Source organism: Spea bombifrons, chromosome 9 (assembly GCF_027358695.1).
Source record: "Spea bombifrons isolate aSpeBom1 chromosome 9, aSpeBom1.2.pri, whole genome shotgun sequence".
In the NCBI taxonomy this organism is placed as follows: domain Eukaryota; kingdom Metazoa; phylum Chordata; class Amphibia; order Anura; family Pelobatidae; genus Spea; species Spea bombifrons.
In genome coordinates this window covers 17,750,319-17,820,534 of record NC_071095.1, presented here as the reverse complement: position 1 = coordinate 17,820,534, position 70,216 = coordinate 17,750,319, and the positions used below count along the sequence as shown (strand labels likewise).

At 43.7% G+C, this 70,216-nt stretch overlaps 6 protein-coding genes across 7 annotated transcripts; all 6 read right to left on the bottom strand.

Annotated features, from left to right (window-relative positions):
• Nucleotides 1-5,412: 5,412 nt before the first annotated feature.
• Nucleotides 5,413-13,513, bottom strand: ECM1 (extracellular matrix protein 1). The gene is made up of 8 exons (XM_053474808.1): nt 13,429-13,513; nt 10,752-10,820; nt 10,520-10,588; nt 9,404-9,705; nt 8,226-8,690; nt 7,793-8,013; nt 6,420-6,507; nt 5,413-6,021 (listed from the first exon to the last, which is right to left on the bottom strand). The coding sequence occupies exons 1-8, from the start codon at nt 13,487-13,489 to the stop codon at nt 5,863-5,865; spliced, it is 1,434 nt and encodes a 477-aa protein (XP_053330783.1). The 5' UTR covers nt 13,490-13,513; the 3' UTR covers nt 5,413-5,862.
• Nucleotides 13,514-15,977: 2,464 nt separating this feature from the next.
• On the bottom strand, nt 15,978-27,636 carry TARS2 (threonyl-tRNA synthetase 2, mitochondrial). Its single transcript, XM_053475737.1, has 19 exons — nt 27,497-27,636; nt 26,915-26,989; nt 26,335-26,525; nt 25,881-26,004; nt 25,439-25,560; nt 24,727-24,844; nt 24,125-24,186; nt 23,034-23,112; nt 22,690-22,836; nt 22,389-22,487; nt 20,869-21,035; nt 20,521-20,683; nt 20,243-20,380; nt 19,965-20,042; nt 19,027-19,127; nt 18,092-18,196; nt 17,814-17,886; nt 17,438-17,552; nt 15,978-16,147 (listed from the first exon to the last, which is right to left on the bottom strand). The coding sequence occupies exons 1-19, from the start codon at nt 27,566-27,568 to the stop codon at nt 15,999-16,001; spliced, it is 2,178 nt and encodes a 725-aa protein (XP_053331712.1). The 5' UTR covers nt 27,569-27,636; the 3' UTR covers nt 15,978-15,998.
• Nucleotides 27,637-35,835: 8,199 nt separating this feature from the next.
• On the bottom strand, nt 35,836-48,530 carry RPRD2 (regulation of nuclear pre-mRNA domain containing 2). Its single transcript, XM_053475736.1, has 11 exons — nt 48,128-48,530; nt 42,100-42,229; nt 41,813-41,913; nt 41,440-41,517; nt 40,957-41,012; nt 40,696-40,822; nt 40,370-40,545; nt 39,764-40,052; nt 39,301-39,648; nt 38,843-39,037; nt 35,836-38,515 (listed from the first exon to the last, which is right to left on the bottom strand). Exons 1-11 carry the CDS (start codon nt 48,303-48,305, stop codon nt 36,048-36,050), a joined length of 4,146 nt encoding a protein of 1,381 aa, XP_053331711.1. The 5' UTR covers nt 48,306-48,530; the 3' UTR covers nt 35,836-36,047.
• Nucleotides 48,531-50,380: 1,850 nt separating this feature from the next.
• Nucleotides 50,381-57,447, bottom strand: PRPF3 (pre-mRNA processing factor 3). Its single transcript, XM_053475738.1, has 16 exons — nt 57,325-57,447; nt 55,898-56,080; nt 55,491-55,633; nt 55,007-55,150; nt 54,751-54,831; nt 54,170-54,387; nt 53,676-53,982; nt 53,200-53,366; nt 52,981-53,063; nt 52,750-52,893; nt 52,346-52,445; nt 51,969-52,082; nt 51,680-51,798; nt 51,118-51,201; nt 50,908-50,969; nt 50,381-50,788 (listed from the first exon to the last, which is right to left on the bottom strand). The coding sequence occupies exons 2-16, from the start codon at nt 56,040-56,042 to the stop codon at nt 50,642-50,644; spliced, it is 2,058 nt and encodes a 685-aa protein (XP_053331713.1). The 5' UTR covers nt 56,043-56,080; nt 57,325-57,447; the 3' UTR covers nt 50,381-50,641.
• A 753-nt stretch (nt 57,448-58,200) lies between these two features.
• On the bottom strand, nt 58,201-59,611 carry MRPS21 (mitochondrial ribosomal protein S21). 2 transcript variants are annotated; one of them, XM_053475739.1, is made up of 3 exons: nt 59,530-59,611; nt 58,891-58,983; nt 58,201-58,567 (listed from the first exon to the last, which is right to left on the bottom strand). In XM_053475739.1, the coding sequence occupies exons 2-3, from the start codon at nt 58,971-58,973 to the stop codon at nt 58,387-58,389; spliced, it is 264 nt and encodes an 87-aa protein (XP_053331714.1). In that variant the 5' UTR covers nt 58,974-58,983; nt 59,530-59,611; the 3' UTR covers nt 58,201-58,386. The 2 variants fall into 2 exon arrangements, with proteins under 2 accessions (XP_053331714.1, XP_053331715.1); XM_053475740.1 differs by having other exon boundaries at nt 59,510-59,531.
• An 8,142-nt stretch (nt 59,612-67,753) lies between these two features.
• On the bottom strand, nt 67,754-68,798 carry LOC128504304 (uncharacterized). Its single transcript, XM_053474341.1, has 2 exons — nt 68,428-68,798; nt 67,754-68,118 (listed from the first exon to the last, which is right to left on the bottom strand). The coding sequence occupies exons 1-2, from the start codon at nt 68,705-68,707 to the stop codon at nt 67,754-67,756; spliced, it is 645 nt and encodes a 214-aa protein (XP_053330316.1). The 5' UTR covers nt 68,708-68,798.
• Nucleotides 68,799-70,216: the final 1,418 nt, after the last annotated feature.

Here is a 70,216-nt window from a genome sequence, read left to right as displayed (position 1 = left end):
CCAGGAGAGCGGGATCATGCACCGCAGGGAGATGAAGGAAAGAAGACGCAGGGACAGCTTGCTGAGGAAAGGCAGAGAAGGTAGACTGCATCCCCCTGCCCCATCAGAGTCCGCCACCGACTTCAGGCAAGTGGGGCAAAGCTTCTTTATGGAATCTTGTAAGGATTTGTGGCAACCAGATCATTGCACATGCTTAGTCTTCATTAAAGCTTTCTTGGGCTTGTCCTCAACAGAGGGAGGCTTAGAGTTATCAGCTAAATTATGATGCAACAGCACCACACAGAACAAACCAGCGGAAACAGTATCCTACTCACTCAGCCGCTTATATAGTCAGCAATCAAGTTCCAGGCCACACCAGCAAAGGTTTTCAAAATCATCTGAAACGCAACGCACTACCGGAAGTGCGTAACGCTCTTGACCGGAGGTAAGTGGATCGTCATGGAGGATGCCGTTACAGATCCCGACCCTACAAAACACCCGCGCCGCCTGAGAAGAGGCGCTAAACGGAGAAGAAACAGGAAGTTCTACTTACCGAGAGCTTCTTTTCCCTGTCAATCCCTGGTGACACTAAGGATAGACTCCTCCTCCGTACCTGATAGGGCAGGACTCAAAACTTTAAAAAGGGCCCTCCCTCCTACTAACACCAGTAAATACCAAAGACCACACAGGCAAAGCAATCTGACGCAACAAAATTTATTGAAAAGAAGGGAGGGAACAAAAACGTGTCACTAGGGATTGACAGGGAAAAGAAGCTCTCGGTAAGTAGAACTTCCTGTTTCCCTGCCATCCCAGGTGACACTAAGGATAGAATTACCAAAGAAGAAGGGTGGGAAACTAAGGAGACAAAACAGCCTCAAGGACCTTCCGATCGAAAAGAGAGTCCTCCTGAGTTATCTGGTCGAGACGGTAATGCCGCACAAAAGCGTGGAGAGTCCGCCAAGTAGCCGCCTTGCAGATCAGGTCGGGCGAAAGACAACATCTTTCGGCCCAGGAAGTGGAGACTGCCCTAGTAGAGTGGGCACGGATCCCCACAGGAGCAGGTTGGCCGGCTGCAGAATACGCCAAGTTGATGGTTGCAACAATCCACTTAGCGATGGAAGACTTGGAGATGCTGATGCCCCTGTTGGGCCCTGACGAGGCCACGAACAAACGAGAGGACTTACGCAAGGGTAGAGTCCGTTCCAAATAGATGGTGAGGCATCTCTTCAGATCCAAAGTGTGAAGAACTTCCTCTTCAGCCGAGCCAGGAGCAGGAAAAAAGGTAGGCAACACGATCTCCTGGTTCTTGTGGAAAGCCGACAGGACCTTGGGTGCGAACTTGGCGGCAGAGAGAGAACCACCTTATCCGGGAAAAAACGGAGAAACGGTTCCATCATAGACAAAGCCATCCTGGTGACCGAACGAGGACGAATCCAGACGATGGCCTTGGCAAAACGTCTGATCACAGGCAGAGATATAAGCTCGAACCCGAGGAGAGCACTGATGGCAGAAATCTGCACCCGGATCGTAGAAGGCTGAAGTCCATAGTTGAAACCTTCCTGGAGGAAGTCCAGAATAGAGGCAGAGGAACAGGAAGTTGGCAAAATCCCCTTGGAACAACACCAACTGTGAAATCTCTTCCAGATCTTAATATATCGCAGAGAGGTAACCTTCTTTCTACTCTGCAGAAGAGTCTCAGCCACATGACAGGAAAAACCTTGCGCTCTCAGCAGTCCGCGTTCAATCTCCAGGCCGTCAGGTGGAACACGGCAGGGTTTGGGTGTAGGAACGGACCTTGATGTAGAAGGTCTTTCTAAGCTGGGAGCTTCAGAGGGGGAGAGAGACCTAGAGCGATCAAGTCGGAATACCAGACTCGCTTCGGCCAGTCCGGTGCTATCAGGATCACGGAGGCGTGGTCCTTCTTGATCTTCTGTAGGACCCTGGAGATTAGGGCAAATGGAGGGAAAACGTATGCGAGACGGAAATTCCATTCCTGTGAGAAGGCATCTATTGCCAAGGGACGATCCCGAGCCCCGAGGGAAAAGAAGACGGGAATCTGAGCATTGTCTCTGGATGCCATCAGGTCGATCTCGGGCAAGCCCCACCGTTGGACAATTAGATTGAAGGCCATCGGATGCAGAGCCCACTCGCCGCTTAGCACAGGAGTTCTGCTCAGGAAATCTGCTTGAGAATTCAAAGTTCCTCTGAGGTGAACGGCGGACAGAGTCATGTGATGGGACTCTGCCCAAAAAGAAATCCTGAGCGATATACGAAGAAGCTGAGGACTTCTTGTGCCCCCTTGTCTGTTGATATAGGCCACCACTGTCTGATAGTCGGAACGAAGCAAAATGTCCTTGCCGGCGAGCAGATGCCCCCAGTGATGCAAAGCTTTTTCTACTGCAAGTAACTCCAGACAGTTCGAGGGAAGAAGTTTTGCCGCTGGAGACCAGAGACCCTGCACAAACAGGTCTTGATACGTAGCTCCCCATCCCTTGATGCTGGCGTCGGTGGTGAGAAGTACCTTGGAGACAAGAGACCATCTTCTCCCTGATGGAGCCACCAGGAGAGGGAAGCTCTGACCTGCGGAGGAAGACAGACACGCCTGTCCAGAGCCAATGGGTTGTCTTCTAGATGGTTGAGGAGTATTCTCATGTGGGCCAGGGCCCAGGGCACTGCATACTTTGCAGAGACCATCTTGCCCAGCAGGGACATACATAACCGTAAGGAGCTGCGGTGCGCAGAGCGAATCCTGCGTACTAGGAATCGAATCCCCTCTATTCTGGCAGTCGGAAGGAAAGCTTTCCCGGAGCAGGAATCCAGATGAAGACCCAGGAACACTAGATGTTGAGAGGGAACGGTGCAGGATTTGTCCCAGTTCAGAATCCAGCCAAGATCTTGTAATGTGTTGACCACCGTGGAAAGATGAACCCGAAGAATCTGTGCCGACCGGGCATGGATTAGCCAATCCTCCAGATAAGGAATGACTGAGATTCCCTGGACACGGAGATGGGCCGCCACGACTGCCAAAAGTTTCGTGAAGACTCTTGGTGCTGCTGACAATCCGAATGGAAGGGCTTGAAACTGAAAATGCTGGATAGTTGAACCCCGAGGAATCGCCACTCTCAGGAAACGTTGATGAGATGGATGGATGGGAACGTGGAAATATGCATCTTTTAGGTCTAATGAAGCCATGAAGTCGTTGAGGCATAAGGTGTCGAGGGTGGATCTTACGGTTTCCATCTTGAACCTGATGAACTGGAGGTGGCTGTTCAAAAAACGCAAGTCTATGATTAGGCGAAGACCACCCCGTCTCTTGGGGACCAGAAAAACCGGAGAATAAACCCCTTGGTCACGTTCTGGCCAGGGGACAGGAACCAGGACTCTGAGGTCTGACAACTGCTGGATGGTGGATAACAGGACCGACCGCCTTTCCTGGTTTGGAGGACGGTGGGAGATCAAAAAACGGTCTGACGGTCTGGTCCGGAATTGAAGTTGATAACCGTGTGATACAATGGCTCTCACCCAAGGGTCTCGGGTGAGTGAGAACCAACTGTCGGTGAAAAAACGGAGCCTTCCTCCAACCGGAATGGAGGAGGCGTCATGCAGCGTTCTTGGGGTCTTGAAACGCTTTGGGGAAGGCAATCCTGTCAAATCTCCCCCTTCTACGAGGGAATCCTCTTTCTTGAATCCTGCAAAGCCTTGTGACACCCGGAGCATTGGGCATGCTTAGACTTCATAGCAGCTTTCTTAGGCTTGTCCTCAACAGAGGGCGGCTCAGAATTATCAGGGGCCGACATAATGAAAGATGCAACAGCACCTGACCAAAAGAAAACAGCAGGAACACACATAGCAGCCAAATCACTTACCTTCTATATATATAGTGAAAAGGAGTTGAAATTAGGCTGTTATCTGCAACAGCAGAGAGTTTGGCGCCAAAAATTTGAATTGTGACCAAAACGAGGCTTGGAACGCACAACCGGAAGTGCAGAAGCCTGAACCGGAAGTCTATAGACGCCATAATGGCTAAAGCCAGTAAGCCGCAACAGCGGCGTCTAGCCGCTGAATCTTCAGACCGGCAGGCGTCCCCGGCCATAGGAGCTGCCGTGCTAACCGCCGAGACAACGGCGGTGCAGCCGCGATCACCGCCGGAACGACGGCGCCACCGCGGCCACGATCACCGCCGGGATGACGGCGCACCGCGGCCACGATCACCGCCGGGACGACGGCGCCACCGCGGCCACGATCACTGCCGGGACGACGGCACCACAGCAGTGTCCAGGAACCGGGACAAGCGGCTAAGGTGCAAGGTATCCCCCAGGAATGGGGGCTTAGCCCGGGGAAAACGGCTCAACCTAGAGCCGAAGAAAATAATAAAAGGTAGACGAGTCCTCCTACCTGGTAGGGCAGGAAAGAAAACTGGCGTTAGTAGGAGGGAGGGCCCTTTTTAAAGTTTTGAGTCCTGCCCTATCAGGTACGGAGGAGGAGTCTATCCTTAGTGTCACCTAGGATGGCAGGGAAAGGTAAGTGGCGCCAGGCATTGTGGCACCAGCCAACAGGCTATGGTGCAGACGGCATCCCCCAAACAACGGGGCTTAGCCCAGGAAGTCGGCTCAACCTATAGCTATTTAAAATAGCAAACGGGGCTATCTGGGAGGGGCTTTTAAGTGTTTGAGTCCTGCCCTATCTCAGGAACGGAGGAGGAGTCTATCCGTAGTGTCACCAGGGATCGACAGAGAAATCTTTGGATGTCAGCTGGAACCCAGTGTCACATCTCACCTGCCCTTATGACATCTCTCATTCTTGGTGCTGTTTCACAGGACATTCTTCAAACAGAGTGTAGACTGCATCAGCCCTGTCATCACATACCAGCACTGGGCATCTGAGCAAACGCTCAAACACACCCCGAGTGCGTTCTATGCTAGCTTCCAGGCTCAGGATTAAACCCTGTGGTGGCCTTGGCACTGTAGGCCTGTGGACTTTGTACCGCTGCACACAGTGGGCTTGGGGCTTAGTATCTCTGGTGAGTGTTTCCCAGACACAATGTTTTACACTGAAATCTTAAACCCACAAATCTAGATATGAGGGTATTCATTCCAAGGGCATTACTCGCTGGCTGTGGGATGTGGCAACTATGGACCATTAAATGCACCGACATGACACTGTCAGCCTCACAAATCCTTTGCTGTAACAGTAATATACAATGTTGCACCAATTAATAAGGCACATTGTATTAAGGGTTGTTTGTATATGGTTTTATTGAAACAAACTGCATATATACATATACAAAAGTTCGTTTCTACCTAAAAAAAAAAAAAAAGAAAGAAAGAAATATTTCTTTGAACACTGAAATATCTTGATTAGTTTTTAGGCTGTATACACATTCTTTTCAGTTACTAAAAATCAAACGTGGCGCTATACAGAGCTATACGCGTGATATTCTCAACATATAAGAAGTAAAGCAAACTTTCTTCCTAGTGCATCTTGTGACCTCTGTATATATATTTCTGAGATAATACCTGCCATCAGGAATAAAATTTTAAGAGCTATGATTGCTTGGCCAATTGGGCTTGTAATTATTTTCTACCCCAATGCCTACATAAGCTGTGTGCTCTTACAGTCCCTACTGTTCCTGCCTCCATGTGATACTCGGGATGGTGCTGTGAAGGTAGGTAGATAATGCTGGGTTTATTACGACTAGAAGTTTAATAAGAAGTGTGAGTTAGCTTATTAGTGGTTAACACACCACACTTGTGCCATCTGTATCTGTGTTGGAGAGAGCAGATCTCCTAAAAATAAGGAAACAAAATCAAGGTGCACAAAAATAAAACCACCCCGCAACCGCAAACCACAAATGTGCATTTGCGGTATCTCTCTGTGAAAGTCTCAGTCTGTTTGCTTTCTGTGAGATACGGCGACAGACACATCCTGCAGGTAGGAAGTGAAGCACTCGTCTCTTTCCGGTGTCTCCTTCTTACAACAGCTCTCCGAATCCTTCCACGAGTTTTTCTTGATGGTGCACAGTGTCTCGATAAACTTCTCTTTCTGTGTGAAGAAGAAAGGGTGTTAGTCTCTCTGTCCGACCAAGAAGATCAAGCAAAGTGCATTACGTACATCAACCTCTACGTATGTACTGATCAAGCTTTTAAATAAAACCTCTACTAATCCAAGCCAAGGTTTGAAAGCGTATAGGGAAAATAAGCCGGAATAGAGCGTCTGTCCAGCGGAGATATTGTTACCCTGGAAGCGCTGTGATCAGACAGCCTGATCTGGTTAATGTCTACGCAGAATAAAGGCATTTCATCTCGCTCACCACGTAGGTTTTGTATAATGTTTAGGTGATGTTGGGTGTTCTTAAAGTCATCCCCCTCATCTATTTAACCATACCTCATGTTTGCCACGTCTGGAAATATTTGGTCCACGTTTATCTGTTACACACTCACCTGCGTCTCCACACACTCCAGCGTGGCATTTGGAAGCAGACCACAGCAGGACTCTTTCAGGCTGGACACCAGCAACGGGATCTGCTTACTGTTGGGGAGTAAATAAAAAGCAATGTGAGTAATGATGCCTGGGGTTGGAATCAATGGAATTTTGCAGGATCTAGTTTTATGTTGAAATACTAGCACAAAGTACTAGTACAAACTGGACAAAGCAGAATATTCCATGGGTTGCTATGGTGGTTGCACTACTAACACCAGAATCCCCATTTAAGATTACAGAATGAAGACCTTTAGAGAGTCATGGCCAGTGGTTGAGGAGCCACTGTGAAAAAATACCACTCAGCATATTAATGTAACAAACTGGCAGCCGTGGCTAGTGCTTCCCCCAGGAGCAGAAACCACATTTCCATAGCCCAGATTCCTGGGTTCATGCTATGTTCCACCACCCTTGGTATGGTGGCCAGAAGCAATAGGGGTCCTCCTTCCACAAACGTTGCTGGTCCATGTGAAAACTCCTACTTGCTCAGCAACCTGGAGAGATGCCTATGAGCAAGAATTAGCCTTGGACGGCCCGAGTTGGAGATGCAGGTTGTTTGAATATTCGGGAAATTGTCATTGCTTCATCCCCATCAATTTGTCCAAACTTCTGCTCCACAACTGGGACTCTCTGTCAGGGCCTTTGACCAGTCTGACATAAGCAGGCCTTTACTTCCTTGAAAGGCTCCTACTCCCCTTCTCCTGAAATAACTGTGACTGACCATATCAATTCTGGCCAGCAGAGAGCAATGTTTTCTAACATTTAAAGGGCAGGCAACTTTCACAAAAGCCCAAAAGACAAAAAAATTGCTACATTCAGAATTTTAAGGAAACCACACAAGCTTTAGAAGGATTGAAATATTAAATATGAAATAATTTATTGACTAAGATTCTACATTCTATATACAAGAAATGTATTTGTGTGCAATAAACCCATGGCTGGAGGATCACTACTAATCCACTGATGGAACATTGTCTTTCTTGCTATACGTGCAAAAGTTTTACAAAGCGATATGGAGCCCTTGCATTTACACCCAGGACTGCAGAAGTTGGAGCCTGGAGGATATCCGATACTCTTAATAACTTTAAACAACAACAAATACTACTACTAGTGGATCTGTGACATCAGATGTCATCTATGAGCTGAGATAAATCTCGTGGACAATTCTAGATCGCCTTTCTAGAAGTGATGTTTCTAATTTCTGGTTGTAGCCAGGAGCTCCATGTGTTTAACGAAGCGGTTTAAGTGTTTAAAATATTTCTTTAATACAAAGAACTAAGGAATTGAGCTTGTTTTAGGGAATGTATCAGTGATGAGCGTTATGGGTTGTACTCACTGCTTGGTGAGTAGCTTGTTCTCTCCGCATAAGATCTGCAGATCCTCCACAGTCACATTGCTCAAGTTCATAGTCTCCACCTCCCGGTCATACTCAGGGTAAGGGGCGCTTTTGGCAAAGCAGCTGAACATGCCGGGCCGGTCCCGTTTTGCGCAGCATTCGTGGCGCTTGGTTTTGACGGTTCGCTCCTGCAGACAGAACTTGGCCAGTACTTTGTCCCACTGCATGTGACGGAAAACAAAAGAAGACGTTGGGATTAGTGGTACAGACATTAATATCTACAAACAGAAACTACCAAAGTTACTTAAATGCTGAATATTCAACAGCCCTTGTGCACTTTTACAGTTATCACAGAAACAGCGTTGTTTTATAAAACAACTATAAGAAGAGTCAGGGGCCCGAAATAGTCCCCTGGGTAAAGTTGGACACTCACCGCAGTGTGAGCGCACACCACATTTTCATCTTTGCAGCACTTCTTGAACTCGCTCTCCAAACGATTGATTGTTTTGGCCTGACGCACATAGAATCCAAAGCCGCTCTGGGGCAGCATGTCTTGGGTGTAGATAGGCCTGAACTTCCTCAGCTTGCAGATGTTCTGGATGTTGCTAGACCTGGGTTCTCCAGGTGGGAAGGACAGATCCGGTAGCCCGTGTGTGCTGTGTTTTTGGACTTTCCGTGATCTAGCGGATATGATGCCTCTGGAGCTTCCCAGAGATGGTACGTCAGCGCTGCCTATTTCTTGCAAGGCAACTGGCACTGAAGGAAAGACGTATCTGGGATTGGGAGCTTCAGACGCGAAGCAAGCTTCTCTCTCGGATCCTTGCATCCAACAGCAATGGTAATGACGGGTCTTTATTGAAAACTCTACATCACAAAACGTCTCCAGGCTGTTCTTCCACTGGAAGAGAGTAAATCATCAGAATTTAATCTTTAAACATCACTACTACCAATTTTCACTCAGTCTCCTCATCAGTAGAACCTTGACCAACATGCCAAGATCAACAGAAACCTCACTGAAAGTTGTCCTCAGGAGCCAAACTCAGCAAGTTAAGACAAGTTTCACGCGCCTTCAACTGTCAATGGAACACATCTGACAAACTTGGCATAGCTGCACAGGTTCAAAGCCAAGTTAAGCTTCAGTGGTCCCCAGATAACAAGCTTGGTCCTCAGTCAGCAGATAAAGTTGGGTTAACATGGACCCTATAGATATGAGTAATCTCAAGGCATTGATATTTCAACCTATGTACTGAATTAGGCATGAGGTAGCAACAAAGCCAGTACGTACAAAAATCCTGTTCTACTTCTTTGGCCGAAGGAAATGCAATCTTAAAATTTAGTGAAGGGCAAATAACTCTTCACTGGAAGCCCTGTTGAGGTGCAGATGCAAGAACCATAATAAGATTCATCAGAATACTATGTACCAAAAAGAACAAATTCTCAGAATAGTTAAAACTTATCGTCCTTATAAAGTGAAATGTTCATATTTTGTTTAAAAATATCTATGGAGATTCTACCACTTAAACACTAGACCAATATTTGGTGGATTCGCTATATCCGTTGAGGGTGCCATCGCCATTCAGATCAGGTTTCAGTTATAAAAACCCCACTCACCACTTGCACCGCACAGTGCAGTTTGTCAGCCTGCCGGCAGCATCTTGCATATCCATTTTCCATGTTGTTCATGGCTTCTCCTTGGCGGCTGAGGTGGGAGAACCCAGTCTGTGGAAGGTTGTGTGGACCGTAGCCGGTGATGGGCCGGTTCATATTGCAGATATTACCGATATTGTTCTGATCTGGCCTTCCAGGAGGGAAATCCTTCACATTGCTGCCTACGGACGAGATGCGCCCAGCTACGGGTCTGTGGCCACGCGGACTCATGACAGGTTCACCATGATGGGGAAGAGGAAAACGAACTGCAATGACAACGTCACAAAGTTACATAAAACTAACTGCAAGTTAATTAATGTGCTCTGTACATTTTAAGATGGCCCTGTGGGCGCCTGGCACTTAAGGCAAAACTATTTGCCATTACAAATAAAACATGTAACAGCAAAGTGTGCGTATGATGGAATGTGAGCACGGCATGTGGTCTTCCGGATTTGACCTCACCCATAATGCAAACAGAAAATGCAGCTTAAATTAATTATAAAGGCACCCTGGGCCAAGTGCCAGAGGTTGGATGAGGGCAGAAATTCACCCGTATTTATCACAAAGTAAGAAAGCTGCTGGTAATTTCTCATAAAGTCTGCCCTTATGTTTTAATTTTGTGGAATTCCAATAATTTTAATAAGGGTAAAGCTATTTTAGCTCTTGGATATGAATTCAAGCAGCAAAGCGAGAGCTTATCTCAGCCCACCAAGAGGTCCAGCTCTCCATGATGCAGGAAGTAGATGCATTGTCCTGGTCTTCAGTGTCTGAGAAACTATTTTTACTGATACGAAGTGTAAGGGCTTAACATGAAAAAAGCAAAGTTAAAGAGTCTTCTCCATTGGTTGAACATAATCAAGATAATTTCATAAAGATAAAAGAAAAAATGTAGGACAATAAAATTATATATTTATTTTATAAGGGGCAAGAGGTGTGCTGATAAAAGTACTGGACTGGTGGCAAGTTAACTCAATAAACGACTAGTGGTCAAATATTCTTGAAGCATTTTGCCACCGAGACGGGACATCCTAGTAGTTACACGGATCTGCTCTATGATAATAGCTGCGAAACCATGTTTACCTTCTCTCTGCTCCTGAATGGGCATCTCCGGGAGGACTTCCCTCTGATACATGTTCCAATCATCGGTAACTGGGGAAAAACGGAAAGGAAAGAAGTCACGCGTTGGTTTTATTCCAGGTAGAATATACAGAACCAGTGAGACTGAATACGAAGGAGGGATATCAGAGGTGGGTTGGCCGGACCCTCTCTGTGATAAAAGCTTTATACACAATACTAAGCAAACCATTGTTACCTTCTCTCTGCATCTGCATGGGCAGCTCCGGGAGGACTTCCCTCTGATACATGTCCCCATCATCAGTAACTGGGAAAAACACAGAGCGCATGGAATTAAGTCATGCGTGAAGAAATCAGAAGAACGTGTATCATAGCACAGCGCTACGGAGTATGATGGTGCCATATAAATTAATAAATAATCCCATAAACATTATAGACCATTTAACTATGCTATGGATGAAGCTTTCATCCAAGACTTAATAAAAATCAGATTAGTTTCTATTAACCCTTCTGTATCAGGGTCACTGCGCACACATTGTATGGAGGTAGTGCAGGTATTTCCAGCCGTGTTGGAAGGAGGACCGGATCTTGCATTTGAAGCTGACATTTGGAAACGTTTCAGGATTACTTCCGTCTTGCTGCGGTGGAAAGATTCCGTAAAACGGAGTGGGGAAATGCCTGGCATCAGGACAAATTATGGGATTCTCCCGAAAAAGAGAGTGAGTCACTGATGCTGGCGCACAGCAATGCCTCTCCAGTAAATACGGCTTTAACATATGTTTTATACAAACATACGTACATATGTTACACATACACACTCTAACATTCTAGGGGACTCAATACTAATCTAGTAAACAGGATTAATTGTTTCAACAATATTTAAAAAGTAAAAGGTGTATTTGGCCCCAGGAAAGCAAAAAATCTGGATTTAAATGGAAACCAGCTGAAAAGCGAAGAACAAGGAATTCTGCCTGTTTACATCTGCACAAGCAGTTTACAGATACCGAAACGCCAAATATTTAATATCAACAATATACAAAAACAAACCAAAATTGGCCATATCTCTGGAAATCTGTAATATTGCTTGAAAGACGGTAAATTTACAGTTCTAAAGTGGATGTCACTGTAACTCTGACCTTTAACACACACATTCAGGACGCCTGCGAGGGGCAAACGAGTTCAGATTGGTTTCTATATGTTTATGCAGCAGAATCTGGTCTTCAGCACAGAGGACAAAGAAGACCATCTCACCCACCAATAATAATTAGGGATTCCCTTTCCAGACAAAACAACCAGCAGCCTCTCCCTTTTCTACTCTTCAGACAAAGCAGTCTTATGCAATTCTTTTCTAAGCTGCATTAAGCATCAACAACATACATAGCGCCAGTGGTCTCCAGGACGGCCTTGTACATCTTGAGTTTAGTCTCAATGAGGGCAGGAATCTGGGATTCTAATTTTAGAATGATTAGAGTGTTTTGTTAAGTTCTGACTTTGATTCAGTTAATAAACTGACACCTTCCCACAATCTGCCCTTAATGCATATGGTTTCCAAGCACCTTAAAGTTGTGTTTCCAGTACAACACCAGTTTGGCAACTGTGATTCAATGCAATGGCTGGCACAGCAAACAGGACATGAGTCCAAAGCTAAAAGCAACATCTGCTCTAGAACAATCCAACGGCAGCACATGCTGGTTTATAATGTGTTGGGATGAGTTGTTTTTTTTTCGCTTTTAGGGAAGTAAAAGGAGAAATCTAGTCACAAAGCGGGTTTTCACATGACTCGGCTCTAGAATTCTGTAGAAGTTTATACAAAAATTCAGTTATAAAACCAAAGTATGCAGAAATGACCTAAAAAACTATCCCTGCTTCATGCAGCAAATTCATATACCCTGTAATTAAATTCAATGCAATACGTAACCCTTCTAATTTTGGAGTTGCTGACTCCCTTGCACTAGAAGGATTAAATTAGATTAAGGTGCAAAAACAACACATCAGAACATCTTATTAGAAATTGTGGGAATGTCCCAATCTAGCACTGTTAGCCCTTCACACATTGTTACTAGTCTGAGAGTTCTAGTGATATTTGGAGAATCGGAGGGCACACAGATAAATGTATTAGATCATAGGAACATACGGGATAGGCGAAGTATCTGTACAAGAACACCAGTGTCCGTGACGAGGTTTGTGAAGGTCTTTAGAACATCATTAAATTGTCCACCACAGACCCAGTAAATGCCTAGCCCTACGTTAGATGCATATTCCACTATTAATCTGAAGAGATGCGATGGTAAATGGGCTACAGAGATCAAGAACTGGTGGGTTATTTAATTACGAGAGTCGACGAGTCTACGCTATGGAATCGGAGCCTTATATTTAATTACAAATAGTCCTTTGGCTTCTTGCCCCAAATCAGCAACAAGGAGATAAAATCAGGTCATACGGATTTAAAGGCAGTGTATACTGTGAACTAAAAACACGGTTGTGGGGACTCTTGTGACATGCAAAGAGTTTAAAAAGACGAGAGCTCCGAAAATCTGATGGCTACCACATCCCCAGCACCAATGATCCCACGTAAAGCGATTTCCTTTTAGCTATAATATTCCACACTAGCCGGATAGCCTCTGTCTCTATCAAAATCACTGCGTAATTAATGGGACCTTTTATCACATTTCGTTCAGTCGCTGGAAATCTGGAAATCCCTAATCTGATCTTGAATGTGGAACACCAATTCTTACTACGCTCATCCAAAATGATAATAAAGTGCAGAAGAACAGCATAGGAGTTGTCGACAGCTGGAGCACTATTCTGGTGATTGCTCAGGTTCCCCTCTACTGGAAAGTGATTCCACGGATCCACTACACTTTTCCTAGATCCCGTCTCCTCTCCTGCTGAGGTTTTGATATTAAGAGGCTTACCTGCATGCACCACCAGGAATGACAGCTGCAGAGTTATTATCCACACGAATAACCGATCCATGATGTTTGGGATTGCGATGCTGGATTTCTCTGCTTCTGTCTGCCTTCGCTTGGGGTTTCCCAAGCCTTTAAACAGTTCTTTCCACACCCCTGTGTGTGACTCACCGGCCTGTAGTCACTCCCCCCCCACCACTGTACACTCAATACTGTAGTCTCGTGATCAGCTGGTTTCAGCATATGTTGATTTTGGATCGTCCCCTGTGCTGATGCTGAGGAAACCTCGTATTGACGGTCACAGAATTTTCATGTTTGTAGAGCTCGTTACCATTCCTTCCCAAACTTTTCAAAAGAATACAAAAAAAATGGATTTTTTTCTGAATTTTTTCCAACACCTGAGGGCAACTACAGTCCGTGGGTTGAAAGAGCGATGGGCTGCTGCTCATATAATATATAGTTATTCACAGCAGGCGCTGCAAAAACATTCATGGGAGGTCGGTGTCTGCTTACGTGGCCACCTGGGTAAGGTACATGGCAACCTTCTTATACCAAATTCTTGGATAACATCAGCCAGATCCATACCCCATGTGTTTGTCGTGGCCTTACCATCCAGCAGTAACCGGCAGCGGTCTCTCATTGTGGACTCCTCTTGACGCAGAGCTGACAATTACTTGGGGTGCATGAGCCGTATGGGAAATGTCACTTTTTTTCCCCCATAAGATCAGGTATCTAAGCCACGATTGTCTAAATAAACACAGACGCAAACAATCTTCCCACTAGTGCCTGGATGGTGTGGCAGATCTAAGTGGCTTTCCATTCCCTTGTAAATCCAAAAGGCAGCCTCCCATAGAATGGCACAAGAGAATCTCTTTCCGTCTGGGGGCCTCAGTTATTATTCCGCCACCAGTCGCTGACCCCGAACAGCCTGCCGTGTTGGGGACTGTGTGGCGATATAGCCCGCAAACTGATGGAAACATGGCGGCTCGGTAAGGGTTGCACTAGCCAGGCTAGTTTGGGATAGACAGGAATTTGGTGTATTTGCCAAATCAAAACAAACAGCTTTCTTGTGACCCATACAAGCAGTAACACAGCCCGATCGAATGCATTCCACCGTAACAAAGAAATTATTTCCACGAGGAAAGGGTGGGATGCTCCGTATCACCCAATCACAGAGCTAGTTTCACCGCCATCATATACACACACCACGTAACCGTGTGCCACTGCCAGTAATCTGAACACAAACATTGCATAAGCATGAGGTTTATTGTAGGATGACCTGTGCCGACACGAACACACACACAGGCTACAGGGCAAAGCTGGAACCTTCTCCCATACTCCCCATACAGCCCATGCTAGCCACATGTATAATAGTAATAAATAGTAATTATACATGGATCTATGGGGTAATCTTAAACTATTACATTTAAGATTTTGGAAAAGGTAGAGATGCTTTAAGATTACTTTTTTCCCACCTAATTTGCACCTATAGGTGGTTTATGCCTAATACACCGCCCTTTACCTTACATCCTGACAGCTCTGTGCACGGTGGGATTCCACAATGGGGCAGACGGTAGCGTCTCTTACCACCGGTCCATGACACTCCGGTACACAAAAGGAGGCGGCCTAGCACTTCCTGCGCTTCCTCATGCTGCCATATCTGGTCATGCGCCGCATATTTGTACCCAAACTACTTCCTAGCTAAAAGATATTTATTTTATGGCCACTTCTGTTGACAATTGTCTCCGTGTACATACCAAAATGTAATTTATTTTTGGACTTTTGTTAGCGCTGTCCCTCTGAAGGTCAGGCAAGTCAAAACTCATGGCAGCTGATGTTCCAAAGAGGCCACCCCAGCCTATACGGTCATAGAGGTCACCACAAGTCAGAAAGAAGCAATACGGTTTACTGAATATTTTGTATTTTTTGCCTGTATGGTGGTCTGTTTATGATTACGCTCTTTATGAGATATACTTAAGTTATTATAAAGTTTGTTTTATAAAGCAACTTGTTTACAGCTTATTTCAAATTAATGTTATTGCTTAAATCAAACAAAAAAAACAGCACATAGTGGAGTTTCTATAAATATTTTAATGGTGTCGAAAGCGGTGGAGCTCACAGGTCTTCTTCAGCAAGACCTGTTCCTTCTCATGATGTTGACAGCATGTTGTCCGGGGGGTGTTTTAATTGCTGCTATGTCACATTCTATGAGCTGTGATGCTTCTGGTCCAGCCAAAGTCCATGAATGGCATTGAGTCCTCATCGCGTATTTACATCTTAATGTGGATCCAAAAAAAAATACAAGTGTAGAGAATGATTTGCCACCGTTTTCTGTAAAGAATAATAGCAGGTCCCGTGAACACACCTTAGAAGTGCAGACAGCGATGTTGTCATGGATACATCAACCACCATTTGGCCAAACTCCCTACAGGAGAGGGAGAGCTGGATCTGGAGCGATCCCCAACCAAAATAACAGCCATGAAGATGTGCTTCAATGCGATCGACGGGGATCATTCTAAGAGCACACGGGAGGTGCCCCTCAGGAATCTGGAGCTTCCCCTCAGGAATCTGGAGCTTCAGAATATCTCCTCAGCGTTCCTGACACGCGAGTCTCGAAGCTCTGCCAGTCTCCCAATTAGCTCCGCCAGGTTGCGCTCTCCGTGCTGCTTGTTGTCTCTTGTCCGCACATTCACTGTACTGTTTTGCCTTTCTTTCTCCCCAGCCACTGGAACGTAAAGAACAAATCCTTAACACAATACTGTAAAGCTTGGCCAACAACTACGTGCAGAATGTAGGGCCTTCCATTACGCGATGATTGACAAAAAATGTTTTTATTTCTGTATGAGAAGGCGGTACAAAAAGTTACTCATCATTTTTGAAGACCAGCTTCCACATATATATGTATTTTCACTGAGCTTTGAAGAGCTCAAAGGGCTTTTCTTCAGATGTAAACGTCTTGTATCCCCCCTTTGGATTCACATCTAAAGTGACCTCAGAGGTCGTGAAAGCTTATTAGTAAAAGTGGTAAAGGGGGAGAACTAAAGTCTTAACACACAACAATAATGGAAACATTAGTAATTGAGTTCATCAGTTATCCAACCAATGTAGGTCATACGAGTGAATCACCCAACGCTTAAAACAAGAGAGACACGGCATGCATCACATCAGCAGAACATCTGGGATGCTTCCAACTAAACTAATTACATACTTCCAGGAACCCATCATGTGAGTTGGTTAAAATATTCCACTCTGTGCCTTCTCATGTCACAGCACCGCAGTCGAGGATCAAGCATTAGCGAAGGAATACCCACGTAGCAAAAACTGACACAACTAACGACGTATTACGAGGACTTGGACGCTACAAATGGGAAAGTCAGGAAAGCTCGTTAAAAGGAGCGTTTTGGTCACTGTAACATTCCCACTTCCTGAATGTTCCGGTTGTGGCTAAAATCAACTACAGATCACTTGCAATTTACGTTTCCTGGTTATGGTATTTATAAACAATATGTATAGTAAAAATAAATAAAAAATCCTCCAGCTTCACAGAAGCTACTTGATATTTTGACCACGGGCTCCCTGGGCTATTGTCTGGACGCTGGTCAGGACTGATATTGTTTCACTGATCTAGCATTGTTGTGTGTCTTTATCTTGTGTTATTCAAAAAGGACCCAGAGAAACAGCTACTTATCACTTCCGGACCGTCCTTCCTTCCAGCACGGAAATAAATAAGGTCAGCTTGATAGAAACAAGGCTATGCAAAGAAAGAGGATACACTTTATTTACGAGTGTTATGGAAAACTCTTCTGGCTCTATGTCAAGACTTATGTAAGAGTTACGATGGCCTCCGAGCAGCCTACGGGACTTTATTTTGCTGGTGGACAATCCAAGGGGGGTTATTTTACACACAGTACTAATAAAACATCGTATTAACATATATATATATATATATATATATATATATATATATATATATATATATATATATATTATATATATATATCTCAAGGTTCCATACCAAGAATGAAGTTATACTGTGCCAGCTGGGCCTTGCGAATCTTTTTGTTCAAAGTGGTCCCTTGGTCAATGTCCACGTCAGCCATAAAACCACATTCATGAATTGCCTGTCGTACCTAGTAGGGAATTAGAACAAATGATAAAGGCAATCCAGGAAAAAAACAAACCTCATTTTTGATCATAAGTAAACCCTTTTTATTTTTCAAAAAGCACCGTTACATACATACTCTTTTTTTACATCAAAATAAGCCAAATCCTTGGCAACCACGTCGCCCACGGTTATTTGACAAATAATGTTTTTTTTGACTGATTTCAAACAATGAATGAGAAGGAAGGGGAACTGTTTAACCGTGTTACCTGGGATGGGATGATCTTACCTCGTTGGCATAACTCTCAACGCTAGGTCCTATAGGTATCACCATTACCTGGAACGGGGAGAGCCAAAACGGCCTGCAAAAAGTAAAATTATTGTAGAATTTATTGATAAATAGCAAGTTTCACTATTATTTTTTTTACCGCTGAGAACTGCATATCTCTTGGTGGACAATATCTGGCTGGCCGCTTCCCGTTGGGTATAGTATTGGTGGATTTCCAGCCAGGAAAGAGTCAGCAGCTTGACGCGTATATCGGTAAAAGCTGACGGGCATACGCTTACCACTTCCCGGCGTAGTTTTCAACCAGAACAGCCAACATCCTCTCCACTGATCCCAAAACAGCACGATGGATCATCACCGGCCTCTCAACGCTGCCTTCCAGCTTCCTGCGGAAAACACGAACCCGACATATCAGGCAAGGAACTTAACGAATACACACACGTGTTATATAATTATAAATACATACACCTTCAGTAAATATTATCTGTACAAGGATAATTTACATACAGAGCAGAGCAAGAACAGAAGATTAGAAAGCCACTTAATTACAGTTCAACAAGAACAAAGTTTCTTTGTTTCTACAAACTTGGAGAAAAGATGAAAAACTCGTCTTCTGATCTTCTGGGACAAAATTCCTTAAAAAAAAAAAAAGTCCTTTCTTCTTTTTAGGTTTAATCCTACACTTCTTATAAATGTCTAGCAGTCACCAGCTTCGGGAGATATTTTGGAGAAGCATCATATCTAATCCAAACCGTAAGACGTCCTTCTTAACCTCAGGGCGTTCTATCTCCCAGAAACCGGGTAAAGTAGGGTTTTGGTTGTTGTCGAAATCGTTCTTCGTTGTTTTCCTACACGCTACTTGAGCCAAATTATTTCTGAAAGCTTTCAGCTGAAGCATAAAGTCCAAGAACGCATACTATTAGAGGCTGGAACAATCTGGGATAATATGCAATGGAATTACTTAGAAAAAATTAAGCCATCAAGCTGGCAAAGGAAGCGAAAGGAACATTGAGGATTTCAGAGGCATCAGGAGAGATTTGAGGCTGTCCGGGCATAAGTATATGAGGGATAGGAACAGGTAGGGAATTTGCAGACCGTACAGGTGTGTTGGGTGTTATCTGCTATCACCTGAAGCTCTAGCTCGGAAAATCTAACAAGCCATATTTTGCAAATAAGAAAAGAACGTAAGAGAAGCCACGTGCGGCATGCCACGTACCCCGCGTAGCTGAGGTCGAAGCGAATTGGCAGCTGGAAGTCCAGCTGGATTGTGGCACATTGGTGATAACGACCCATGGCGTCCTGTATCTGGATGTCAATCTGCAGTGAATGAAACCAGACGATCAGATACAGAATTCCAGAGTTTAACGTGGAACAGAACTCAATCATAGCAAGCGGGCTTAGTACTGCCAGGGATAGGAAACGGCTGCCGAATTATTGTTTAAATCACCTGCCTATGACAGCAGCCTGCTGACACTTCAACTGGGACTAGTAAATTAAACACGATTCAAGATTTCACGCATTGCAAGAAATAAAAGGATGACGCAAGATTGAGGGAAATTATCAAAAAGAGGACAATAAAGCAAACTCACGAGTGGATTACAGGAAAGCAGGGATTACACCTTTCTAAAGTTTGTCATAAAGCAGGATTGCACTTTCTACCACGGATATTATTTTGCCAGCATGAATATGTTAATAGTTTCCAAGAAAGAGCCGCCAATCTATCCAGCTTCCGTTAAGCAACGTCTGGGAGAAGGTGGGGCTGTCCTGGAAACGGAGACAGCCTGGGGCACTGAAGATGTTCTCAAAAAAGTTAAAGCAGACAGATTTTTTTTAGAAGTGACCCAATCTGGATAAAAGCTGCCAGCGTTCCCAAAGAAGACGGAATTTCTAACTTTCTCAATGTTACTTAATCCCGGTTTGGATTGCGTGGTGAGTGATTGGGTAATGTGCAAGTTTCACCAAGTGGAAAAGGAAATACAGTTAAAGCAGGGAAAAAAAAAAAAGAACGTTAACCCGATTCATAGAGGACACTAATTTAGCCGTGCCACAATGAAGAGGCTGGAGAGATTTGGCGTCATGCCATGTGAAAAGGAAAATATATAAATGACCAGCGCCCCACAGGCAACAACTTAAATTCGGTTTATTAATTCTTACCTTTGGACCATAAAAAGCTCCATCTCCTGGGTTCAGCTCCCATGGGAGGCCAAACTCATCAAGACTTTTCTTAAGTTCCTGTGTTAAAAAAAGGGGTTTTAAAGGACACGGAAGAACAGACCACATCACACATTGATGCTGCGGACTATAATAACTCTAATGTGCTATATGATATCTGCAATAGGTTGCAATAATAATAAACTTTTTTTCCCCCACGGTTTTATCTGTTTTGCATGTGCCAAGCTAGATGATATTGATAACCAAAGAAGTGAATTTACTGCTTCAGCTTCCTCCCAGACTTCCAGCTCTCCCATAAACTGCTCTGGCCGCGTAGAGAGGTAGAACTTGAATGTAAATCCAAACACGGAGTACACGGCGCGGACAAAGTCCAGGCAGCCGCTGATTTCACTTTCAAGCTGGTGGGAAAAACAGAGAAAATATTTTTGTGACCAACATTCTGAAACTAAATAACATTACAAGAATATGACTTTTCATCTTGGGTACTTATGAAAAGATTCTCCCTACCAATTATCTTTGGTGACCTTGGCAGACTCACCTGATCCATTGAGCAAAATATATGGGCATCGTCTTGCTGGAAGCGTCGGACCCGGGTTAGTCCCGACAAGGCTCCGGATAGCTCGTTCCTGTGCAGCACCCCAAAGTCTGCCAGCCTCAGAGGAAGCTCCCTCCATGACCGTGGTCTGTGATCGTACATCAGACTGAAACGTTTACAAGAGGGAAGTAAAGGATGGTCAGGGTGAAGTCTTCAGTTGAAGGTTTTTGGCCCAACTGAGGAAACCTTTCAGGAACATTGTTCCTTGTTTAAAATTACTATATCAATGTAATTTAACACTAAGAACCAGAGCGCATAGACGGTAGCACGGTACACATATGCCAAGCTCACCAGTGACCGGGACAGTTCATTGGCTTCAGAGAAAAGGTGTCTTCTTCCACGGTGAAGGAGAACATGTTCTTGGCATAGTGCTCCCAGTGGCCAGATATCTCCCACAGCTTGTTGTTGTACATGTTCGGGGTGATCACTTCAGTGAACCCTCGCTTCCTGTATTCGCCCTGCGGAAGGGGAGCAGTGGGTGAGAGTCAGAGGGTCGGGTATGGGATGATTGCACAATAGAGCTGGTTGGATTCTTACGCACTAGGGCCTTAAAGGAAAGCCATGGTTTCATGACTCAGATGTGGCGATGGTGAAATCAACTGCTGTGGCGTAGAATGGCACCATGCCAATGTGAATCACTACTCAGCCTTACTTTATGTTACAGAGCTTTTTAAGACACAAACAGCATTACCATAGCATTCTAACATTACAAACACATGAGATGGCATCCAGTGACCCAGACATCGTCTCATTGCCCACGTCATTGACATGTTTAGGTGTTCCCAAGGGAATGCCAACTAGACAGGTAATCTGTACGTGTCAATACTTCAGTATTTTATTTAAACTTATATTGGTGAATATCCTCCACCCGGTAATTGATCTCTGCCTTATTGTCAAAGTGCTGATTGTTACCTATTGGTTCAGGCAGCCTTTGTTAAGAGATGGAGAAGGGAGAGAACTTCAGGACAGGAAATTAATTAGATAATGCTAGTTCTGCCACAGGATGCCAATGATCTTAGTTATTTGGGGGTAAAATGTGTATATTCAGAACAATTACACTGGTTCAATAACAATAAGCATGCGCTATCGGTAGTTTTTGTTACTGAATGTAGGTCTCCTATAGTCTGTTAGGGGACATGGAGCACGCAGTCCAGGAGGATGGAGTTTATACGTAGCCAGCAGGTCACTGGGGGAAATACAATTGTTTCTAGTAATCCTGGAGGATGACTTTCCCTTGTGGGCTCCCTGCAAAATTTCCTATTACACAATATTAAGGGAGAGGTTGGCTACTGAGTAACAATTACGCACAGGGTGTCACTGCTTGGATCTTGCTATAGCTAAAAGTCCTAAAAAATAACATGGGACAGACTTCTGTTCCTAACACAGCTTTACTTGAGTAACTGGAAAAGATTCAGATTACGTAAACAAGCATGGCGGCCTAGATTTAAAACAAGCTTTGATAACAAAATGTATGGATCATTAACACAAACTGAACTAAAAAGGATCAATATTTTAAAACTGAAAGGGAAAAGGGGGGACCTCCATGATATTAGGCCCCATCCATTAGCAATAGGGCACAAAGCATTGACCAAAATGACCGATAATAAATGGCTGGCTTTCCCCTCGTCCACATTACGGTGACTCGCTTAAGGGTTGAGTCATTAATAAGTCAGTTGTGATGAGTTAAAGAATTTAGGTCAGCGCAGGACAAATCATCTAATTCTGAAGTCATGGAATCTTTATTCAGCTTGGTGGAGCGTTTAATACTTAAATCGCGTCCGTCATACGGCGGAGGAACATTCGATAAATACCTTTATGAAATCTATTAAGACGTTGTAAATATGAGCTCCTCTGGGCAGAAAAAAACAGCTTCCGGGACTGAGATCATGGAAGAAGAATAAATTCTGGTCCTGGAAAAGAAAAGGTCAGAATACAAAAATTAGCAAGGACCACAAAGGATTACATGGTTTTGATGTGAAATATTACATGTACGGTGCTGGCATCCTGGTTGAAGGCGCAATCAAACCACAAAAAAACTAAAAGTGGAGGAAATCCTGCACTCGATACTCAAGAGCAAATCCAAGAGGATTCTTCTAGGAAAAATGAACTCACCTTCCCGATTTTCCGGTGGTCCCGGTTCTTCGCCTCCTCCTGGGCTCGTTCCCATTCTTTCAACCGTTTCGTATCTGGGAAAGAAATTCCATATACTCTCTGCAAAGTTTCCTGCGTGGGATCTCCTCTCCAAAAGGCAGAAGAGTTCTGTTAGAAGGCGACACAGGGGGTGATGTTATTAAAGCAGGAGGCAGCTTTTACAAGGACGCCATTAAATAGAATCACTTCCTTGCATAAACACATAGCTGAGGTAGTCAGCGTGAACCTGGCCAAGCTCTCCGAGACCAGATGCACTTCCAAGATGCAAGACATTTTTCATATCTCCTTGATGTGCTCCAGCTAACCTTAAGAAGTGCCATTGCTTTGACTTGGCCCGTGTGCCTCACATGTGGCCCCTGGCAAAGGTCTACTAATGTGCCACACCTGAAAGGCAAACACAGGGCAACAATGAGCCATTGCGCAAAAAGGGTCGTGTTTTTACTTTTTGCATCATTGCATAAGGTGACATCATTTACATTGTTGCTTAAATTTTATTTTTAATCTAAAAACAGACTCTCCAGCTGGCACTGGACTATAGCTCCCATCATCCTCTCAACACGGCTGGATAAAAATATATATATATATATGAACATACCGGCTCAGTTATGCTACAGTCTCACACATCAGCCGTGTCCTGTTCCACTGCTGAGGATCACGCCATGTAACAAACTGCGACCCCGCAATACACAATAACATTTTTGCTGCTGAAAACACACATAGAACACGCTTCTGTTTCTCTTTTGAGACAAAGTAGTCTCCTAAATACGCCTCCTGTTTAATGAACATACAACATCAATTGGGATCACAGATGCCTAGAGCTGGGCTGCGATGCGCCCTTGTAGTTATATTCACACCCTATGTTGCAGCCTAGAATGGCAGAAGAGGGTGTGATCTCCTTCTCCTCCGGATGGACTATTGTTTGACTAGATGCTACATGTTCTCAAACAAGCACAAGCTGGGCTTTTACTGTTTGCAGGACACAATGTAACCTGTAGGTTTTGAGATTATCTTTGTGCCCAAGGTAAACCGGTGCCCCGATCTGTTTGATCATGGGGTGTAAAGCAGTGTCCATGCTGATTATGATCGTGTAGGGTACTTGTTGGAAAGATAAATATCACAAAATACATGTTGTGATAATGGTACATGTTGACCGAGGAGTTACTTCAACATTGACACGACAATCTCTATGTGCACAGGCATAAAAAGTAACCTGGAAATGTTTGCCCCTCGCAGGCACCCTGAATCTGCGACCAGTTCTTTTTTTTTTTTTTTGGTTAGACTGCAGTTGGCTTGTTTTTTACACATCAATACATTGTACATTACTATGGAATATGATGGTGCTGCATGCGAACATGTACGACCACAGGCATTCTGACATCCCTCGTCGCTAAGGTACCTGTAAACGGTCGTAGATGCTTTCACCTTCTCCTCGATGATCCGTGTTTTAAATTTGTTGTACTGTGGATAAAGAAAAAATTACAAATATACACATTTTACTGACGCACTGAAAGGAGACTAACAAATTCGTTTGCCAGGTTAGGATTACTGGCCACGCTACATCTTAATACAAATGGACATGGGTTGGAATACATTAATTTTCGAGGCAGGTCAAAGCTCTGAGCTGCTCCTGATAAGAGGCCCTTGTACGGCTCCAAAGGTATAAATAACTACCGGCTGCTACTAAATGGCTACTGGCAATCTCAAGAGTCAGTGGGCCAAAGGAATCCCAAAAAGTAACCATCAACTCTGCTATGAAATGGCTGCTAGCAATACCAGGGGTCCGTGGGCTAACTTTGTGTCCGGAAATCCAATAGAATAACTTAATTATTTTGCTGCAATTATGGTATTTCAAGGAATTACACTTTGCCCATCCGTGGGGTAAAGTTTAAAGGAGGAACATTAAGAATTAACATGAGACGAAGAAAGCCTTGCCTCGTCTTGGACATTAGGAAACATTCGGTCTCAGTTGGATCTAGCAGGTACACCCGGCATCTTTACCTTGAAGAGCTCCAGAAGGTCATCCCGTGTCACCTCGATTCTTTGGAATGGAAGTTTCTGTTTCATGATACCTTTGCAGATGTTTTCCAGAGCAGGAAGGTCACTGCCCAGCACAGTACTAAACCAGAGAGGAAACAAGCGTTACGCGGTTTGGGGCTCCATATTTGTTGGACATTAGTGCTGGTGCACTGGATTTACAATTTCTTAACACGTTTGTATATTATAAATAATAATACACTCGCAATGGTAAATATGTAGAAACATCAAAGGGTAAAGGGCCACTGCCATCAAGACAGCTCTTATCGCACCCAAACCTCAGATTCAGCTATTTGACATTTGGTTTCCTCTTAGAGAACGTGTGTCTCCACGCTGACATTATGCCCCTTTGACTTTTGGGTTTATTTGCTTATTTAACAGAAAAGTTGCAGACGAGTATTTTTGTCACAGGGATTCCTGTCCACTCTGAGATTTCTCAACACACAGCTGCGTTTATTAGATCTAAATTAAAAAAAGATGAAGACATAGCTGCCGTTGGGACTATTTTACCAAAGTAAAGATGGCTTATGGGACAGCTGCTCTCAAAACCAAGAAAACTATTTACTATCCGGGACTCCTTCCTCTCAGCCGGCTTCTACTGGGTTTGTAATAAAGTATACCGAGACAGCTGTTGGTTTTGGAGAAGGGACAGACGCCGCTAAAGGTTTCTCATTACCTGGTCGGTAGGTGGATATCATAGAAAAATCCATCTTCAGTGCTAGGACCATGGCATAAGAGACCCCCATAGAACTGCTCCAGAGCCGCTCCCAACACGTGAGCTGAGGAGTGCCAGAATACCTGCAAGGAGAAGATGGGTCACAGCGTCTGCCAACACTCCATAAAATGGTACATTATTTTCAGCAAACCACCCATCTCCCTCGGGGAATGACAGAACAGTCCCACTGTGTTTCTAATCAAACCCCCACCAATTCTCCTGAACCTATTAATTAATGGTGCTGGTCCACTGGGATTGATGCCCAGCAAGACCCAGCACATTCAGCAGAGTGGAGGACATGGTCCACTGCAGAGGAGTATATGGGAACAGTAGCACGGACTATAACCCGTGTAATATAACCCATGTAATAATCATGTATAACGTAGTATTCAGAGGAACTCACAGACTGCCCATCACTGGAGTCAAACGTCAGGAATTCAACCAGCGAGTCTTCTTCTAGAGGTCGAGTCAGGTCATGCACAGCTCCGTTCACTCTGGCTGCTACTGCGTTGTGTGCCATGTCTGGCCTGAAAAACAATGGACTGTGATGCCACTGTAATATCTTATAAACAACGAATTACAGAAAAATTCAATTCACAAAATTAAATATTTTTAGAGTGATAGTTGAAGCAATTGTCACCCCAGAGATGTACAGCTAGGGAGGAAGAAGCCAACGTTGTTTCGGACGCCCCCTGTATGTGGGAGCAAAAGGGGTAAACCCTGAGGACACTTTGTCTGCACGCACAGACATTCTGTGCCATCCCGATGGACCAACAGTCCCCGGAAGTTATCAAACACCTAGATGCAACTGAGGGGTTAAACATCGGCCGTCTTTTATCTCCGAGGACCTGTCTTACCAAAGCTGCGAGGCCACGTCATAAGGTGTGGTTTTCCACGATGCCCCTTGAAGTTCCCTGCCGTCGGGCAAGGAGATGTTAATGGGGCAGCTCTCCTTCAGCACCCTCTGAGACAGTCTCTCGTCATGAAGAATCTGCAGCTTCTCAAAGTATCGCAGGCGTTCGTTGATGAAACCTGGCAAAGCGGTGGGCTGTCAAAAATATAAATGAATAATAAATAACAATGATGATAATCAGTAATAGATTAAATAATAGAAACAATAATCGATTAAATATTTACAACAATGATAATAGAATCTAACAATAACAGAAACAATAATAATAATAGAAACAATAGAAATAATGATCATAATAGAATCTATAACAATAACAACAATAGAAACAATAATAATAAAAATAGGATCAATAATAATAAGCAGGGAACAAACAAGCTTATATGAGAAGTTAGTAAATGGTTTGGGGTTTAACATTATTTTATATTCCTCAGCATACATCCAAACGAAGCCGTCTGGCAGCATAATTACTAGATTCTTTTTTCTAACTTGTTCCATAACATTTGAGGTGTTATTCCACCACGTACCTGGGCGTCTGGAGGCTGCTTTCCATTCTGACGCCGTTTTGTGTTATCTGTCTGCGGGATGCCTTCTGAGCAGCTCTAAAACAGAAGAACACATCACACACTTCATTCCTCTCGCAATACATCTGCTAACAGGCTTATAGAATATTCTCAACAAGTCACTTTAAACACAACCCAGTTCAACACAAAAATAGGAAATCTAGAATCTGCCGGCAGATAGGCCCGTCTAGTCAGCCCCTATTTACTGCAATAAAGACTAAAACTCTTAATCAGTCTCATCTTAGATTCAGGAGCCATATGCATGTCCTATGTGTGTTTGACTTCCATCTCTGTAATAACCTCCACCACTAATGCTGGGAGGCTGTTCTGTGTATCTACCACCCTCTCAGTAAACATAATAACCCATCTTTACTCACTATAATATACAATGGAATATGTTACAGCAGAAGCAAAACTTTCATAAATACATTATGATTTAGAAAATAATAATTAGAAAACAATAATTCACTAAGGTCACTTCCTCCAGATAGATAAAAGATGAAAATACAGTGTGACCCGGGGGAGGGAGACAAGCAGAACACCGACCCTGCAAAGCACGGCACCGACACGCGGCCCCCTGAACAGAGACCCCCTCTTTACAAGAGCCAACAGCTTCATAATGCACAGATCGCTGCAACCATCACATGTCCCCTTCTACACACAGAGCCGCCATGACAGTGCGAGCCACGCCCCCGCACCGTGCCAACCACAGGGAGGCTGCCATTTGACTGGCTTCCGAAACCCCTCCCACCTCCCCCACTGTTCTTACTCTCCCGGCAGCAAACCGAGCTGTCTTGGGATGGTTCCGCAGGCGCTCCCCTCTGCGTCTGTGGGCTGTAAAGCTGGCTGCCATGTGTCTAAAGCCTAAACGAGCGTCACTGTCATGTAACACACAGGAACTGACAGGTTTCACTGCGTTAACCCCTCTGATGCCAGAATGATGACCAGAGCCAAGCCACACTCCCTGCTGCAGTAACATTCTAGCACATGAACGGTTTAACCTGTGCATTCGGATACCGCAAACCCCAGATGTCTATACAGCCAGATAATAAGATGCTATAAACAGCTCCCCATGGGTTCTTTTACTGCTTTAGGATGGATGGAAAAGGTGTATAAAAAAGAAATAAAGAAATGTGGTGGCCCTGTTGCCATAGCAACCAATGGAGTGGCCCTAGCAACAAAAAACTTTTCAACTGGTTGCTATGGAGACAAGACCTGTTTTCAAACTCTGCATTACGATTACTATCTATGCTTAACTCCAAATGTGTTTCCCACCGGGTTGGGTATTAAAACGCTAAATATATTACACTGAATAAAAATAGTTAAAGAGATGGCTTTTTAATCATATGAATATGTAATACAATGCTGCCATCTGGTGTTTTTTTTTTTTTTTTAAAGTAAACATTTGGTAATCTGTCCTTCCAATACATATTCAGGTTGGACTCTACCATTAAAGACTCAGCTGAATAGAGTCCAGAAATGACCCCCAAGTATTTTGTGACTATTCATCATATTCACAGAATGTCACCCGGTGGCTACAACTACATAACGAAGCCAAAAGAACTCATGAAAGCCGGCACTGACTAAAAGCTAGGCATGTCCAGGTGGAAGCCGCCCCACAAAGGTTCTGCATGGATACTTTTTTTAGTGAAGAAAAAAAAAAAAAAGTACTTGGGTATTAACTATACCAAGTTTTCACAATTTACCATTTTGTTCTAAAATAACGTTATGATCTAAAGAACCTTAAACCTTGCGATAGATAAAAACATTATGTTTTGCAGTTTTATACTGATTTGAATCCACCTCATATAACTTAAGAGACGTCTGTCTTATTTAACTCCACCCCAGCTGCCTCTACTGAGAGCATGCAGCATACTTCAGTATGCTTCTCGCACATGCTCAGTAGAACTCCCATTCTAGTCTATGTGAACCAAGCCCCCACAGCCAAACACATGCGATTAGCTACTGCTTCAGTGACCAGTGACAAATGGTAGTGCTACTGGTTTTAGTAGAGGCAGCCAAGAGAGGAGCAAAAATAAATTAAATGAGAACAAAAGTCAAATTTTCTAACCCCAATGATTAAAATATATTCTCCATCTGAAGACAGTAAAATGAGTCCATGCACAATTGACTCCAACATGCATTAAAACATAAACCGATATGATATAGTGACTAAGTAATACCCAAACATCTCGCATCCAAGAGAGATGGCCAGATCAGAGTGAAAAAGAACACAAAAATAAACCACAAAAACAAAAAAAAACATACGTGCTCATAACATTCCTCGACCCCAAAAATAACGGACTGCAGTTGCTAAACAGTTACTCCAGTAAGTCACTCCCAAACATGCATCTTAATGCATGGTACACAGATATTATAAAAGAGAAACTGCAATATATAACACATCTAGTACTCGCCAAATGTCCTCCAACAGAAATATCGTTTTAAATGCTTTAACATTTGAAATCCTGAAGAAAAAACCCCCAAAGCATAATGGCAATAAACTAACTTGTTGTTAAGGTACAACACAGGTATGGTGAACATTACCAGCGCCACAATCCCAATAAAATACCTCCTTGGCTCAAACTATTGTGGGTCTTTAAAACTATTAGAACATTTAGAAACATGTCCTAATTTCTTTTAATTCCCCAAAATTAAAATCATCATATGTGATTCTGGGTGAGATTCATAAATTCTGTAAAATGCATTTCTTCAAATTTAAAAGAAAAAAAATATATATAGGTGAGTTACCCTAAAATATAAATGAAGTCCTTAGAAGGAAGGAGAGATCCCAAAACATATTTTTCTACGTTGGCCCAATAAAAAAGTATCAACTTTGACTAAGGACTCTTCAAATTAAAATCCCAAAAATAGCTTTTATAAAGTATTTTCTCCCACACTAAAGCCTTATAACCTAAGGGGGAAAAAGATGTTTGAGAGGATGTTTTAAATAGAATGGAAGAATATTTTGTAATATAAACATTATATATATCATTTATATTATGAAAATCTGTACGCTTATTGGTTTAAAATTTTCTACATTAATAAAAATAAATTGCTGCTTTGAATTATATTTATATCTGATGACCAACAACAGAATGCATTTGGTAAAAGCATACATCAATAAAGGCATTGTTTGATTATTTACCACAAAAACATAACCCAAACAGAATAAATAAGACAAAAAACATGAAAACAAGTTTCGTTATCCTATGGTTACTTTATACTATTCTCTGCTAAGAAAAATAAAACAAGAAACCAAGTAATTAAATCTACAAAACAAATATAGGGAAAAGTACTTTATAACTACTAGTATTTGATACTATAATATAAAATATTTCTTTGGTTTATAGTAACTCACTAGGATAAAACAGTGGTAGAATGTGCATAGTACAGCGCTGCAGATTTAGATTATGGATTTTTAAATGTCTCCCCTTTTCTAAAATTCAACACAAACAAATGTAAGGTTGTGCATTTGGAGTAAAATAAACTTGCAAATCAAGCTTTAAGCAGACGATCCAAAGGAACTTCTTGACAATGGAACCTTGGGAGAAGAGCGAAATGTCTTAACATTTACTGAAAAGGGGAAATTAGCCCAGAACCAAGAAATAATACCTCGTAAATTGTTGGGTTGGCAATTGTTAGAATACGACAGAAAATGTGGAACTTTGGAAGGTTTTAGAGAGATTACATTAGGATCCGGAAGCCGACTGGGTGTAGTTACCTGGGAACAGGTATCTACGAGGGCTTAGAATTACCGAGGTTCATTTATAGGATTGGATGTAGGAACCTCCAATCGCAGAGCTTTCCAGCTTATGTGGTGGCGTTACTGAAAGATTAATGCCAAGATAACGTGTACAGAAAACACAGGCAGATAAAATTAGTGATTTGCCGCCATATTACATTTTTCTTGTGGATTCAGTCTACGTGTCGCTTAAATGCTTGGACTAAGAAAAAAAAAAAACGTCGTACGGAAAACACAAAGCTTTATATGTTAACCGTGACGGCACCAAAAAAGGCATTTTTAAATTAAAATGTTGTCTTGCCCTATTTTTTTTTTCCTCCTAATAATGATTACTGATTTTATGTCACTTTATCACAATTAGCCAAAAGGACCAGGACTTCCGTCTGTATAAAACGCAAGCCAAGTGTTTCAAACGTAACGAGAACATGCTCTGGGCCTGCCTGAGAAAAGCTTGTGTATGGCTACACCAGAATTTAATTAGATGTAGCCATTAAGTGTGTCTTTTAATAGTGCAAAGCTCATTGCAGCGGCACGTTCAGAGAGAATTATCCAAGATACGGATCACATTTATTCTTCGACTCATTGTAGAAAATCTTGCACGCCAGGGGTCATTCCTATTTTAGCAAATCCTTACTTCTGTTAACAGCTTTCATTATGAAGTCTCTAAAAAGTGTCCCTGTTGGTCCAAGGGACCATCATACAAGGTAAATACTCAAATAACTGCAAGCGACTTCTGATGGCCTGCGGCTCATCTCGTTCAGAAAGGGCATGGGACGACCAATGTTTTTGAAAAACTTGTATTCCTAACCAAGAGTCTGTGAGATTTTCTTTTGATAATGGGGGCTCTGTCACTTTGGAAAGAGTCTGGAGGATCTTCATTTTAAATTGCTTCTGGAAATAGCTGTATAGTGCACAGCGTTATGGGATTTCCAGCCTCTCCCAACAAACGCACAAGAGAAGGGTTCATCGCTAACAAATACTAAGAAGCTTGCAAGACTACGTGGCATAACGGAAGATGGTAAATTAACATGCGCAACTCCAGACCATTCGTAGGGCCGTACGAGGGCATACTGCAGTCCGATATCATACATGGTTTCGGATATAATTACAGTGGCTGTGAAGAATACAGCAGGAACGTACAATCTTACAGTTCCAAGAGTTTCATGAACAACGTGAAACGCGCTGTTGGGAGTTACTATCAATTTTATCGTAAGGTGGATCCAGAAACCTTTTTACTATAATCGCTCGCAGTGATTACGGTAACAATGTAGTAGTTTGGGGTTTTTTTTTTTTTGACCTACAAAGTCTTAATTTATTCTTTTTAATTAAAAGCTTTTGGTGTCAGCGCTTACACGTCTTCCCATTTTAGATTTAAAAGAAGGTGTTAGCTTATTTGCATTAAAATAAATGCATTACAGCATTTATTGGGCCACCACGTTGCTCTACCCTCCTGTGTATCAATCACTGTACCCCCCCCTCCTTCAGGAAACTGCACTTCCCAATCCTTCCGTAACAAGAATCTGGCCCACAAAACGCCTCGGATCCCCTTCAATACACTCCAGCACTGGGCCTGGGTGGAGAAACTCATTGTGCCATATTAACGCAAACTAACTAAAACCGCCGTTAATGGCATGGCTAAGGCCCGAGGTATGTCCCTTTTTGGCTCTCTACCCATGGTACGTGGGCTCCCTCGTTTGCATAGGACAGCTTTTGACTATATCAGAGTTCATAAGCAATTTAAGGGCAAATTTGCAGCTGATTATTAAATCTACTTTGGAACCTATGCAAAGTGTCTGCGTTTGTATCACTATATAGAACTTTGCTCTACGTAAACATAAAAAAGGGGTTTGTTAAAGCAGTTTTTACACCAAGTTAAATAATAATAAAAAAAAAAAGTATAAAGTCACATCGCTATAGCAACCACTGGACTGTTCCTGCTTACTAGACCCTTCCACGGGTTATAATGGTAACAAGACCACATTTCACACTTGTCACCAGAATCAATTTCCATACATTATCCCAGGCGCGGCGAGCAAGCGCTCAAAGTTCTGGTGGTTGCTCATATACGGTATCAGATACATAAGGTTACTTCAATATCGAAGTGCCCTTTGCATACACAGAATACGTTATGAACTTATTGGTTATCACATCTCTCAATGTGGATTGGGTAATAAAAATTTTTTACAAAAATTGGGGGACAATTGTAAAGCTTGCCCCACGGAGAGACCTTCACCTTGCAACACGACTTGAAATACGTCGGAATTTGCTTTCTGGATAGTAAATGGAGTGCTCTGAAAAGTATATAGAACAGAGCTCCCCCGTAAAACTCACTCAGTTAAGCAGATAGAAGGCACAAGTGGACTATTTTGTTAATTAATATTTAGCCAGAAATTCACAAAATAAAGTGCATTGCAGATAGAGCTTGCCCGCTAATACAGGATTAAAGGGCAAATATCCAGTCTCCCACTCCACACATTTCATAATTAGTTCACTGGTTATTAACTTATTATATAATGTTTATGTGCCACATGATTCTCAAAAAGGAACAAATCAGTTCAAAAAGGAACTTCTACGCCGAGCTGCAGAGTGCTAAAAAGTCATGTTGAGGAAACCCAAACTATGTATATATATATATAGATTTTTTTTATTATATGAACACACGAGACAACCTTCACTTTATTGTTTCTGTCTGTAATGTAGTGTTTGGGGTTTTTTTCCATTCACACAGAAACACAGAACACTAAGCAGGTTGTGATACAGGCGCACAATATTTACAGCTGTTTTTCATTTTCCTAACCCTAGAATCTTAATATAGGTTGAACACAGTAGACAGAAGATGGACACCTCCCTGTCCCATTAAACACCAACGCTTTAAAACGGATGCAATGATAGTAGAATGTTAAGAGTGCAGTTAGTTAAAAGGGTTGGTATGAAGGAGATCTTAAAGGGACAGGTGTCTTGCATATAAAATGTCATAGCTCTTTATACTTTATATATACACACTATCGTTCAAAAGTTTCAAAAACAAGGACATTTCCAGCTGTAACAATTCCAAAAGGGCTTTCTAATGAACAGTTAAGCCTTTAAACTTGTAGTGAACACATCCTGCCATTGGAACACAGGAGTGATGGGGGCGAAAAAGGGCCATTAGAACACAGGAGTGATAAAGGGCCATTGGAACGCAGGAGTGATGAGAGCAATAAAGGGCCATTGGAACACAGAAGTGATGAGAGCGATAAAGGGCCATTGGAACACAGAAGTGATGAGAGCGATAAAGGGCCATTGGAACACAGGAGTGATCGAAGGCCATTGGAACACAGGAATGATGGGAGTGATAACGGGACTCTGTATGCATATGAAGATATTCCATTAAAAATCTGCTGTTTCCAGCTACAATACTCATTTCCAACATTAACAGTGTCTGCAGTGGATTTCTGATCCATTTCATGTTATTTTAATGGACACATCTGGATTTTAAAAAAATTTAAAAAAAAGATGTCCCCAAACTTTTGAACGGTAGTGTATGAGTGACCCCAAACTTTTCAATGGTAGTGTTTACACACAATGCAAATTAATGTAATTCAGCAACAATTTGTAAAGGGAGACACTTTACTGTAGATAAATGTACGCATTTTGCATACGTTAACAGCCCTCAACTTTAATGCACTATTCCTATCTGAGATTTTAACATGCAATGTATTGCAATATACAAGGGTACAATAACTCCTAGTAAATGGTGAAAACAGTCTGCACTGGCCATTGGTAATAGATCTGTTATCTTAAGAAAAGCAAGTATGCTAGTGACATTTCTACATAACATTATAAACCTCCCAATATATATAAATATATATATTTTATATTTTCTTAAATATTCCCAGCCCACTGTTTATTGGTACCCAGAATGCATATTATTGAGATGAGCAGCTGCAACAAATAGAATGACTGCATATCAAAATTATTAGCACAAGGAAAACAGAACAAAAACTTGCTTTATTTTCTTTTTTTTTTTGAATAATGAGAAGGGAAAAAAAAAAAAACCTTGTTCTGTCAGTTATACTTCCCTACGGTTAGACGCCAACTTAAGTTTCTTCTACGACGGTAACTTTCTCACTACCAAAGCAATGGATGAGCATTATAAGAGGGATGCACCTCTACTGCATGCAAACTCAACAGTCATTGGGTAAACAGCCATGGTAAAATGGTTAATGAGCATTGGGAAAGGAGAAAAAAACAAAAACACTTTGTGAAAAAAGAGGAGAAAAAAAAAAAGTGTTTTTTATTTTTCCATCCAGTCTGAGAGCCAAGGTCATTACCAACTACTCTGCATTAAAGAGTAAAGCTCTGTATGTATTTGTTTGTATATATATATTACACAAATTTACACAAGTACTTCATTATGTGAATGTAGAAAGGAATCCCCTTCATGCCTTTCCTGTTAATTCAAGAATTTTAATGTGTAAAGCAATGTGGTGAGGCGGAATCAAATCCACCAAAGAGACAGTGCGGCTTTAAATTTAAACGCCTCTATGCAAAGAAATCAAAATTAGGCTACGCCTGAAATTCTGAAAACATTCAAATTCATTTTTTTGTCATTTAGAGTTGTTACACGCAGAAACAGAGAGCCTACAATCTAGGTGGTTTCACTTCTGTAAATACACATACTATGGAAACACAGGTACAACTTGGGAGTTTCATAAGCCCCACACCAAGCATTCACATGGCTCCTTATGCTCCCAGGACCGGGACTTGGTGCAAAGATGAAGCTGGTCAACTGCATTTTGGTGCTGGTTCTCCGCTGGAAACGGGTGTATCGGAGTACTGCATAAGTAAGACGGCTGGGAAAGAAATGTCATTTTATTTATTAAAGAAAAAAAAAATCTGAGCTGAAGAGACTGATCTTGCCATCATGCCCCTGCCACTCACCTATCTGGATATAAAGCAAATTGGTAGATCTTGTTATGCTTCAGAACTGATCAGTTTTTTGGCTCCACGGACAAGTTGATGAAGAATAACTTTAGGCGTGACGATGGGATTCCATTTCTGACAACAGTAACATCGCTCAAGAAGTTGGACAGAATAATCGCTATGGGTCGGCCACCTTGTGAATGGGAAGTTGCACCGGTAATGTGATAGGGAATGGGGCATTTAGGCCCTCACAGCAGTCTCTTTTGCTTCTAGTAGTAGTTAACCTACGGCATTGCTCTAAGGGTAAAAAGGGTGAAATAACTAATGTTTTCCCTATTCTTACTTGTTTGAGCACAAGTATCTGCACCCTAAAAACAGCCCTTAGAGACAAGCACAAAAGGTTAATGCCAAAGTTCCAAAAGTGATCATTTATCTTGTAATCGTAACTCAGTACCTCGGAGGATAAAAAGGACGTTTAGGGGAGAAAAACTGGGGGCCCCGTCCAAATGGTGGTCGTGGCCTCTTTAAACTGTTATATGGTTCCCGGGGCCTGAACTGCTGTCTTTGAGGCCTTAAGCCTCCTGGATTCATATTGTCTCTATGAGATGGAACAAAATGATGTGGGGGGCCACTATGGAGTCCATGGTGGTCCCTAGAATTAGGTGCCATTGCTTCATTTCCCCTGCCATGGGGTGGACCATTGTGGTCGTGTGATGGTGGCCCATGATCTCTTGAAGCTGGGTGCACTCCAAAATGTTCTTTCATTGCACCTTGGTGGACAGTGCCATGATCCTGCGTAAATGGACTTCTCATGTCTAGACGTGGTGGAGGTGAAAATGGCATGCTGCCATGTTCTGGAGGAAGATGACCTGGAAATGGATTCACGTGTTCTCCAGGTGGAGGGTGAGCAACATGAGATAAGGGATTGGGAGGTTCCACAGAGGACATGCGTGCAGTTACAGGAATGTCTCTTCCAAAGAGACTTCCATGATCAGGAGGTGGTGGCCCAGGAGGCGGGCCGGCACGTTCCATTTGAAAAGCAACACCATGCTCTATGGGTGCACCCATGGGTGGCGGCGGCAAGTGATGTTCAAAAGGTGGCATATTTTTTCCTCTGAAGTCACCAGTATCCGGAAATCGTGGTAAGTGGTCTTCATACTGAGTTTTAAATCCTCCACTAATAGATGGTGGATCATCAGCACTACTTGAAGGACCATCATCAAACGAGCTACCTGTGGTTCCCATTTCGTACCAACCCCCTCTACTTCCATCTATCCCATGACCTCTGTTTCCCTTCACTCCCACTCTTACCGACTCAACTGTTTTAATAGGCTCCCCTGATAACCTCACGTTACCAGCACTATGATACCCCAGAGTTTCGATAGGTGCACCTTTTTCTTCTGTGCCATCTGATAAATTGGCACAAGATGACGAAACTCTTGTTTCAATGCGGTAATGTTCTTCTTGATGCGATCGCTCATCAGAAGCCATCCCAGTATGGCCAGGACCACCGACATCTTCATGTAAGCTGGTTGGGCCATACTTGTTTTCATCAGGTCTGTGAGATGCATTTTTAAGCATGTTTTTAAACTCCATCATACTAGAGGCTGAAACAGATGAGCCTGGTTGTTCTACATTTGTCATCGGTGCACAACTGGAAGGAAGATTATTCTTGGGTGCAAAATTATGAGGTCTGTTTTGCAGAGCGTGGGGAGAGTTGGTGTATGGAGACTGTGACATAACAGGACGAGCCACTGGTAAATTATGATTGTCGGAAGGGAAAAATGACTCCTCTTTCTTTGGGGAGGGCGTCTTATTGACGTCTAGATTACCTCTTCTTAGATTACGATTTCCATATAGTTCAGAGGTAGGAGACAACGGGCCACTACCATCGCCAGAATGGAAAGGACCATGCATAGACTGTGGAAAGGGCTGCCTTCCAAAGTCTTGGTTTTGACCAAAGCCAGGGGGCATTGACTGATATTCTGAGGACTCTAAATGGACATTAGGCTTCATGATGGGTTTTGAGGGCCTTTTTTCAAGACTGCCAATGGCAGAAGGAGGTGGACCGGAAAACTCAAAGTCACGATAGTCTTCATCCTCCGGAAACACTGTGTTTGAATAAAACTTGCCCATTGAGGAATCAAGTTGCAAAGCTTTTTCTATACTATCTCCAGGCTGCCTATATGCATTAGGGGAATTTCCTCCCATACCAAAAGACCTATATGCAGGCATGCTAGCAAGCTTCTGAAATTCACTCTCTTTGTTGAGAAGAGGCGACCTTGTGCTACTAGGTGTAGAAGAGTCGGGGCTTATTATCTTTGATAACAGTGACACAGTATCAACACCGCTTGAAGCAGGTTTGTCCATCATCTCATCTTGAGTAGGCGTACCACTTCTTTCATCACGCACCGGAGTCCCATCTACATTATCAAGAGAGGTGCTAGAGGAGCCGCGGTGGAACTCAGGAGCTGCCTCAGGCACCGTGTTGGAACCTATGCCGGTAAGAATAGGGATATTCAGATCTAAACCACTGAAACCTGGATTTCCTTTTAAAAAATTATGAATCTTCATTTCAAGGCTTGACGGCTCGGTCGCATCACTGGACTTTGAGGTTTGCGGCGCTTGGGTTATGGACTTTTCTGCTGGCATGGGGGGCTGAGATGAAAATGCCATTGTGTTAACCTGTGGTTTTGAGCCATGGCTGACAGGAGTTTTTGCGACAGGCAAGGAGGAGGATTCTGAGTTAGAGGATGGCGTTGAGTAACCAAAGGTTTTAGGGACAGAAGGAGTAACAGAAGTTGTGATAGTTCTGTCTTTCATGGTCGACAAACCACTGTTCACTGGTGCTGTGGAAGTGCTGTGTGTTACGGTTCCACTCGACATAGCGACGCTTTGAATAAATGAAGAAAAGCCTGAAAAACAGAATAAATGTATTACAATCACACATGTACTACCAGCGCCCATAAGACAGCCTGAAACCTTAGACCGTTACATTTTGAAATGGTAGGACAAACCATCCTTAAAAACGATTCAGGTTATAAAGGAACGTATAAAAAGGTGGATAAAAAAAACAAAAATTCGACAGCAGAAAGAATGATTCGGCTCATGTAGTCAAGTAGGAGAGCACAGAGAAGAACATAGCAAGGCGAGGGTGAACAAAACAAAAAAAAAAACAACCTTTTATTGCTGGTAACACTATAAATTGATTCAAAACCAGATTCCTCATTCTCAGCGTTTACCTTGCAAGGATGGCGTGGATGTGACTTGTGTTTTAGACAATACTGAAAGAATACTTTCTGGAGTTATCTCAACTTTCGACAGAATGTTTGCCAGCGGGTTTGATTGACCCTGAGCAGGGGGCTTCAATCCACCACCCAGATTTGTGGTAGGCGTTGTCGGCGTGCCAGGAGAAGGCTTGCCTGCAGGGCTAACACCTAAAAAAGCAACATCGGTTAAGTACAAATCATGGAAGATGGGAAAAGGGAAGCATTTTGTAGGCTACATTACTCTAGATCATTACAATGCATGCTATTTTTAGTTTAAAGTGTTGAATGGCACCGAAGTATTACAGATTATACATAATGGACAGGTGTAACACAGCATGTGCAGAGCGTTATACACGATTTGAGTACTTCACCTCTTTAAGGCTATATGTTGCCACATTGGAATAGCGAGCCAAAAACTGCCAATAACTCACCTGTATTTTTCATAACAGAGGTTAAGCTACTTAGGATGGAACTTATCTTCCCCAGGTCTACATTGGGCAGGTTTGGCAACCCAAGGGGCATCGAGGGGGCGATTGTCGGCGTGGTCACCGGTTTTGCCGGCGCGGTTTGAGCTGTAGGTGGGGATGTTGAAACAGGTGTGGCGGTTGACACCAGAACAGACGCTGTGCTGCTGACGGGTACAGAGGTGGGAGTCGGGTCAAGGGTGGCCACTGAAGGTGTATTTGTAGAGTCGGGAATTGTTTTGGAAGCCTCTGTGATGTTATTGATGGCTTTTGAAGATGAAGCAGGATGAGTGGGAGTCTCTTTTCTTTCTTCAACTTGAAAAATAAAGAATATTAAATATTAGCAGATTGTACATTAAACTAAAACATCTAAAATATGTGGTTTCCATCAAGCGAATGCTCTGCAGTAATTTCAATTCAAAGAACCTACTAATAATATTGGGCATTTCTTCATCTGCATCCACATCCGACAGCTCCATGTCCTCTACAACACGGTTGTCCTTAGGAGGTTCCGGAGAAACAGCTGGAATGGGCTCTGGTTCTGGCGATAAAGGGCTCTCGGCACCCATGCCTTGGAATGGCGATTCAGAGCCGGTTGGAGATGGAGCATCCATTGTAGGTGAAGGCATTGGAGATTCCTCTGGGTCTGGAAGGCTAGCTTTCAGCTGGTCTAACTTTTTCTTTAAATTATTAACCCGATTGGCAAAGGTTTTATAGGCCTGAATAACCAAAAACAGAAGAAAAAGCAGTGAGTGGTTGGTACTAAATCACGGTTGTCACATGACAATGTCGAGTCGCTGCATGTAGGTACGGATCATACAAATTTCCTGGGTGATGACAAGTTGATAAAACATGGCTCCACGCACTCATCCGGTCTAGCAGACAGATATATGGCCGGCCACTCGAGCCCAGGGTATAAAGTATAAGGCCATTAAGTGGTATCTTGACTGCCTACAAAGCTGCCACACAGAGGAGACCTCATTCTAAAAACCCCATTCTGCAGTTGCATAAACGTCTTTTATCACCAGTTACTTACATTAACCACAATTTTAACTTCCTTGTATTGGGCTTCATAAAATATGCCAGCATTCTCCAAAGCGTCTGTCAAAGAAGGTCCGTTTTTCACTTGCTTGTCAAGAATATTGACAAACTCTTCGAGTTTCGCGCTGGCTTCTTCAAAGTCTTTAGAAAATTTCTTTCCTCCGGCTTTATCTAAACGAAAGCATGTGAAAATAGAACAGTTAATGCGACCGAAACCTATCCTACATCCCAGAAGATAACACGGTGCCAGAATGACAACCATGTTCTCCACAATCGGACCTTTGGACTGCTTACAATCACACAGAGAGCGCGTGCGCGTACCTTTCAGTCGTTTCAATGTCTCTGTGCTGCACACATCAACTCTCATGTTAGAAAGTTGTTTTTCTTTTAGGTCAACGTGATCCACAGAACGCTTGAATGTCGACAAATCATCAATCAGTTTTTGGGGCTGTAATCAGAAGAAAAAGTAATAGAAAAAGGGTTGGAAAATGTGCTTTTGTTGAACATGGATCTCAAAGGCAGGTTTCTATTGACCAACGGTGTTCGAGCCAAACCAGAATGGTATGAACATAGGAGGCTTACCCGAAATTCAGCCACAATCTTGGACTTCAGCGCAGCTTTGCTGTTTGTTGCAACAGCTGAAAAAAGGAGAGAAAAAAAATGAGGCCTTGATAAGGATTTCTGATTGGTGGAATACAATAATTACATTCACTACAGATTTTTAACTTATAAAACTTTAGCTTCAGGTTTCTGAGGTAAAAGTTGTAAAGTAGGAGAACTAACAAAAGCGTCACACCGGTACTTGTGGGACATCGGACAATCAGGAGAGCAAGAACTTTAATGACTATTTTCTCGCATGCAAGTAGAGGACAGAGCAACCTGCAGAGCTTCATCTGTCATGCCTTACGCAGCACCACGGGGACAAGACAACATGGCGGATACAACAACGTGTAGTGACAAGTCAAGGTTCAGTAGGAGAGACCGGTTAAATTTTGTGATCCAAAGTGGCGGCTCTAACCAAAAGCATTAGTGCCCTGGCTGCCGTACCCCCCCCCTCTTTCTTACCTTCTGGCACCTTCTCAGCCACTCGAGCACGAGAGCTCCGGCTTCTCTCACTCCTCTCACGCTTTCCCCATGCTCCACCTTTAAAAAGACACAGACGGACATTTCCACATAAGTGTCTTAAACAATACATTTTAATATACGTGCTATTTAAGGAACAAGACATCCGCGACACGAGTTTCAATAAAATGGAAAATAAATAGGTAAATTACTTCAAAATACTACTTCCTGATCATCGGAACGCAACCATGAAATTGAATTTATGGTACATCGTGAGGTGTATTCCCAGAACCCTTATATCACCAACTACTTGGCAAATAAAATGCTTTACCTCGGTAAATAATCCATGAGGCTGTAAAGAAGTGAAGCTACTTACTTAAACCAGATCTGAACGATGCGATGGTGTCCTCAGAGTAGACGTTCCTCTCCTCCCATATCTTAAAGATTCTCTCTACAGCTTTCACCACGGACTGGTCCCTGTGCAAAATAAATAAACGTATAATGAAAGCATTTACATTACACAGCAAACATTTTAAAGAGTAATAAAAACAAACACAGGAGAAGAAATGACAAGCTTTAGGCCGTCTTCTGGATAATCTGCAAACCTGGCCATTTATTAATTCATATGAATTCTGCTCAGAAGTACAGCTGGAATCTACTCACCTGACCAGAGAGGCTGCCTCGGGAAGGGCTTCGGAAAAGGCCTCCCGATACACAATTGCATTTTTCCTTTTGCAGTTCTGTATGACATCATTCGCTAGATAGAAGAGGTTCAGGCGATGGGGGACGGACGCTGAGAAAGAAACAAAAAAAATCATGGAAAATCCGCATACGAGAGGCGAGCTCCAGCCATGGGACAGACGGCAAACTAGAGGCGAGCGCCAGTCATTGGACAGACGGCAAACTAGAGGCGAGCGCCAGTCATTGGACAGACGGCAAACTAGAGGAGTGCGGCAGTCATGGGACAGACGGCAAACTAGAAGAGCGCTGCAGTCATGGGACAGACGGCAAACTAGAAGAAGAGCATGCCAGTCAAGGGACAGACGGCAAACTAGAAGAGCGCACCAGTCAAGGGACAGGCGGCAAACTAGAAGAGCGCGCCAGTCATGGGACAGGCGGCAAACTAGAAGAGCGCGCCAGTCATGGGACAGGCGGCAAACTAGAAGAGCGTGCCAGTCTTGGGACAGGCGGCAAACTAGAAGAGCGCGCCGGTCATGGGACAGGCGGCAAACTAGAAGAGCGCGCCAGTCATGGGACAGGCAGCAAACTAGAAGAGCGCGCCAGTCATGGGACAGGCGGCAAACTAGAAGAGCGCGCCAGTCATGGGACAGGCAGCAAACTAGAAGAGCGCACCAGTCATGGGACAGGCGGCAAACTAGAAGAGCGCGCCGGTCATGGGACAGGCGGCAAACTAGAAGAGCGCGCCAGTCATGGGACAGGCGGCAAACTAGAAGAGCGCGCCAGTCATGGGACAGGCAGCAAACTAGAAGAGCGCGCCAGTCATGGGACAGGCAGCAAACTAGAAGAGCGCGCCAGTCATGGGACAGAAGCGGCAAACTAGAAGAGCGTGCCGGTCATGGGACAGACGGCAAACTAGAAGAGAGCGCCGGTCATGGGACAGACGGCAAACTAGAAGAGAGCGTCGGTCATGGGACAGACGGCAAACTAGAAGAGAGCGTCGGTCATTGGACAGACGGCAAACTAGAAGAGCGCGCCGGTCACAGGATAGGCGGCAAACTAGAGGAGAGCGCCGGTCATGGGACAGGCGGCAAACTAGAAGAGCGCCGGTCATGGGACAGGAGGCAAACTAGAGGAGAGCGCCAGTCATGGGACAGGCGGCAAACTAGAGGAGAGCGCCAGTCATGGGACAGACGGAAAACTAGAGGAGAGCGTCGGTCATGTGACAGACGGAAAACTAGAGGAGAGCGCCGGTCATGGGACAGGCGGCAAACTAGAAGAGCGCGCCAGTCATGGGACAGACAGCAAACTAGAAGAGAGCGCCAGTCATGGGACAGGCGGCAAACTAGAGGAGAGCGCCAGTCATGGGACAGGCGGCAAACTAGAGGAGAGCGCCAGTCATGGGACAGGCGGCAAACTAGAGGAGAGCGCCAGTCATGGGACAGGCGGCAAACTAGAAGAGAGCGTCGGTCATGGGACAGGCGGCAAACTAGAAGAGCGCGGCGGTCATGGGACAGGCGGCAAACTAGAAGAGCGCGCCGGTCATGGGACAGACGGCAAACTAGAAGAGCGCGCCGGTCATGGGACAGGCGGCAAACTAGAGGAGAGCGCCAGTCATCGGATTCAGTGAAATATCTGTGGCAAGCTAAATCTGACAAAGCCATTTCTAACATGTATTTCACTTTAACCACCATATAAACTTCCTGAACCTACGTGGAAACTTACTTGTCAAACATCTCTTTGCAATCATACAGATTAGTATATACGTAGTATTATATTTGTGGTATATAGTATATATATATATGGTATACTACAGGAGATTGTGTCCTACGCAACCCTTCTGAAGGCACACATCCTCGCGCCTGTTTATTAGGCAATACGAAGCCGATAAGTAACACGATTACAAGCGTTTAAATCCATACAATAATTCCATATTATATACTACTGCTTTTACAGCGCTGCAAAATAAGATGGCGATATATCAAACAACAATATCCCACTAAATGGTAAAAGGAGTGTTAATATCCACATTAGTCTTGTCTTTAGCAACGTGTCACACCTGACACTAAATCAGTACCGGCTTTACATATACGTTTCTCAAGGAAGAAAGCCACGCGTTTAAAAAGGTTCCTTTTACCAGCATCCTGTGTCCCGAAGACACAAGCCCTGGGGACACGCAGAATTCACCGACGCCGGCTATCGGCAGGACAACAGGAACCAATTACGGCTCTCAGGAAAGTTTAACATACAACGCTAAACACCTCCATGTGATAAACGCACACGAGGTCAGAGATTACCCCACGCCGGCAACCAAACGCACAGAAGGCAACAAAAGCCCTTTAAAAAGGATTAGGCAACCCATCACTAACTACCGGGAAGGGATCAACCCAAAAGCTGGTTTCCCAAAGCAAGCTGTTAGTAGCCATGGCTCTCCGCCTCAGGCCCTGGGAGTCTGTATGGCGCAGGTTTCCCATCGATATATATTTTAACAAGTCAATGCGCAAAACTGGGATAAACCCACAATATTCCACGGAGGAAGCCGACAATTATAACATTTCACTGCCATTCAACTCAGAGGCTTAATCAGACAGCGTAATAAACTGGGTTTTCAAACAGACAAATCTTTATTGACAGTTACGTTTGGTACACAGCATGTAAGATGCAAACAGAACGAAGACTTGTGTGAATAGGAAAAAAGCCAATGCTTAAGCTGCCGTGTTCTATAGAACGGCTCTAAAGAAGTACGTTACGGCTCTGAGGGATCACAATACACAAGCGTAACAAATCTATGTAACTTCACAGATGTTACTCTACTCCGACGGGCCCGTTTAAGGCAAAGAGGAGTAAAAACACATCTAAAATTATTTAAAAATACCTTAAAATAGGAACGGTTTGCTTCCCTGTGACACGGTGACATTTACAAGCCAGCAGTGTTACGACGACACAATACACAAGAGATCACACAATTACCCGCAAGCCACAAAGGTACAATCACACCACTCTCAGCCAACCTAATGCATGCAGTAAACGCCGTGTATCTTACATACAGCTTTCTGGTTTTGCTTCACGGCTCTTAAAACTCTTGCCAATGTCTGCTAACGGTGGCAATGGAGGCAACGCAATGGAAGACTGTTGCTTCACATTACGGGAAGGGAACAGGAGCCGCTCGCACCCTCACGGAAAGAGGAAGCCCACGACGTGCTCTGTGGATTTATTCTTAATTAAAAATAAATTAAAAGCCTGTTCTTGCTGTGTGTATATATTTATATATATACACACATACATATATATATATATATATATATATATATATATATATATATCTATCATGGTCTCTGCTTCGTATCTCAAATGTCCGTAACACATCCATCAAAATATAGCGTTATACAGCTGGGGTTAACTCAAAAAACCGTGTTCCAACAGATTGCAGACGTTACCCTATTACTGACAACACATCTGCCAGAAATCAGCACATCAAGGGTGTGATAATATACATAATACACACATACATACACATATATAGACAAGCGAGATATTAGCAAGATTTACAGAAACACGTTATTATTCATATAGCGCCAACACTTTCCGCAGAGCTTCTTACAGTGCAAACAATGTAAACGTACTAAAAAGAATATATACATTAGGTTAAAAAGAATATATACATTAGGTAAAGGGCGCTCGGCTCACAGGCTTACACTCCATTGAACACCTAACAGTATATCCCCATTACATATATCGCTAGATGAATGAACCCCGTGGCCAACATTACACCGCACTGCTGTCAGAAACAGGTTAATGGTTATAAAAAATTAAAAAGTGCTACAGCATATATTCAGCAACCCGCTATGTTCTGGATCGCAACAGTAAATATTTTCATAATATGTAACAATATTGCTCAGAGTTGTCCAAATCTGTCAGTTTGTTTTGTAAATAGACAATTTAGATAGAATGTATCACAGCGGCAGAAAGGGAGTAAAGGAATAGATTTGTTCCAAGTGTGACATAATGCCGTCGTTTCTCATCGTTTCCTGCGGCAATTTATCTGTGATCTTTTGTACGGGAGCCTTTACCCGCAAACAAACCCGAATGAACTCTGTGTATTGGACCGTGAGGGAATAATAAATAAATATCTAGTGCTCTTAAATTAAAATAATACATATCTAATACTCTTAAACGCGCTGTCAAGAGTGGCGCTACCCGAGATTTAAAGCACTCTATGCAGGGGTACAAGATGCCAAAATTATAGGATATATATTTCTTCCTGTCCATTATGTGTGTGGGGGCATGTATAGCTATATATGTATAGTATGTGTGTGTGAATGTATATCATATACATTCATACACACGTAATATATATATTATACATGTGTGTGTTCTAGAACTGATGTGTAGCGGATTGTTTGTAGTCTAATTACTTGTTAGATATATAGATACAGAGTAGCCTGTAATACCCCTGCTTAAAAAAAACCTGTAAGCAACAAACGCAGATATGAAGGTGCATGAATTCATCCTAAAGAGATGATTGTACAGAGTAGCAGAACGAAGGCATCTCTCTTAATCCGCATTCTATTAAACATTCCCGATAAAAGCCCCGTAAGACCCCTAGCAGAGTGTAATAGGGATCATTAAACGCACATCACCAAAGCCACCTTCTTCGGGAGTAAAATCACATTATTCCCGTGGAATTAAGACGCTGTCCTGAGATGTATTAATTTCCTTATATATACAAAGCGGCATTTTAGCACCAACAGAACCCACATTCCCAGTCCCCTCACGGAAGCAGATTCTGTGCTCTAGAGTCCAAAACGCTGCGTGAAAAGCCCGTGTGCCGGGGTCTCCCCGCAGCTGCACACGCTTCATATAACCGATCACCCCTTTAAACATAATCAATGATCAGAACATACGATGCATCCCGGCCACAGCAGCATTTACTAAGGTCAGAGGCTCGAGGCAGCAAATCATCAGGACAAACAGAAAAAAAAAAATCACACACACATCACGCAAACCGCCCTCTAGTCGCCTGTTCCTCCTGTTCTTTTTTATTATTATCTTTCCTGTATATAGCACCAACTGTTTATGCAGCGCTTAATACAATACATATGTTCAAGGGGTCTGACTATGGACAGACTAGTTACCCTCTACGGCTCTTCTATATAAACACGCGAATGATTTTTGGTGGTGCGCCGTTACCATATTTACAGGGATAAACAGGCCATTTCTGTAGTGTAAGTCCTACTTTACAGCAAGCTGCCCCACCGATGGCACACGGGTCCTGAAAAAGCTGAACGCAGCCCCTAGGGAAGAACACGTTGTCGGCGTGTGAACACATGCACTTCGCTCATAACACACGTGTGCCAAGAAGCCAGAGGCAGCCGGGGAGATAAACGCTTTAAAAGCGAATTGTCACAAGTCTGCCAGAAAACCGGTGATCTGAGACACAAACGCAATTCTCCTCCCCGATCCCCGTAAAACAGGTTAACGCAGGGTACCCGCGAGAGCTGCCAACGCGCTAACTGCCAAAGCACACGCGTGTGCCCAGCAACCACTGAGACACATCCAAGACCCCCAACACAACGCCAACCACACGTCACGGTGTAAGCACGTAATACGCAGACCGGGAGCACAATCACGCCGTAAACACCCCGCCAGCGCCAGGGAAACGGGGGCAACCATCTGCACTCAGCGTGCGGGAGGACTTCTAAAGTTACAGGAGGTTTCAGGAGCTCACACGTCTCTTTTTCAAATAGAATAGAGAGACCTCTGTGGTCCTCAAAGTTTATGGGACTTTACGCTTTTCAGAACCTCAGCGGTCTCTTCTTTAGATGGAACGAACAGGAGAACACTGAGGTTCCAAAAGCCTACGGGACTCTACACTTATGTATGCACGCGTCTTCTGCGAGTAGTATGAATGAGAGACCTCTGAGCCTAGTGAAACGGCACTCCCATCAGCCTACGCTGTCCCCTGCCCCATGACCCCCGGATGAATGATGGCGGCGGCCCGGCTCATACTCACATCTCCGCAGCCATTTCAGCCAGTAGTGCACGATGGTTGTGTGGTGCTTCTTGTTCTCGATGCACCAGGAGGACAGGCTCTGAATGGACTCCATGGTGTTGGTCACGGTCTGCAGCTTGCGGTCCAGGGTGGCCTCCAGGGCCCCGACAGAGGCCTTGCTGCTGCCTCCGGCCGCCATGTTTACCCACAATCCCCAGCGAGCTCCGGAACGGACGGGGAGGGGGTTAACGGAGAGCAGGTGGTGTGGTGGGGGGTGAGTCCCGCTTAGGGCATGTGTGGTGCTGGAGGAGGCAGGAAGGCTTTAGGGGGTAAATCGAGACCCCTCCAGGGGGCTGGTGGGAACTCAACCTTTAATAGCGTCTATTACCGGGGGAAAGGACGATAATGCATGAAGGAGAGCTGATCAGCTGCCTCCGACCGCCAGGAACCAGCAAAACACACACAGGCGAACAGAGTGGGCAAAAGGGGTATCTGAGTGGGCAAAATGCGTCACCACCAGGGGCAAGGCAGTCCGCTCGAAATAACAGGAGGGGAGGGAGCGCGTGTCCGGGGAGCGTACGCGCACACCTTCAGAGGCGGGGACGCGTACGTCACGGGCACGCCTCCAGGAGACACAAATGCAGCTCATAAGTGGCATTATATACCCTAGAATGACTTCTATACCTGCCAACTGTCCCTGTTTAGTGTGACAAGCCTCTTTTATAGCAGCTCAGAGTGTTTGCTGGGTATGAGGGTATCACAGGGTTCTACAGCCCTAAAAACCCCAATAATGTGCATAGAAACTGCTGAAAATGTCTTTATTAAGTCATAGTATATAATGGCAGCTATGAACAAATGGAGATATTTATATGCAAATTGCAATTAGAATCAGAATGCCCCTGATCACCTGGCAAGGGTAACCAATACCCCTAAAGTAACTCAGCCTTTTGCATTAAATGCATCAAGTTCCATAAAGTGTTGTGACCATAACCAATCATCATTATGAACTGCCCCACCAGCCAATCAATTTCACTGAATATCTCCATTATATAATGTGTTGGTTATATAGAGTATATCCTCAGAGTGACAGGAGTTGGGGTCACATTCGTGATATTGGGCCCCCGGTTCTGAGCTACTTTTATAATAGCGTTAAAAGGAATCTTTTAGCGCCCCAGCCCTCATCTGCTACAGTCTAATTCTTGCCACTGATTGCTCCCTTTACATGTTCTGCAAGCAGCCAGACAGCTATTGCAGGCATTAAAGTAACCCTTACCCTATTCAATACGCATTGCTCCAAAATGGCAAAAAAAACTTGTCTGAACCAGAAGCTGCAGCCCTGCTGCAACAGAACCCCCTCCCCTCTGTAGCCCGACTATTCCTGAAATCAGTGGGAATGCTTTTCCATATGCTGTAGCCAAGTATATCGGCTGCAGGGAGATGTGTTGGGCTTAATGCATCTCCTACGTGGCATTTCACGGAGGGGGCAGGATTTCCCACTGAAATCAACGAAGGGGTCTCAATTTCACAACAGAAAAAGTTCTCCTTTATCAGAAACATCCCGTTTCTAACCCCAAGAAGTAAACCAAAAAAAAAAAAACAAAAAAAAAAACTTCCATAAAATAAAAACTTTTTATTAGGTCATAGGATATGGGCTAAATCCCCTTTTCCTACACTGCATTATAAAGGTCAGAGTCAGTGCGTAGCGGTGTTATACTCAGGCGTCCCCCATATTGGCCCTCCTGCCACATACAGTAATCATACACTACATGAAAATAATAAAATTTATCAACAAACCGAGACTCGACTTACATCGGCAACTTTAAGCCTGGCCGAGAAGAGCAGCCTCCTTAAAACCTCTTGGCATGTATTCACACATACAAATTACTTACAAACATTTTGATGATCAAAGCCATCCTTAGATAACCCCAGAAATGTTAACTGTCAATAAAGATTTGTGCATGAACATTAGGGAAGAACTTGCGCAGAGCATTTTGGGTAGTGTGAAGCTGTCAAAAAGGAAGCCCCCAAAAAACCCAATAATTATAAGAAACTATAATTATATAATAATACATCTATGACCCAATCACTAGCTCCCACTTTTTCTTTTTTTTTTTTAGCTTTGATGGGAAGAAAAAAAAAAAGCTTGTTACTAATAAGGCTCAGGTTCATCAAAATAAACTGATTTAATAATACACAGCATCAAAAAAAAAAAAAATAAAAAAAAAATCAGCCTTATTCTTTACCAAAAAAAAGGACAAATTAAAAAAAAAAAAAGTTTTACATTTGTATATTTTCTACAGAGAATTCTGGAGTAGGCATCAAGGAACAGCGAGCCAGTCTGCAGCTATCGTTCAAGATAATGGGGCGACGAATGTAATATCCAAACCGCAGAATTATTTAAAGGGCGAGTTTTGCTGGAAGAGAAGGATGCTCCGGGCGTCTCGCAGGATAAGAGACGTGTTCAGAGATTGTCTCTTGGCGACGAGTGGTGCAGCATGGGTAACGGTGATCCTCGCCGTAGGGCCCGGGGAGGACTCAGTCTGTAGGCTCCAATACAGACTGGCTTAGCGCCAGGTCCCAATAATGTTCTGCTCCGTTCTTCTTAAAATGTTCCCGCGCCATGTTCTCGGTCGGACACTGTTTGAATTTCATTTCACCGAAACTGCGTTCTTTGACCGTGCCCTGGTGAAACAGAGAGCCGCTCGTTTTAATGAGAAGGTGCTAAAACTGGAAGAGCCTCCCAGCGGAAGTGGTAGGAGGTTAACACAGCTCCTGAATCTAAGACGAGACCAAGGACTTACCTCCCAGACTAACAAACATCTGTTTGACTTTTTAACCGATTCTTCGTCCGATTCATCATCATCTGCAACACGTTAAATGGAGAAGGGAGAGTAAACATCACACATGGCTTTATCCAGATCCACCATCACATCTCTAAGACCCGTCTCTGAATCATTTAGCGGCCCGTCTATGCTGTCATGCAGTGATTTTAATCCAGGCCGCACACTCACCATTTCCCTTGGTGTTGGTCGTCTGCTCGTCCCATTTTATTCTGCTAAGCATCAGCCGCTTGAATTTCTTCTGTGCTTTGGGTCCTAAAGAATGAATGACATGAAATGAGATGATCACGTGGGCAGCTGGCTTTCATTGTGACCGTTTAGAAACAAATGGCCCAAAAGCAGACGCTGGAAAAATATTTGCAACTCATTCAAATACTTTGTTGCCAGAAAAAGTACACAATCCCGATCTATGTATTTTAACCCCTTCAGTACACCGCTCTGGCTACTCGGTCCTCCAGTGACCTTCCAGAGGACGTCAGTAACGACATCTACCGGAAAGGAACGGCCGATCGGGCATTCCTCATATAGCTGCGTGCCAGCACCGATACCCACAATCCGGCAGCAGGAGGCCAATGGCTCTGGAGAGTCCGGGCGCATCAATAGGGAGACGTCCCAGCCGCAGTAACAATATCAGGACATACCGGTTGTGTGAATGGGATTCTTGGCACAGGTATTCAGGACATACCGGTCGCAAAGGGGTGAAACATGTAACACTTGGACAAGTCATACACACCTCCTTCTACCACGACGACGTTGACATCTTTGTGTAGAATGACAACTCCTGTGAGATACAGCTGGCCTGCGTTGGCTTCGATCTTGAACTTTTTGGATGGGTTACTTAAATTCCTGATACTGGGGGAGGAAAAAAGGATTTTCGCTGAAACACAAATACAGAAGCCCCCCTCCCCTATTGTTGTTATAAATATTAAAATAGTAATTTTTCAAGTTATTAAGGTAGAGCATCGGAGGAGACACTGCCGCTGAAAGTAATCAAAGTATTTTGTGCGCCCCTGCGCCTGTACCTATATACAGCTACGTGGACACCTTGCGACGTATCTTCCTTCAGCTTTTTAACTTTTTTCTCTTTTCTCTGTTCCGCTGTTAGTTTCCTCGCTGCGTTCGCTTCTTCATGAGCTCTGGAAATAGAAGAGTTTGGAGGGGGGGGTATTTAAAAAAGGCTGAATTCAAGAGACGGCTTAATAAATGAATAAGCACATCCAAGAACATTTTAACACCATGAAAGGGTTACTTCATCTTTACAGAAGCTACATTGTATTTATTGGACCAACACAAAAATGTAGAGCCAAATAAGCTTTCAGGACCTCAGAGGTCCTTTCTTCACATGGACTAAGCCATCACACTTCACTTGCTTCACAAAGGACAGGGCCTCCACACTTACTTCTGTCTTTTGGCCATTTGGGCTCGCACGTGGGCTTCTACCTTTGTTGGGTCCTGGACTGCCTCTGTTCCCAGAACTCTCATTAAATTTGATATCCGAACTGGAAAAAAAAGCAGACGCTCCATTAGGACCCCGATATGTGATATAAACTGTATCCCCCCTGAATACGAGCCCCCCATCCTCAGCACAGATTTAATCAGCCGCAGGATCACGTGCAGCCTCTAAAATCGCAACGGATTGGAAATCACTTTGTTCATCAAACAAACTGAACTATAAAATAGATTTCCATTAAATAAGGTAGAGAACAAAGTGTGCTAAAAATAAAACGCCCCACATTTCACACACTTTTCCTTCCTTTGTTGTAGGACCCGACTGATTGTACCAAAGCTGAGAGCTTAACTTGCCTTTGGGTTCAGGTGGAGGCATTAGCCCCAAGCGCACTTTCTCCTGGAGCTCTTTCTGAGTCTCCCGTCTCGTCTGACGCCGGAGCTTTTTCTGCTCTTTCTTGGTGAGGTAAATCCCCAGAGTTACGGGGGCATCTTTGTCAACTAGAGAAGAAAATCAAACCAATTAATGGAGCGCAGCAGGTCTTACTGGAGTCCGGCCATACGATCGGCCGAGCACGTCTACCTTACCTGGAGGGCTGAGCTGCGCCGGGTGCTCCACAAGGTTTGTGATACCGTAAAACTCCTCTCGTTTCAATAAGGCTTCCACCGTTCTAGAAAAGGAAATACCGGCTTTAATAAAACATTATCGAGGTTCCTACCATGTTATGTAAATTAATGTGAGCAGATCTGTCATTGTCTTAAGAATTAAAGGGCTTATCAGAACCTCACAAGCCAACGGAGACTTACAGTTCGGTGCCGTTGGGGATGATAAAGGAATCCCACCACTCAATCTCTGGGATCTCTCCTTCCTTAACCTCTTTTTTAGGGGCGATAAGAGCCAGTCTGGTCGACGTCTGGATGCCGGTTTTCTTGGCTGCTTGTGCGATTTCAGACTGTAGTTTCTCCAGTTGAGACTGTTGAACAGAGACATATATGCTTAACGCAGAGGCCAGCGGCCACGGCTCAAATAACTGTCCTGCTCATGCAGTTTCAAGACAATGAAAGAACTGAAAGCACGAATTAAAATAAAAGTGGGAAAAAGCACATGAAAGCAGCTCTGCCCAACCCTATACCCCTAAATTCAGCGCATTTTATGCTGAAAAGTCACATAGATTTGAATCTAACAGCATCTAGATTCCAAATCCGAGTTACAGAACGCGGCCTTTCCGATGAAAACATTGGGAAGCTAATCTCTGAAGAGCCGGCGATGCTGATAACGGTACCTTTGTCCGCAGCCGCTGAGCAATCTTCTCAAATTTGCCCTTTTCATGAAACTTGAATCCCCGTTTCTGGCGCTGCGCTGAGTTGATGGTAACACGGGGGTCAAAGAAGGTGTTTGACTCCAGGTCATCGGACGGCTTTTCTTTCAGCTGCTGTTTGAACTGCTCCCGCTTTACAGCTCTGATGTTGGCCTTCAAAGTAGGCATACGATGGGTCAACTCTATCTCCTTCCCTGTTGCATCTACTGTCCGACCTTGGTCATCCAAGATTAGGGGGGTGGGTTTGGACTGGTCCCTTAATTCCACTTTTCTAGAAGGAAAAAAAAAGGAAGCTTAAAGAAAAAAAAACAGCATGGTACCTATTGACTGGCCAGGCAGAGAGGACACTTCCACGCAGTTCTACTTACGCTTCCAAATATTTAGTTCCTTAATACAAGAGCATCCCAAATAATTCTAAAGTAAACAGCCAGAAGCCGATCGGGTTCCGCGGTACTTACGGAGGGGCGATTCCCATGGCATGCAGATTGGCGAGGCCAACCATGTTGGTGGTTCCGATGAGACCGGGTTTCAGAGCCAGTTGCGCTTGGATTCGCGCTTGTAACTCAGCTGCCTTCCTGGCCTTCTCAATGGCGTCATTCATGAAGCTCGCAGCTTGAGATGGCTGGATTGTGTTCCCGATCAGGGACCGGTCTTGCTGCGCACCTGGAACTTTTGCCTATTTAGAATATAATAACCATAAGTCCACCACACATTTTTGAAACGTCTTCAGAACTTAAAGCCATCAGTCATATCCCTTAATTATAAAAATGGCAAAACACAGAAATAAACATAAAAGGTGTAGCAGTACTTTCAATAGATCTGGTACTGCTGAATACCCAAACCCCGTCCAGGAATACATTTTCATATCAAATCTGGTTCCTAATTCTTCATTATTACTCGTGATTTGGCAGTCTGGTTTATTTGCTTATAATTATGATGTTCAGAGCTACACATTTTCCCTTTTGGGAAAGTTTTTCTGTTGGCAATCTAAGTCACGAAACAGAACGTTCATCGCTATGTAAAAAGCCATGTCACTTACCACAGGGGGAGGACTGACAAAACTGAGCTGCTTCTTCCTCTCCTCAATCTGCTTTGTCGCAGCTTCCATCATCTGCTTAATCTGCAAAAGAAAAAAGCACGAGCTGAATAAGACAGGTTCAAATTTATAAATCTGTATATCAGATTCTAATATCTTCTTGCCAATGGTAAACAACAGATGTCGGGATTTCATCACAACGGTGATAGTTCTGCCCAAAACACAGCACGATAATTCTTGCTCAGAAGGCACAACATACCTGCATCTTGGTCAGCATGCCAGGACTCTCCGAGGGAGGACCAGGAATCACTTCAGGCTCTTCCTCTACTTCCTCAAACCGAGGAACCCGCTTCTTCTTGGAACTGGAATCTTTGGAGTGATCTGGGTCTTCCCCGAACACTTCCTTAAAGAGGTGATAGAAGATGCAGATAAAGTGACTTCTAGTGACTGGAAGGTGCAGATAAAGTGAGTCCCGTTTCCTTGCTCCCAGAAACCTGATGGACAGATGTCCATCTGAGGACACTTACGCAAAATGTATTCTGCAGGGGTTTATTAAACCCATTTTATTATTACCAGCACGCAGAAAAGTATTCCTCTGCATCCACAGCCAAAAGAAGACCAGATCATCATAAAATCACCCCACCAAAACGCAATCGTTTTATCGTCACGCCCATCACATATCCATGAGGTGCGTGCATCGTTCACGCTCCTTAACGACGCGGTCCTTTTCAAGAAGAACTTACCTTGAGCTCACGCTTTCTGCTTCGGTCACTACTCCTGTCGCTACTTGACCTTGAGTGTCTTGAACCGCGGCTCTCCTTCACGGCATCGTAAAGCTTTTCAACAAATCGTGACGTGGAGTCATTCAGGAACGGCTTCAAATGGTCTTTATAAATAACAAAAAGAAAGCCATACGGTCACAGAAAAACTCAAACTATATCAGGCAACCCATCTCACCCAAACTTTCTGTGCTCAAGCTGGCGGAAAGATTTCCTTGGCTTTAAAGACCAAGGAGAACTGTCAATGTACTCGGTCTACAGGATCTAATGACCTCACAGGGACAGCAGAGCCGTGATCCCTAATTACCGGGGCGAGGGGTGTTCTACAAACACACGTTTTACCCGTTCTCAGGGCCCGCAAGCACACTCACCGGCAGCTTTCTTCTTATCCATTCCTTTTCCGAGGCAGTTCAGGGCTGTGGTGACCACCGTAGGCTCAGAGAAACCCAGGACTCCCTTTACGGTTTTCTCAATCCATGGCTTTAGATCTTCCAGCTCCCGCTTGGAGAGGGACATGATTACCAGCGGGAAGAGCTGCACCGGCTATCAATAAACTGAAACACAAACGGCTCTCAGTGTAAACAACTAAAGAGACAGCACCGTAAATATACTGCGTTAATGTCTGAGAATGAATTCAAAAATACATCTAAATATACAGAACTGCAACTACCATCACTACTTCAAGTATCATGCTCTATGAAAACTTTGTGTTACCATGGTAATGGCATAATTAAGGTCTCTATGTCTACAAACAGAAAATCATGATTTCTTTAATACACAGAGGATTAATACCAAACTTGTGACACCGCAAAAGTTAGCCGCTGGTGACCTGATGAAGTAGTTCGCACATATATCTGCATCGAGCAACAGGTAGCCCTCCAGTGAGGGACATAAGAGGCAAAATCTACCTGAGCACCACAGGAGGCAGCACATTAACCCCTGGCATGCTGCTCACCCGCAGGGGGCACTTCTATACCTATGGGAGTGAATCAGTACCAGGCGGGTGCCTGTAGATTTGGGGTGCCTCCCTGCCCCATGTAGGCATCCCCGTTCTCACATTCCTCCCTGCCCCACGGGGGTTATTCATCGCTTTGCGGTGACAGTCCCAAGTGGGTGCCTGCAGATTCGGGATACCCCCCTGCCCCAAGCAGGCATCACAGATTGTGAAAATCTTATAGTCTTGCTTGGAGCAATCAGGATTATGGGAGAGTAATTCCTGCCAGAGAGCGAGACAGACGGGAATCATTCCCTAACTTTATTCCTGTCCACTCCTTAAATCACCTAGATGTGCTGAGCCAGTATACATTTATATACTATATGTTTTATCTTAAATAATACTATATGTCATACTATTCTAGATTATACATTAAACTATAATATGTTATATATGACTATATTAAATACTGTTATATTAAATAATGCTAACTTATGAGATAATACTATGTTATATTAGACTATATTATATATATATATATATATATTACTGCTTTATGTTATATTATATATTAGATAGTGATATATGTTATACGAGATAATACTACATTATATAAGGGAAACTCCCCACATTGGTTTAAAAACACACTCATATCGTTCTAGAATAATCCACAGACTGGGCAACAATTCTTTAATTCGGTAGCTATATGGTTATGGGAGCTATGCGGTGAGGCCTTCTGATCGCTCCATAACATCAGTGGCTGGATCCCCGCAGTGAGTTCTACTCCAGTCCGGAGATTCTGCGGCCTCCCACACCCGCGCTTCCTAAAACAGCGATCTCACACGACACGCGCCCTCAACTCACCCGTGGGCTGGTTAGATTTCCACCCAACTCTTTTCAGTACCAAGAACCGGGAATAACGGAGTCCCAACGTTACGACGGAACCGGAAGTAGATCTAGCATGCAGCCTGGCGCCCACACTAACACGCATCACGTGACAGGGGGCACGGCGCATCATGGGTAACGCATTTTTTTTTTAAATTAACTTTATTAGTAGGGCACTGTTATCATTCATATTACTACTTAGAAACTGCCTAAATACCTCCAATCGCCATTTGTTAAAATTGATATAGTAAATAATAATTCTTATTGGGGACAGCCTCCCAGCATAAGTGGTATTGGCTAATCCAGTGGGGGAGTTCAAACATGCATGGGATAGGCATATGGCTCCTGAATCTAAGATAAAACCGTAATCAGTCGTTGGTCTTGTCTTTACAGCAATAGAAACGGTTGACTACATGGGCCGAACCGGACAGGTTCAGTCTTTGTCCAATACATCAAGAGCCAAGCGGCGCCATAATTCGCTTCTTGTGTACAATTGTTTAGGTTCAGTTCTTCCTTAAATCAAAAAACTTCTCAAAAGCAACGTGGTAATGATGTAAAAGAAGTGATCTTGATGTAGTATGAATCATGGCCTTGTCACCATAGCAACCAATAGGATGCTCCTAAAGACTGGACCATGCCATTGGTTGCTACGGTGATAAGATTTAAACATTTCTACCAAAATCACCCTTTATACATAACATATACATGTGTGTATATAGATATATATTTACACACACCCACATATATATGATACAAAATCATATGAAATAATATAAAGAGGCGGTAAGAAGCACTCGGTCCTGAGCCCTCTAAGACCAGTAACTTGGTGCTGCTAATAGCCAAGAAATACAAATATTCTGAACCCAGTAAATAGAAATTTATTATATATTTTGTGCTTAAAAAAAAAATCACACAAATTAGACAGCGGAGCATCTCAAGTTCCTTATTTATCCCATACGTTGCATCACAAGTAAGCAAAGTCTCTGTTTGAGGTCATCGTCGTGACACCTGGAACTACTATGAAACGTCCCCATCCGCTTCTTAGCATCCGGGCCAAGGATCCGGGCGATTCTTGCGCATTAGAAACGAAACCTTGCGCGCCATCTCCGTGTTGTAGATCCTCCGGCAGTTTTCATAGTTTTCTCTCCGTCTCTTGTCGCATGGTTTCTCGTAATAACGGCGACGTTTGGCTTCATCAATGATTCCATCCACTGTCAGAATTCTGCATGGCAAAAAAAGACATATTTTCGTAAGGAAGTTTTACTTTACAGAGAAAGGGTGGTAGATAAGTGGAACAGCCCCCCAGCAGAAGTGATAGAAGTTACTACAGAGAGGGTGGTAGATAAGTGGAACAGTCTCCCAGCAGAAGTGGTAGAGACTAATACAGTGAGGGGATTTAAATATACATGGGATAGGGATACGGCTCCTGAATCTAAGACGAGACCAACGACTGATTAAGGTTTGAGGAGTTTCGTTTCCTATCGGATTTAAATGATTTCACCTCTATGATTTTCTTCCTATGGGTGCTTGGGGCAGGTTACTAACCTATTCAGCATCTTGTAGGCTCCGTCTACATTCCCGTTCTGAACCATGACTGTACGAGCGATAAACTTCAGGTGTCGCGACATCCTGGCAGGGCTGGGATTAAAGAAGAATAAATAAATCAATTTTCTTAGCATTTATTTGTTGGTGTTAGGCTCTCATTTCCACCATGCCCTTTAAACTTTGTTCTGCCTGGGACAAAAATAAGCGTTAAACAAATAAACAATCCCCCCATTAAATACTAATCACTAGAATTGCAAAACCCAAATATAGCAGAAAGGATCGAAAAGCACAAGGTGCAGACCCAATAACTGTGTCTGGGTTCTGGAGAGGAGACGTAGACAGCCCCAAAACCACATACATGGCACTGAATAACCCTATGATCGCCCACGCTTGGGAAACTGCAATGAAACGCAAAGCGTCCCGGCACCTGTAGTTCACACGCACAGCATGCCGGGAGTTGTAGTCTTCAGTCACCACAATGTTACACTCATGACCTTCTGCAGCTAAGCAGCAGATACTCATTACCCGTAGTTACAGCAGCCAAAAAAGCCCCTCCACGGGTTCTGCAGGCATTTGCCCCACGCCTCTAGGAGCCCCTCCCAGGTCCCATCTGCCTCACCCGGGGGATGGTACACTCACCGACCGGGACAGCTCACGGAGCCCCGCACTGTCAGCGCTTAGCAGTAGCCTGTCACGTGGCAACCGACCCCGCCCCCGTAGGCTAATCTAAAGGCCAGGCTCCACCTATTGGTACCCAGAGGTTCGTGGTACGCGCACCTCGGGTGCTCGTGAGTGGGATGTGCACGCGCTTTTCAATTGTCTCTAGTTATAATTAGAATAAGGGAATGTGCCGTGACCCCCCCCCACCACCACCACCACCAATCCAGATCCGCATATGTGGGTCCTGGGATGTGTAACAAATGTCAGGCTACTGGGTAATACATTACCTATATGGTAACCCCTAGGGCAAGGTACAGATAATTACCCCATCTGCCAAATGTTAGGGCATATAGTGATTCTCTGTGCCAAATACTGGGCTATATTAAAAGCACCTAATGCCAGTCAGTGGATATATATATATATATATATATATATATATATATATATATATATATATATATATATATATATATATATATATATATATATATATATATATATATATATATAGCCAAACGTAATGTGCCTTTTGGCATATTCCTGTCCTGTGTGTGTGCAGTAAATTGTGTTAGAATTAGCATGTCATTATTAAACAGCAAGACGAGCACCACGAAGGAGAACAGAAAAAACAAACACAATCCACTTGGGGGAGCTCGTGTACACCGTTTTGAATTACCGTATATGGGAAACAGAAAGAAAGGACACTGACTTAAAATTGCCCTTTCAGTTCTCAGTTCCCAGTAGTTACCATCTGATGGTTGTTGCGCCTTCCTTCACCACTGGATACTCCGGATTCCTTTGTAGCTCAATATCAGAAGGTATTTGTATATACCAAGGAGTGACTATAGACTGCACCACCAGAGGTGTTGTAGTGTAAAAAGTATTTTATTCTGGATCCATGCCAGTGTTGCTGGGAGTTTGTATCATTTGATTTGCACAACATATCTACCTCTTTGAAAATGCAAAATATTTTTTATTGTGAAACAAACAAAAACCAAGACAAAAAAAACCATAAAACATGATTGAGTATAACCATTTACTCATGGGCGTAGGAACCCCTAAAAATCTGGGGGGGGGGATATCATTTTTACTGGTTGGGTATATTCTTGATCAGTAAACTGGGAATTGTTCATGGCAAATTTTATATAAATGTATGTGTGTGTGTATGTACAATTTCCTCACAAAAAAGTATCATGTTCAGTTTTCACAGAGAAGCTCTTTATTAAACAAACAGGTCAAAGAAAATTAACCAAAAGTTTGGCCTATATTTCAGTTATTTCACTTAGAACAACTGGTAATAATACTTTAAGTAATGCACAATTGCCAAAATTTTAACAAAAGATCCTACAGAAATGCAATGATGCAATTAACCCTTTCCGTCTTTGTGGTCTAGGAGCAGACAACACTTAAATACTCTTATAGAAATATTTTAGTAACTGCAGGCAGAGTAAGACCCTACAACCAACGCACTGTAGTGGTTATGGTGCAAAGTAGCTGTTTTGCACACTGGGGCACAGTCATGATCCCCAAAACTGTTCCCACAAAGTTAGAAGCATAGTGTTGTCCAAAATGTCTTGGTTTATCGCCTTCAGCTCATAAAACGTTCTACTGGATGAATGGGAGAAAATTCCCACAGAAACTCACAAAAAGACAAATCTTACAACCACAGATGGACCCCACTGGACACGGCCACAGAGACTACTATGATGTACTGAAGGAACCATCTAAGACTCCTAACACGTCATACACACAGGAACATACCACACACTTAAACACTTGAATAACATACACACGCATGCACACACTTACATACACACACACAATGGGTTAAACATGTGTTACAGGGAATCATAATGTACCCTTATACACGCCTGCCCAAACATACATAATCTGCTCACACACACATGCCTTCCCATAAATATACACTGCCCTTGCACATACTTACAAAGACGTATACACTATAAGAGAAATACACTCCTTATATACACACATATACACTGCCCATACACATATACACTGCCCATACACATACACATATACACTTCCCATACAGACATACACATATACACTGCCCATACAGACATACACATATACACTTCCCATACAGACATACACATATACACTGCCCATACAGACATACACATATACACTGCCCATACACACGTACACATATACACTGCCCATACAGACGTATGCACATATACACTGCCCATACAGACATACACATATACACTGCCCATACAGACATACACATATACACTGCCCATACAGACATACACATATACACTGCCCATACACACGTACACATATACACTGCCCATACAGACGTATGCACATATACACTGCCCATACAGACGTACACATATACACTGCCCATACAGACATACACATATACACTGCCCATACACACGTACACATATACACTGCCCATACAGACGTATGCACATATACACTGCCCATACAGACGTATGCACATATACACTGCCCATACAGACATACACATATACACTGCCCATACACACGTACACATATACACTGCCCATACAGACGTATGCACATATACACTGCCCATACAGACGTATGCACATATACGCACATATACACAGCTGCCCTATACACACACACATATGCCTGCCCAAGTGCCCATATACATGCCTTACCATATGTATATGCACACACAAATCTACCATCAGACCCCCCCTGTCACGTTCTGCCCAGGCTGCGGAGCTGCATATCTGTCCTGCTTTAGTTTCCCTGTTTTGCTTTGATCCATTCCTGGATTTCCTTTTGCTTTGTTCTATTTTCCATTCCTTGCTTCTGCTCCGGCTCTTTGCTTCAGCTCTGTTTCCTTTATTAGGTGCGCCCCACCTGGGTGTTCTGTTTGTCTCAGTCTGCAGTCTATGGTACGTCTCAGTGCTGTGTGTTTGGTTTACATGTGTGGTTTGTTTTGTATCTCTGTCAGCAGGGATTAGCGTTAGGACCCACCGTCATTGGAGTACTTTGGCGTAGTGGTGGGCTAAGCATACTATGGCCATATCATGTGACGGAATCTCCAACAGTTATCTTGTAGTCCTAGGCTAGTTTCTGTATTCATGTTTCTGTCTCTTATGTACCTTTGCCCTTCTTCCTTGAATCATCTGAGGATTCGGGTTCCTCTCTCCTCTCCCCATATCCCAGTTAATATGTCCTATCCTTGCTTAAAGGAAGAAGTGTCCGAGGGTTCCAGCTCCTCACTCCTTCCCCTGTGTTTCTTGCCTTCTTCCCTGTCCTTTGTTGTGCCCTGTAACATGTATGTCTTGTCTGGTTATGTTTATTCCTTGTCTTGTGCCTGTTTACACCTTGCGCTATTCATGTCATGTTTCTAGCCACTTCTCGTGAATATCTTGTATCATGTTTCTTGCCTGGTCTCCCTTTCCCTTGCTTGTTATGTGTCTGCTATATTAACCTTTGCCTAGCTTCCATTCTCCCAGCCTGCAGCATCCTGCACGTGATTCATGTGTTATGCTTTATGCCTGCTCCAGGGTGCCTGCAGGATATATCTCCGCTTTGTTCTGGACTACATCCGCTGCCATATCAGGGCGCTGGTGTTTGGCTGCATTTCCCTAGGTGCTCATCACCTGGGTGAGTGTGGTCACCCTGCAACCAGGCCCTGCCCAGACTCCACTACTGCATCGTGACTCCTGCATACAACCATCGGGCGCGCTGGGTCCTTCCTGTCATCCGCTTGGACCCAGTCCGTGACACCCCCACCTTCGTTCTCCCCATCAGACCCCCCCACCTTCGTTCTCCACATCAGACCCCCTCCCACCCACCTTCATTCTCCACATCAGACCCCCCTCAACCCACCTTTGTTCTCCACATCAGACCCCCCCCACAACCTTTGTTCTCCAAATCAGACCCCCCCACAACCTTTGTTTTCCACATCAGACCCCCCCAACCCACCTTCGTTCTCCACATCAGACCCCCCAACCCACCTTCGTTCTCCACATCAGACCCCCCAATAATCAACCACAAATCTTACCTTTTATTCCTCCTTTCTGCTTTCCCTTCCTCCTTTCTGCTTTCCCTTCCTCCTTTCTGCTTTCCCTTCCTCCTTTCTGCTTTCCCTTCCTGCTTTCCCTTCCTCCTTTCTGCTTTCCCTTCCTCCTTTCTGCTTTCCCTTCCTTCTTTCTGCTTCCTCCTTTCTGCTTTCCCTTCCTCCTTTCTGCTTTCTGCTTCCTCCTTCCTCTTTTCTGCTTTCTGCTTCCTCCTTTCTGTTCTGACTTTGCTTGTGTTTTGCCGCTCGCAGTCTGTGCAGTGCGGCTGCGCACAGCTGTTTCTGCTGAGCCCGTGCATTTACTCCCCAAAGTGAATACCCAAATTTGACAAGACAGAACCCAAAAAAACGGGGTTGTCCCAGATAATTAGGACTGTTGGCAACTGTGCCCTAAGGTTTGGTCCAAACCTGCAAATATACACAAAAACATCGAAAGGCGATCACACCTTAAAAAGGATACACATTCCAAAGCAAGAGATTAGCACATAGCCACCCAGTATAATTCACTCTACTAATGTCAACCAAAAGCACGGTGTGGCCTTCAAGAAAATAAAAACAGAAAAAAGGTTCAGTGTTCTTACTTTATTGTTGTTTTAATAAAAATTATACTATGTGCCACAGTATTCAAGTGGTTTGGTTGCAACCTGGCTGCTGGGCAAGTCCCATGGATACAATCTGGATGCTGGGGCAATTCCTGTGGATGCAATCTGGGTGCCAGGGCTGGTCTTTGGGGTGTGCGATCTATGATCTATGCCTGCTATATGGGTCAGGGAATACTAATGTGCGTTGTTCAATTGATCACACTTTGGTAGTTTTCTGTTTGGTTTTTGATTCTCACTTTGTTAACACCATGGAAATGTAATGTGTTCATCTGTGATTAAGCAATGTTCATATTCTTAATTGTGCATCCTGATGGGCCAACCTTTCATATTTTTGGTCGATCTTGTATCATTTCTCCCTCGTTAGAGGGAGTAGGTGTACATGTTTTGTTCCATGTGCGCGCCTTACCACTAGTAGGTGTGCATGCACGGTGCGCACTTGTGCCAGTCCGTCGAGGTCTGAGCTGAAGCCTCGCGCTGGAGCTGCATGTGCCCCTCCAGTCTCCCGCAGGTAAGACGCAACTGTGGTCGCGACAGTCTGGCTCAGTATATAGTGATGGGAGTTAGGGTGTATCACCATCAATATCTGGCACAGTATATAGTGAAGGGAGACCTGTACCACTGCGTCTGTCCTGCTATAATGAAAAGAGATACACTGTACCATGTATATAGATGGGAGTTTTTTGCACCCAGGTGTCAGTGACCCTAGGCTTGGCCCTGTGTTAAAAGATAAACTTACATTATACTGACTCAAGGAGACAGAAGCTGGAAACGCTCCTATTCTTCTGGATGTGAATTGGCTTCTTGTACAGTGGCCTTTTCATGCTTAATGTAATGCTTTTTAAAACATATTGACGTCGCATTCTATTAGTCATGCCGAACTGTAATGTGAGGATACGGCAGCCCTGTACTATGTTTTATGCATTGCCTTTTTGGCAGCACATGTTGGAGTTTCTGGATGTCAGAATCCGGCAAACATTGGTAGTCATAGAATTCTTCTTCTAGTTGCTCTCTAATGTCAGAAGTTACTACGTTTAGAAAAGCCTCCAGAAATATCTCCAAGCGTCTGAAGGATATGTCTGCTCTGTTAGAGACATTGAGAACTTGTGCTGCTCTGTAGGTATTTGGTCATGAACCGGCATCTTCTTATGAAGCCATTTCAGGACATCGGTATAAAATTTGTCAATATCACTTGGTGTCATGTCAGATAAACCAATATATCACTTTGGTAGCAAAGCCTATAAACAATCCTTCTGTTTTCTAAATCTACGTCCAGAAAAGACTTCAAAATTCTGTTAAGAATTAAAAAACCGGAGAGTGGTGGATAATAAATATTGTTCTAGTTCTTCATTATTCTCTTCCAGTGTGAGTATTTCCATCCTGTGCATATGACTAAAGAGCTGGGCATTGGTCCAAAACCTTTTCCAGGGAGAGCCAGCGAGTTGCCTCAAGGAGTTTGGATATTCCCATTTCAGCCCATCCAGTCTGCCTGTTATTACTGCTTTAAAAGCTCAACCTTAATCAGTCTTTGGCCCTGTTTTAGACTAAGGAGCCATATGCCTATCTCATCCATGTTCAAATTCTCTCATTGTATTGGCATCTACCACTTCTGTTGGGAGACGGTTCCACTTATCTAATGCCCATTCAGTAAAGTAAAACAGGAACTTGCTAAGCTGGTATAAATTAACATGTGGTTGTCTGCCGCACTTTATATTTCATACATTTTAGATACATGAATCCACCCAAATAGCGCTTTATTGAATAAAACATCCGTAAGAAACATGTTTAATAGTTTAATGCAAATATTACAGTTTCAGCATTAGGAGTATAAAAAAAAAACGCTTACTAAATAAGCATAAGCAAGAATTTATAGAAATAGTAAGCGGCAAATATTTTTCCAGCATTAACACTTAACGTTCCATAGACATAGACACATACATTCGTAGGGTCTGGATGATCTGTAGAGGTTGTTGGTCATTCAGATGATTTGATTGAGATGCTGGCTGAGTGTTAGGAGGAAAGGTTGTACGCTGCTCCATAAAGGTGGGCTTTCAGAGAGCAGCCGACGTCAGCGGGACCTCCAACCCGCATTGGCCAAGGTGAGGCTTCAGGTAGCCAGAGAGTTTCCAGGAATGCGTAAAAAGGAAAGGTTCTGGCAGAAAAGGGGCAGGATATTTTAGAGAAGCGGTACGGCTCATGTGAAATCCAAAGCTCTTTCTATTTTATTTTTATTTTCCTTCAGGAATGGATATAGACCTTCATACACCACCTTGACTAGGAGGTCAATAAATGATATTGCACTCCACTCTGCTCGTGGAGTATATTGCATTCTAGTTCATCTCACCCTCATTCACATTTCCTGTTGCTCCAGATGGATTCATTTCAACAAGTTCCTCTGCACAGACTGCCTGGGTTTGCTGTTTCTTGCATTTTGTAAAGTACCAGATTATCTGAAAATGACATCTTAATGAGCCTCTGTTTTTATGTTTAGTAAATAAATAAAAGCAGTTAAGATGACAGTATAGAACCCAGAAAGGTGGACATCAAATATGTTATAGCCGTGTTTTTATACTTAGTCATCATCTTATGTATTTTAGAAGCCTTGGGCCACATATTATACCAGCTTGAGAATATGGTGATGAAATAGAGACTTCACTTTGAGCCTTTTTGTAAAACTGATTTTACGCATCATTAAATAAGATGGGAAATAATAGGAGTCAAACTAGTTCTATTGTTTAGGGGTCCTAGGTGGGCACCGCGGGTGCGGAGCTGGCAGATGACACCACCAGGTTGGCTGTTGAATGGGTGCCATAGAAGCCGTCTCTACCATCAGGAGCTTTAGGTGAAACTTTATAGTGATACATTGGTTCCCCTGTTTCGAAGACTACTCACCAAGATCACGATGATGCAACCAAGAATCCCAATCACAACCCAAAGTACTGTATGATAATGTGTTGATTCTGTTGTAAACAGAAGGTAAATAAAATCCAATTAATTAAAATAAAGTCAAATTGATTAAAAAAAGAAATAAACTGAACACAAGATAAAAAGACATGCAGAAAGCAAACTACACAGAGAATTTAGATCTACTCACACCATAGCACAAGTAACAAAAATGCACAATTACAAGCTTTAATTGAGGCATACATATTATTCCAAGAACAAATAAAAAAAACAATGATATGTAACAGGAGCTCAAAGCTCATGTGAAATGTCTCCTTGATATCGAGTTCAGGAATGAAAGGACCCTTGTAAGGACCCGTTGGGTGGGTCCAACTGAGAAGGCATCAATACTCACCAGAAGTACAGATCTCAGGCAGCTTGTAATGAAATGAATGGAAAAACGGAGGAGATATCAGCCACAGAGAATGTTAGTGTTACTGAAAGAGCAGCCTATTTAGGGATCGTAGTGACTATTTTTGGTTTATTTTGGCAGCTAAGCAGTTATTTATGACTAAACAAAGGGAAACTAAAGTTCTCTAATTAACACACAAACACATATACCTCTCTCAGCCACACCAGCATACACTCTAACACATAACTGAGACTCTCACGATTATGACACGGATTACAGGCCCTGTGAAGTACGGTTTGCCTGACTGTTACTCCAGGGACGTGCAGGAGTTTTTTGGGGTTTGTTGTCCGTAAGATGTCGTAGGGGATGCTCGCATTTACCTGCATAGCTCTTTGTACCCTGGAGCTTGTACTCTGCACAGGCCGTGCCCAGTGGGTTAGACACCGATGCTCTGTATGTCCCATCATCCTCGTTCTGTAGCTCCAGGGTCCTGTTCTGCTCACTCAGCCGGTGCTTTTCAGGCAGGTCTCCTCCATCTCGGGTCCAGGTGACTGTGGCCATGTCCCCAGTAAACACAACGTGCAGAGAAGTGGTCAGATCGGAGTTATTGCTTCTGATGCTGACCCCGGTGATGTTATCTTGATCAGGACAAAGAAGAAGCAGATCATTCTTATTACCCCAGACTACAGGGAAACTTATGCCATACAAAGGGCCCGGGGTTACCTATAAAGAGCAGTTCTGGTAGAACTTGGTAAATCATGGCACCAGCGGGGACATTCTAATAGTCATGTTGTATCAGGAATGCACTTTACAAATTGCTAAAGCTCTATGATTATATTATTTTAATAACAATACAATATTTGTAGGGTTGAACTTGAAAAAGGAGGGATTCCCCTTAAAAGCATCTTCCTGCAACCTCTCTTTCACACTCTCTTCAATTAACTTACCCAGAATAACACACAAATTATTCAGGATCTCGACGTCCTTCCCATCAGCTCTGATTGATGTTATGGAATAGCTGCCAGAGTCTTTTCTCTGAGCATTTCTGATCACGCAGCACACACTGGAGACATTGCATTCAGTCCTGGGCTTGAAATGGTCATCTAATTGGACAAAGCCCTTACACGGTATATGGGCAAGAAATGAGTCTTTAAAATGGAGATTGTGCGCTATTTCCTGAGGGCCACACTTAGTTCCACAAATAGATATATTCGAGCCAGTCGCCATGTACTGGGTGCCCCCCGAAGAAAAGCAGAACAAAGAGACCAGGAGCACTAAAAATATAAAAAGAAAGCAGTGTTAGATCTACAAGATATGACACAAATTGCAGTGGTGAGTACACAAATTGCAACCGGTGCCGTCTCTTCTGCTAGTGTTACACTGAATGAATAAGGCAGCCTGGCCTCCCATCTCATACTCCTGGCCAAATGACACATACGTGTGTGTGTGTACATATGTGTGTATATATATACAAATAAACACACACACTTGGCTTTATTTGCCCCCCCAAACTGAGGCAATATGCCTCTTAGTAAGTACCTGTATTCAGTAGACTTGTGCATTCGTCTTCGGGCGAACATGGAAACGAACACGAAGAGTGCGTTTTCGTGTTCGTTCCGAAGACACGCCGAAGAGAAGACGGCGGCAGTAAAACGTAGGCGAAGACGAAGACACACACCACGAAGATCTTCGTGATTGTCTTCGTCTTCGTCTACCATTCCCCCCCTTCATCTTACCTTGTCTTGTCTTCGCGGCATCGCGGCAGTTCCCGGGAAGTTTTAGCATTGGGGTTTTAAAAGTCTGCACGAGCGACCAACAGAGTCGCTCGTGCAGACTTTTAAAATCCCAATGCTGCAACTTACCCAGCAGATCCCGCTGGGTAGCGGCTAGTTCCTACCCAGTAGAAGGACTCTGGTGATGTCAGCAGACCATGTGACTGTTTGGTCACATGGTACAAAGAACTACAGGAAACAGCAGCAGCAGCGCGGGAAGTGCAAATGACTACAAATGAGCTGAGCTGTGCTGGGCTGCTGTTTCTTTTTCAATAACGTGGGATGTGAGGATGCAGTTTTAACAGAAGTACTGAAAATACAAAATATCATGGAGGCAGAAGGAAACTTGAATCTGTGAAATAATTCACAGTGAGTCTCTCTCTCTCACTCTCTCTCTCTCTCTCTCTCACTCTGTCTCTGTGCCAGTGATTGTGTCTCTCTCTCTGTGTGCCAGTGATTGTGTCTCTCTGTGTCTCTCTCTGTCTCTCTCTGTGTGCCAGTGAGTGTCTCTCTCTGTGTGCCAGTGAGTGTCTCTCTCTGTGTGCCAGTGAGTGTCTCTCTCTGTGTGCCAGTGAGTGTGTCTCTCTCTGTGTGCCAGTGAGTGTGTCTCTCTCTGTGTGCCAGTGAGTGTGTCTCTCTCTGTGTGCCAGTGAGTGTGTCTCTCTCTGTGTGCCAGTGAGTGTCTCTCTCTGTGTGCGCCAGTGAGTGTCTCTCTCTGTGTGCGCCAGTGAGTGTCTCTCTCTGTGTGCGCCAGTGAGTGTCTCTCTCTGTGTGCGCCAGTGAGTGTCTCTCTCTGTGTGCGCCAGTGAGTGTCTCTCTCTGTGTGCGCCAGTGAGTGTCTCTCTCTGTGTGCGCCAGTGAGTGTCTCTCTCTGTGTGCGCCAGTGAGTGTCTCTCTCTGTGTGCCAGTGAGTGTCTCTCTCTGTGTGCCAGTGAGTGTCTCTCTCTGTGTGCCAGTGAGTGTC

Bases quoted from the DNA above. Each gene is read 5' to 3' on its own strand.
- RPRD2 (XM_053475736.1), bottom strand. From the start codon at position 48,305: ATGGCGGCCGGAGGCAGCAGCAAGGCCTCTGTCGGGGCCCTGGAGGCC. The intron at 41,013-41,439 runs GTAAGAAAGAGG...TCCTTTTTTCAG, and splicing joins GGCTGAGAAGGTGCCAGAAG to CTGTTGCAACAAACAGCAAA. The intron at 39,038-39,300 runs GTGAGTTATTGG...TTGCTTTTTTAG, and splicing joins CTCTGTTATGAAAAATACAG to GTGTTAGCCCTGCAGGCAAG.
- ECM1 (XM_053474808.1), bottom strand. From the start codon at position 13,489: ATGGATCGGTTATTCGTGTGGATAATAACTCTGCAGCTGTCATTCCTG. The intron at 10,821-13,428 runs GTAAGCCTCTTA...TGTTTTTCCCAG, and splicing joins ATTCCTGGTGGTGCATGCAG to TTACTGATGATGGGGACATG. The intron at 8,691-9,403 runs GTGAGTGGGGTT...ACTCTCTTCCAG, and splicing joins TGCACTGTGCGGTGCAAGTG to TGGAAGAACAGCCTGGAGAC.
- MRPS21 (XM_053475739.1), bottom strand. From the start codon at position 58,973: ATGTCGCGACACCTGAAGTTTATCGCTCGTACAGTCATGGTTCAGAAC. The intron at 58,568-58,890 runs GTTAGTAACCTG...TTTGCCATGCAG, and splicing joins GCCTACAAGATGCTGAATAG to AATTCTGACAGTGGATGGAA.
- TARS2 (XM_053475737.1), bottom strand. From the start codon at position 27,568: ATGAAGCTGTTGGCTCTTGTAAAGAGGGGGTCTCTGTTCAGGGGGCCG. The intron at 24,845-25,438 runs GTAATGAGAAAC...TCTCTGGTTTAG, and splicing joins GATATCCACCTACCGACCAG to TACTGTGCTGGGCAGTGACC. The intron at 20,684-20,868 runs GTGAGCTTGGCA...TAAACGTTTCAG, and splicing joins ATGAACTGTCCCGGTCACTG to TCTGATGTACGATCACAGAC.
- LOC128504304 (XM_053474341.1), bottom strand. From the start codon at position 68,707: ATGGCGACTGGCTCGAATATATCTATTTGTGGAACTAAGTGTGGCCCT. The intron at 68,119-68,427 runs GTAAGTTAATTG...GTCCTGATCAAG, and splicing joins TAATTTGTGTGTTATTCTGG to ATAACATCACCGGGGTCAGC.
- PRPF3 (XM_053475738.1), bottom strand. From the start codon at position 56,042: ATGTCCCTCTCCAAGCGGGAGCTGGAAGATCTAAAGCCATGGATTGAG. The intron at 52,894-52,980 runs GTAAGGTAGACG...TTTCTTCTCTAG, and splicing joins GGCGCAGCTCAGCCCTCCAG to TTGACAAAGATGCCCCCGTA. The intron at 51,799-51,968 runs GTACAGGCGCAG...TTCCTCCCCCAG, and splicing joins GTCCACGTAGCTGTATATAG to TATCAGGAATTTAAGTAACC.